General features: G+C 47.0%; 4 protein-coding genes across 4 annotated transcripts; all 4 read left to right on the top strand.

The window, feature by feature from the left end:
- The first annotated feature begins 10,676 nt into the window (after positions 1-10,676).
- Positions 10,677-11,633, top strand: LOC146341490 (olfactory receptor 5BS1-like). Its single transcript, XM_084807489.1, has one exon. The coding sequence runs from the start codon at positions 10,677-10,679 to the stop codon at positions 11,631-11,633; it is 957 nt and encodes a 318-aa protein (XP_084663615.1).
- An 11,815-nt stretch (positions 11,634-23,448) lies between these two features.
- LOC146341489 (olfactory receptor 5BS1-like) lies at positions 23,449-24,387 on the top strand. The gene has a single exon (XM_084807488.1). It carries the CDS (start codon positions 23,449-23,451, stop codon positions 24,385-24,387), a length of 939 nt encoding a protein of 312 aa, XP_084663614.1.
- Positions 24,388-34,896: 10,509 nt separating this feature from the next.
- Positions 34,897-35,820, top strand: LOC146341488 (olfactory receptor 5A2-like). Its single transcript, XM_084808357.1, has one exon. The coding sequence runs from the start codon at positions 34,897-34,899 to the stop codon at positions 35,818-35,820; it is 924 nt and encodes a 307-aa protein (XP_084664483.1).
- A 16,569-nt stretch (positions 35,821-52,389) lies between these two features.
- LOC146341487 (olfactory receptor 5V1-like) lies at positions 52,390-53,322 on the top strand. Its single transcript, XM_084808356.1, has one exon. The coding sequence runs from the start codon at positions 52,390-52,392 to the stop codon at positions 53,320-53,322; it is 933 nt and encodes a 310-aa protein (XP_084664482.1).
- Positions 53,323-63,880: the final 10,558 nt, after the last annotated feature.

The following is a 63,880-nucleotide window of genomic DNA, read 5'->3' as shown; positions in this document are numbered from 1 at the left end:
ATCGTCACGTAGCCTATCACGGGTGTGTGTTGTTGTCTTTTTACATTTACTTTGTAGTGGTGGCGGTGGCAGCCGGTCGGAAGACCGGCTGTCGCCCCCGCCCCCACGGAAATGCTGCCAAAACACCGCCGGGACCTGCCGCCGAGAGGGACATTCGAAGGAGGTGAGTCCCATCCTGGGGGTGGAGGTGGGGGGTGGAGAATTTCACCGCCAATTTTGGGGGGCCGAATGCGTTGGCATTCGGCCTCCCCAAGATTCGTGGAGAAATTCTCCGTCATCCCTAGTTTAAGGCTGGAGCCCCTGCTGGGCATGCAGAAGGTCCCAGGTCCAGTCCCTGGCATTTCCAGGTAGGGCTAGAAAACCCCTATCTGAACCCCTGCAGAGCCATAGGGGGAGCCACAGATTCTCCACCCCTGCCCTCTAAGCTAATAATGTTAATGGCTAGACACACGGTGTCTTAAATGTGAACACATAGAGACATACAGAGAGAGAATCTATGTTTCTGAGCTCACCTCTCTAGCTGCTGCCAGACACTGAGGGTGCCCCCCCCTGTCTAGCGGTAGCGGCGGTGCTGCCGCCTGTTGCCCAGGTTGCCCAGTGACTAGCCCACTGGAACCTCCTGCTATGTGCTCTGACCCCTGCGGCATTTACTTCTAGGGGTGGTGGTTGGTGTGTTGGACTGGGTCCAGGCATCTGGACCCTTGCTTCTTCTTGCCAATGTCGTGTCAAGCTTCTTTCTATATCAGCTTGTCTCTGGGTTCGGGGCACCCAGACACCATTGAGGCCTCCATCTCGCCTTTGCAGGTTCACCATGGCAGCACTCCACCACTGCAGGCAATCCACCTTCCTGTGGCATCTCCGTCAGCAGTGATCCAAGCAACATCCTCCTTGGGGTTTCGCCCAGGCGACACACCACAGCTGGAGGCGGTCCGCCCTCATGGGGCATCTCCATCAGGAGCACTGCAAGTGGCATCCCCTCCCTTGCTCCCAGGGACCTGGACACAGCTGCCCTGGATATGGGTGAGATGACTGAACCTCACCCCAGTTGTCCAGACTAGGGATGGACGAAAGTCCCTTACCTGTTCTCGAAGCTTGCTTCGCGGTGGGGGGGAGGCACTTCGGTTTTCTCCCCCCGAAGTTCAGGTGAGAGGGGGGAGGCGCCCCGCCTTGCCCGGCTGAAATTCAGGCCGGGGGGGAGGTGTTCCATCCCTCGCCAGCGAAATTCAGGCCGGGTAGAAGCGCCCCGTCTACCCAGCTGCAAAAAAAAAAGTAAAACAAAAAATGCCCCCGTGATAGGCTACGTAACAATTGACGTAGCCTATCACGGCTAGATTTCCAAAGTCAGCCGTGATAGGCTACGTAAATCGTCATGTAGCCTATCATGGGTGACTTTGAAAAAAAAAAGCTCGTACACAAATGGCAGTCCACATAGGGTGCCGCCATTTGCGTTCCTTATTTGGTCCCTGTAGTCTACGTAAAGATTTACGTAGACGACAGGGACCAAATAAGGAACGTAAATGGCGGTGCCCTATGGGGGCCACCATTTGCATACGTGCTTTTTTTTTTTTTCCAAAGTCACCTGTGATAGGCTACGTGACAATTAACGTAGCCTATCATGGCTGGCTTTGGAGATCTAGCCGTGATAGGCTACGTAAATCGTTACGTAGCCTATCACAGGGGCATTTTTTTTTTTACTTTCCTTGTAATGGCGGTGGCGGCAGCTTGTCGAAAGACTGGCTGCCGCCCCCGCCCCCGGCGAAGACCCGCCAAACCGCCGCCGGGACCCGCCGCCGGGAGGGTCATTCGTCAAAGGTAAATCACATCCCCGGGGGGGGCGGGGGGTCAGAGAATTTCACCGCCAATTTTGGGGGGCCGAATGCAGTTTCGGGGAGAAATTCTCCCCCATCCCTAGTCCAGACGGGTGACCTCCAGGGCCGTGGGGTTGTCTCCTTAGCTTTCCTCCCTCGGGCGGCTGTCCCTCCCAATGTCATCTCCCTATATGACGCCCGGGCCGCTTGCAGCTCTGTCAGTCACACCCCAGTAACCCCAGCCGCTTAACACAGCATCTTACAGGGTTTTGCTGGATTAATTTAGGATCCCTTGCCTGCCCCCGCCCGCTCGGGCATCCACATAAGGGGCACATCGGATCCCTACGCTAATCTGGCAAGTTGTATTGTCACCAGGGCTACTCCTTCTCGTAATGTCTTTCACCTGAGGAGGTGTTTGAATGGCTTGTTGAGGCCTCTCGCAGGAGGGCCACCATTGCCCTGCTCTGCATAAGGATCTGTTGGACCAGGACCTTTCGCTCCAAGTGTTGACTCCTTCCCGGTCGGGATTGGCAACAGATCTGGCAGTGGCCACACTTACCAGGTGGTCTCCCGCACTGGCCCTCGGCCTATGGCGGGTCCGCTGCTTCAGCACTGCTATCTGTGCAGGGAATAAAGCCCCAAGGTCACATACTCCCAGGACACGTGCAGTTTCCATCATGAGTGCTCCCTTGTAGCAGTCAGCACTCATGCACCTCTTATCCAAGGCCCAGGGATGGTAGGGTCCCCCTCGGAAAAGCTGAGGCAGTAGGAAGCTCTGGATGGCCCATGTCTAGTTAGGTTGGCGCCGATACTCTGGCTTTAAGACACTACCCCAAATGGAGGAACGCGTCTTAACTTGGAGCATGGTTTATGCTAGGTTCTGCCCCCCCTTTTTTCTCTAGGTCAACATAGGCCATCCTTACCTTGTAAGCAACATTTCTCCTCACCTGGACTTGACAGGTTCAGGAGAGGTTAACAAGGCAGTACTGGCAGAAGGGTTTTTAGCCCCCCCTTTTTTTCACACCCTGTTAGCTACTCTAGGGATCTCCTTTCTTGAAATGGTGCCCAGAAAATCCTCTAGGGAGTTTATCCTGATTCGTAACCTCTCTTCCCTGAGGGCCAGTCAATTAATCACGAGATCCCTGATCATCTCTGCTCAGTGCGACACACCTCTTCGATGAGGCAGCTGATAAGGCAGCGGCCACGGGTCCCTGATGGGCATGTGCTACATGGAGTCCAAAGATGGTGGTCAATGTTCTGACCTAACGCAAGTATTGCTCCCCTTTCCTGCTACTTCGGTGCCCCTTAGCTCACAAAGGCTGAGGGCCTGTCTCCCACAGCAACATTAGGTGAAACCAATCCAATACCCTTAGGTGTTATTCTCGCCTCCCTCAGGACAACTTTTAGGTACTTTAGGCACAGCTCCAAGCAGTTATACATCAGGCATGGCTTCAACTTAGTAGGGCTTTAATGGCACCTCCTTCCGGAAGTGTGAGCATCTCCTCAAAGCCGGACTGCGGACTCACATGGTTCCACCACTACCCCAAGGGGTTTCAGTTTCTTAGGGCAGGTCCGATTGTGCTGTGGGTAGTGGCCTGTAGAGTGGAGGCTGCTGCCCCCACCAAGCACATTGTGGGATAACCTTATAGCCAAGTCAGTACTCCCCCCTTCGGTATGACAACATGACCACGTTATTCATTCTCCATCCTCCTGAAATTGGAGGGTCATGTCATGTGTCAGTGTGTTCGCACTCCAGAGTCAGTGTTACAAAATCTGGTTCTGGGTCCACCGTGTACCGGGTTAGGCAAACCCAACTGTTGATGCCTTGTCATGAAATTAGGTCAACACCTTCCAGGCCTTAGCCTCGTGGGTGCTCCATTCCCAGATCCCATCCTTGCATTACTATGGGAGACCGGGATACTGAAGCCAGGCATGCCAGCCTGCATTCCATGGCTCTCCGTACAGGAACTGCCTGCGACAGAGCAGGTGGGGTGTGCTGCGCATTAGGCAAAGCCTCAGCGATAGGATTCATGGCCCTTATCTACAGATCATTGGCCACAACTTCACGCCTCCTTAAGGAACAACAGACTATCTGGGACCATAAGTCGCAAGCTGGCCATTTAGCCTTCCAGCCCACACAGGTGGGTTTCACTGACTCCATGTCAGATTTTAGGGTTCGGCATGCAAGATAGTGTTGGGCACAGATGTTACCTGCATTAATAATTTAACCACCCTCTCTCTCCGGATACCCCTTTCGGGGTCCGGGGGTAATGGCCCTCCATTTGAGCTTTCCAATAAGATGTTTCCCTGTTCCACGTAGCAGCCTTAACGGAATGCAGGATTGGTCTGGGCTCACAAGGCCGACTTGTCCCGGAGGGCCTTGATTTGCTTCAAGGTACAGGTCTGGCCCAATGTAACCCATTTACATCTTTGGTGATCAAACTGATCAGTATGGCAAGGGCACGGCAGTGGCCCATGGCCAAACACAAGTCAATGGGTTATGCCCCGTCGGCACCTTATGGGTTTTATGGAATGCTGCGGGTCTGAGGAGGGGCCTTTGTTTTATCACTTCAACGGCTTACTGTTGACATAAAGGCAATTCGGGCAGACTCTACATTAGCTCTACCCCGCTAGGCCTAGGTAATTTACAGTCAGAACCCACTGTTGTTAAATTTAAGCAGTCTCCATGGTAGCCGCTGGAGGTTTCTCTCAGGCATGTTATGGCATTTAAAAATGGGGCTTCACAGCGTTCCGGCCTGCGTTCACGAGTTGTCCACTTCTTCCTGACACAATTTTCGCTTTGCCTGCCCTAATGTGCTTCTTCCTTAGACCAGCAGACTCGCCGTACGCCGGAATGGGTGCTCTTACATGGGCACGTTATGATATATGGAGCTGCATGAAGGGCTTGTATGTCATCTTCAGACTTCAGTTTCTGTCACCCTGTCACATTAAGATCCAGTGGCTTCATAGACGTGGCATACGGTGGGAGTCCCCTCCTCACTCTGTTCCACCAAAGTCTGTCAATCTTCCTCCTCAGGTCCAGGTGCTGCACATTGAGAGGAATGACTTCGGCTGTAAGCCAGGCGAGGACCTGATCGAACAGGCCTTGGTTGAGATGCAGGTGGTCCAGCATAACTGGCTGGAAGTAGCCTATTGCAGCCCTCAATGCTCCCATGGATCAATGGGAAGAAATGGAATGATGTTGCCAGTGGCAGGGCACATCTGAAAGTGCACAGAGAAATGGCTTATGGCCTATGCGAATGAGGTGATGGATGCACCACCCACCAGGGAATTCTGTGGACATGGAGGGAGCGTTACAGGTAGGGCAGTGTCCGCCTGTCTCAGTTAGTGAATAACATATGTCTGTCTGATCTGCAAAGGGGCCTGCGGGAAGTTCTTCTGCACAGGTGGGGGGAGTTTCACAAGCTCTAGGCTTGTGACTCCTGTGGTGGCTAGGATGGGCAAAAACAGGAAATTAGGGATGGTGTGCATGCAGAGGCACCTTATGGTGACAGGAGATGCATGAGGCCCCCCAAACAAGTTGTGTGGCTCAGCGGGGGGATAAGGGTTGCCTGGGAGACCAACCCTACTCACTCATCCAGGTGTTGTGCGGCACCAGGTTGGGGGTGACACCGGAAGGTCTACCTCCCCCAGAAGGGGCAGTCCGGAGGGATGGCGAGATCACCGCCACCCCTCAGGCTGGGTATGTTTTCGCCCAAGAAGTGCCAGCTAGCCGCTGACACAGTTAGATGCCCGTCCTAGTTACCCCTTTGCAGCTATTTCAATAAATGTGGCCCAATTTTCAACCCAAGCTTGTTGTCTATGTCTTCTTTAACCCATCTCCGCTCGCAAATGCCCTCACCCCGGCACCAGCTTGTCTGGCTGAAAGGGGGGGCATTGTGGGTGGGTGGGGTGACAAGACATAGGGGCCTCTGATTGGTGCACCCCAGTGGCACCACCATCCAAGGAGGGGCAGGCTGAGTTGCCTTAAACTCAGCCCCCTTCCCAATCTCAGCTCTCTGGCTCAACGCAGCTCCCTCCCACCCTCCCCTAAGCAGTGTGGGTTTATTACCAGTTGCCCTTTGGGAACCATGTAGGATTTTTTTTGTCTCACAGTTCGATTGGCGTATTACTGTGCATCTTTTTTGCCTATGTCACACTGTTTTGCGGGTCGAGTGTGTCCTGTAAGGGAATATGGTCTTTATCATCGGTCACATTCCAGTTGGCAGCTAGGACGGGCAAAAACAGGAAAGTAGGGATGGTGTGCATGCAGAGGCACCTTATGGTGACAGGTGACACCTGAGGCCCCCCAAATGGGTTGTGCGGCTCGGCAGGGGGATACGGGTTGCCTGGGAGACCAACCCTACTCACTCACCCAGGTGTTGTGCGGCACCGGGTCGGGGGTGACACCGGAAGGTCTACCTCCCCCAGAAGGGGCAGTCCGGAGGGATGGCGAGATCACCGCCACCCCTCAGGCTGGGTATGTTTTCGCCCAAGAAGTGCCAGCTAGCCGCTGACACAGTTAGATGGCTGTCCTAGTTACCCCTTTTTGCAGCTATTTCAATAAATGTGGCCCAATTTTCAACCCAAGCTTGTTGTCTGCATCTTCTTTAACCCATCTCCGCTCGCAATTGTAATATCCAGTTTCAATGGGAAAAAGGATAAGAATAGTGTGCTATTAAGGGTGCAATCCTATACACGTTTAGACTGAAAAAAGTCCTACATTACCATTATTGCTGAGAATGCTGGGAGTTGTCAGACTTTTCCTGTCTGAACATGATAGGCTTGTGCCACAAGGCATGTTCCCATGCATTGAAATGGCACTAGTGCACAATAATAAGCAAAAGAGGATGTGGTAGAAGAAATCTGAAGATCCTACCCTTGCAAACACTATTTCTCTACTTTTGCAGATGTGACCTGAACATGACATATCACTTTTGTCTATCTCTGGAATATCCGTGGAAATGACCCGGCAAGTTTTGCACATCTTTCATTGCTGGATGTCCATCACAAAACTTATGACCTCTCCTTTTGTCAGTGCTACCATGCAAATATATTATCCTACAGAGAAATAGAGCACCAAAGTGCTTTCCACGTGCATGGTACCCATGACACCATCCAACCTTAGGCTAGATTGGAAGCAGATGACTCTCGATTCAGTATTTAACTTTACATATTCTGTCCCAAAGGAAGCAATTAGTGATGTCAGGTAAAATCCCAGAATATGAATCCATGTAAAAGTGACTCAATGTGCTTTTTGGAGCCAATGGAAAAAAATAACGTTATAAAACCCCAAGTAGCCAAGTTACATTGTTACCTGATTATGGTGCCGGTTGTTTTCTCTGAACAGCTAGAAGATGAGAGATTTCAAATAGAGGGTAGTGAGTGAGAGAGAGGGTGGTTGAGAAATATTTTGAGCAATGATTCCTTATTGTACCTCGTTCTTCTGAGAAGAATTTCTGGTATGTTTTCTGAGTCACGCAAGAGTTTCCAAGCAGTTACTGTGTGCAAGCAACCCCTAGAAAACATTCAGCTTTTTGATGGGAAAGATATTGTTCAATTAAGCCCATTTTAGAGGATCAGGATGCACAATATTTAGTCAGTGTTTTTTAATTGGATTAATTAGAAGAGACCTAGTTAGAGCAGTTGTGAAACAGCGATTTGATCTGTAGTTTGAATTGTGATCTCTCCTTAAACCAGATGGATACACAATAACTAGTCAGTCTGGAGAATATGATACGATAAATAATATTTAGGGTGTATCCATGCAGAATTGCAATATCAGGTTTCAATGGGAAAGAGTATAAGAGTTATGTGCTATTAAGGGTGGAATCCTATGCACATTTAGACTGAAACAATTTCTACATTGCCCAACATTGCTGAGAATGCTGGGAGTTGTTGGACGTTTTTTCTGTCTAAACATGATAGGCTTGTGCCCCAAGCATGTTTCCATGCATTGAAATGGCACTAGTGTGCAATAATAAGGAAAAAGAGCATGTGGCAGGAGAAATCTGACAATCCCATCCTTGCAAATACTATTTGTTTATTTTTGCAGATGTGACCTGAATGTGTGATATCCCTTTTGTCTATCTGTGGAATATCTTTGGGGATGAAGGGGCAAGTTTTGCAAATGTCTCATTGCTGGTTGTGAATCACAAATCTTGTGACCTCTCCTTTTGTAAGCTGCTACCATGCAAAGAAGTTATCCTAGAGAAAAATGAAGCACCAAAGAGCTTTCCTTTTGCATGGTACCATCTGACACCATCCGATCTTAGGCTGGATTGGAAGCAAATGACTCTGTCCATATAGGAAGGGTAGAAAATGATGCAACCATGGAAGTTCTGACCCTAAATTTAAATTGCATTTCTTTTCCTTAGTTGCAACTGACTTGAGATGGTGAAATTTGGGAAATGATGATGTAGTGTGAACTCTTTGCCTGAGGTTAGGATCATCTTCTACCTAAAGCAGCTTAGACAAAATCGATGACTTTCTGCACTTCCCTTCTGCCCAAGAGGAGGATACCAGAATTGCACACAGACACAGTACCCTGATGCTGTCATCAAGATGGCTGTTTTCCTGAGTTTTATTAATGTGTACACATGAGCATCTGTAATATAAAGATGGGAAGATAGGATGGAATTGGAAGCTGAGGCAAATGTAAAATGCACAGCACTCTATATAAAATTCATGTATTGGAGAAATAAAGAAAAAAAAGATAGAGCAATGCATTAGTTAACTGAAAGAAGATCAAGTTATGCCACAGTGTGGACTGTGGGTGGCATTGGAGGGCAAGAACAACACCAACACAGCGTATGGATTGAAACTGGTCATAACTTTATTTCCCACAGTTTATACAAAGTTTTGTTTGGAATAGGGCAAGGACCCAACTGTTCTAACAACCTGTTGTCAGACAAATTACCCCTCCTGCATGCTGAGGTGGGAGTGGGTGATATTTAGGCATGAAAGGCAGGTTCGGGTTGGGCTGTTCCTCCATGAAGCAGGGTGAGGCCGTGGCGCGGTAGGAGCAGCAAATTGTGCCACCCCTGCCCCCACTGGGTGTTCTGGAGAGCCCTGGCAGCCGCTTCCCCTCCCCAGCTATTATATTCACTAAAGCAAGAGAGTGGCCAGCGGGGCTCTCTCGAGGAGCTGCCCAAACTGTTTCCATCATTGTGCGCCCCCCTTCTCGTAGGTATGGCACCTTGTCTTCTCTCCAGAGAGCATTGTGGCTGGAAGAAGTGGCTGAGAGTTTCTCCTCTGTCCACCTCTTCAGAAAGCCGAGGTGCAAAAGTACAGAGAAGGAGGCACGTGGGAAGGGATGGAGAGGGCACAGTGTATTGGTGTTGTTGTGGCGCTGGCAATGCAGTGGTGTGTATTCTCTCTCACCTCAGGTGGTGAGAAAGCTTGAAGTGGGCTGTGCTCAGGCAAACTATGGAAGAGACTGAAACCATGGTGATCCCTGCCAACCTTGGCTGATCCAGGCTTGCCAGCCCCTAAGCTAGTGAAGTCCCATGATCCCTTAAAGGTGTGCCCCATTGGCAAGCAGAGAGCCAACCCCCTCTTACTTCTGTTAAGAATCTTTCCCAGTGCCTCCAATGCTAGATAGGACCATTGTGATGAATGTAGAGAACATTAAAACAGTAATGAAAACATGGCAGTGGAAAGGCAAAAGCCCCACTTCACAAGACCAATCGCATCTGTGAGGAAAATTCCATCCCAGCCCTCACCTCTGTCATTCAACATGAGTCTATAGTAGGGGTGGACGAAAGTCACTTACCTGTCGTCGAAGCTTGTTCACGGTGGGGGGGAGGCGCTTCGCTGCTCCCCCCGCGAAGTTCAGGCCGGGGGGGGAGGCTTCCCGCCTCACCCGGCCGAAATTCAGGCCGGGGAGGAGGCTTCCCGCCTCGCCCGGCCGCGAACTCCAAAGTTAAAAAAAAAACAAAACGCCCCCATGATAGGCTACGTGATGATTAACGTAGCCTATCACGGCTAGATCTGCAAAGTCAGCCGTGATAGGCTATGTTAATCGTCACGTAGCCTATCACGGGTGACTTAAAAAAAAAAAAAGCGCGTACGCTAATGGCGGCCCCCATAGGGAGCCGCCATTCCCGTTCCTTATTTGGTCACCGTAGTCTACGTAAAGATTTACGTAGACTACAGTGACCAAATAAGGAACACGAATGGCGGCTCCCTATGGGGGCTGCCATTACCCATACACGCTTTTTTTTTTTTTTTTTAAGTCACCCGTGATAGGCTACGTGTCGATTTACGTAGCCTATCATGGCTGACTTTGCAAATCTAGCCGTGATAGGCTACGTTAATCGTCACGTAGCCTATCATGGGGGCGTTTTTTTTTTTTTTTCTTTTATTGGAATGGCGGCAGCGGCAGCCGGTCGAAAGACCAGCTGCCGCTCCCGCCCCGCACGAACACCCACCGAACCGCCGGCCGGACCCGCCGCCGGGAGGGACATTTGCCAAAGGTAAGTCCCGTCCCGGGGGGGGTGCGGGGGGCGGGGTGTGTGGAGAATTTCTCCCCGAAACTTGTTTGGGGGGCCGAACACGTTGGTGCTCGGCCCCCCGAAGTTTCGGGGAGAAATTCTCCGCCATCCCTAGTCTATAGCAAGGTAACTAGTAAGCTCTGTAAACCCCCAATCCTGGGCCAGAATCCATTGAATTTAGATTTTGTAAGTATCCTTATCTTTTTATTTATTGGCTGCCTCAGGTGTGGGTGAAGAAATAATAACATTGAGAAAAAAGGGGAAATAGGGGAAAGTAGGATTTGTACCATGATGGTTCAACATTCAGTCTACTTCACTTACCAGAAATATTTATTTCTCTCTCTTTTTCCACCCAGTTCAAACTTTGATGGAAATGGAAAACCAGACCACCACTGTAACCCATTTTGTCTTCTTAGGATTGTCATACAACCCACCAGTCAAATGTTTCCTCTTCTTGACGTTCTTCCTCATATATGTAGTAACACTAATGGGAAATATTACAATTATGATGGTAATAAGGGGGGACAGTAACCTCAACAGCCCAATGTACTTCTTCCTGAGACATCTGTCTTTTATAGATATCTGTGTTTCTTCTGTCACAGTGCCTAAGCTGCTAGTCAGCATTTATGCGAGCCAGGCAATTTCATACAATAGCTGCATGACACAGATGTTTTTTATCTTTCTGACCGCATCCACAGAAGCTTTCATTCTGGCAGCAATGGCATATGACCGGTATGCTGCCATCTGTAAGCCTCTACAGTATGTACAAATCATGAACAGAGCATTTTGTCAGTGGTTGGTGGGTGGTGCATGGGCAATCAGTTTCTTTCAGGCTATGGTAAATACATTGCCTGTATTGAAACTTGTGTTCTGTGGTCCAAACATTATCAAGCATTTCAGCTGTGAACTTCCATCTTTACTTGTGTTATCCTGCACAGAAACTTTCCTGAATACCATTGTGTTCTGCATTACAGCTGGCATACTCATGCTTTTTTCATTCTTTGTTATTCTAATGTCCTATATAAATATTGTCTCTTCGATCCTGAAGATCCATTCAGTAGAAGCTAAAAGGAAAACCTTCTCCAGTTGCCGTTCCCACCTCATTGTTGTAATTCTACTCTATAGCACTGGGGGTCTTAGGTATATGAAGCCCAACTCAGCCTCCTCAGTAATTATGGATCAATATTTTCCCATTCAATATGGCATTTCTACTCCCATGTTGAACCCCATTATCTACAGCCTAAAAAACAGGGAAGTGAAAGAAGCCATCAAGAAACTAATCAAGAAACTAATCAAGAAAGGCACTGATTTGTTTTGTTTTGTAAAATAGTTAAAAGTTAGCAAACCAGCCAAAATATCGCCATTGAGCTGACAAATAGCCTGAGGCTGCTGCACAAGCTCTGACCCCTCCTGGGTAGATAAATCCTGACCATGGTTATCCATCCTATGGTAACCTCTGGATAAGAATACCAAAATACATTGTTCATAGAGAAGCCCCAATGAAGTGTGGATAATAGGCTTCCAACTCTGAAACCTTGTTGGGAAACTATCATGCATGTGCTTAAAGAACTCCACAGTGTACCAGTCCATTTCCCAGCCAAGTTCAAAGTGCTGGTGCTTCCCTTTAATGATCTATACAATTTAGCAGCAGATTATCTCATGGAATGTCTGCTCCCACATCTATCTGCCCTGGCACATCTCTGGATGACCTGGTACATAAAGATGAGGCAACTGGCAACTGGAAAGGGCCCTTTGTGATGGCCATTTCTGGAATTCTCTCTCCAGGAAGACTCATTTGATACATCCTTTCACTGCCAGATGAAGACCCATTTTCTCAGGCATCTAAATATATGATGAGACTATAATATCTGATCATTTGTATTGCTCCTATTTTAGCCTGTTCTTCTATTATTTATTGATACCTCTGATTTTGTTGGGGTTATCATGAAGTGAACTGGACTGGTATGCTCCATTATTAAATGAATAAGCAAAATTCCATCTCAATGAATTCAAAATTTTGTGACTTGTGTACAGGTATACCCAAATGCATTGGTAGTTCTGGTCTTTTTGTTGCGGTTGTGCATGTGAACAGAAGATCCAAACCATGAGCATGGATGTGAACAGAATGTGTAAACCATGAGATAAAGCCAGAAAAGGTATTGAGGTGTGTGGACCAAAGATGTTGTTGGGAAAATCAGGTCCAGATTCACATGGTGGGAAAATGTTTTCAGTACAAAGTACCCAAGAAGACCAGAGCCACATGCAATATTTCTCTTCCAGGTTAAGGGGCCCTTTTGTTGTTCTACAGCAAAGGTGAAGTCAAACATTCAGGACTAAGATGCATTGGCAAAGGAGTTAATATTTTCCTTGTGCTATGGTTCCCTTGACAATTGTTCCCCAAATTACTTTGCTGGACTCCATGGATCTACAGTGCATCACAGAAGTATTAAAACATTTGCTTAAGGGCGAGTCATTTATGGGCCATCTCCATTGGAGGTACTCCTGCCAAAGTCATCTGAAATGGAACACCATTGATGTAGGACTTGTGAAATTTTGGGGTAGCTAATACTGATAAGAAATGTATATTTCTAGAAGTGATATTTAAATCCAATATGACTTTTGTTGTTTAGTCATTAAGTCATGTCCAACTCTTTGTGACCCCTTGGACCATAGCATGCCAGGCCTTCCTGTCCTCGGCTCTCTCCCGGCTCTATTCATTGCATTGGTGATGCTATCTAGCCATCTCTAGTGAGGTTCGCCTGGCGCCTACATTGTATTCCTTTCGGCGCCAGGTGAAGACTTTTTTATTTTCCCAGGCATTTTAGCATTTTAGCTTTCTAAATTTTTATCTTTGCTGTTTTAAATCTGTATTTTAAACTCTTGCACTGCTGCTAGGTTTTATTGTGGTTGTATTGTTATATTGTGGTTTTAATGTTCTATATATTTTAAATTGTTTTATTGTCTGTTGTTTGGTTTTAATTTTTGTGAACTGCCCAGAGAGCTTCGGCTATTGGGCAGTATAGAAACGAAATAAATAAATAAATAAATAAATAAATCTCATCCCCTTCTCCTTTTGCCTTCAATCTTTCCCAGCATCAGGGTCTTTTCCAGGGAGTTTTCTCTTCGCATTAGGTGGACAAAATATTTGAGCTTCAGCTTCAGTATGTGTCCTTCCAATGAGCAGTCAGGGTTGATTTCCTTTAGGATTGGATAAGATAAATGTTATAGTTAGTCTTGGTCCATACAAAATTAATTTTGTCACTGAAACTGATTTTTAACATTAATGGGGACTCAAATATTGAGTAGTAAAATGACCATTCATGACAGCCATTTTGGATTCCAACCTGTCACCATAACTGTGCCTCTGAATGCTCATCATCCTTATTCTCATCCCCATTGCCCATCCTAGCAGCCACAGGGAGTGACAAGCCTAGTGCTTACTCAAACTCCCCCCACTTCCACTGAATTACTTTCTGCAGGCCCCTTTGCAGAACCAACAAAAATATATTGTTGCCTAGATCAGACAGGTACACCCCATTCTGCCTATAAAGCTCCCCCCACATCCATATAATCTGCAGATGAGAAATGATCCCATCTCCATACCTGCCAATCCCCAAAGCTATTTCCCTATTATCTTTCTGATGGGCCCTTTCCATTGCACACTGGTTCCAAACATTCCTCCAGAAAATTCTAGGAAACAAATATGACCAAACAATAGTTATCCCCGGCCAACAGCACCTGATAACCTGAAAATCTGCCAATGCTTGCAAAATGAGGCCCTTGCCTTTCAAACAACCCAGGTCATTCCCCCCAAGATGCAGCACCAAAACCTGCAGGGGACATGCACCAAACCTTGATGGAATAGCGTGAGCAGGAGGCGCTCCCACCGCATGCTGCATCTGCCAAGCCACTGAACACGGGCACGCCAGGACAGTCTGACCTGGGGTCCGCAGCCTGGCCTGGAAGCCTTCGACCAGCCCTGAACACCATGCTGTGTCCACATATGAGCACACACATGGGTTTGCGTCCATTCCATCGATCTAAGGAAATAAAGAAAACAGTAAGAAGAGGAAGAAAATGGCTAGCCATCATTATCAAGGTAAAGTCCTCACATACTCCCTAAGGACCTTGGAATGCCATCTGCCCGCTGCCTTCACTTGGTCAGATGAAAAACCCAATGAGGCAGCTGTGAAAGCGGCCTCAATTTGGAAGGTGTCCAAAAGTGAAATTTATCTAGACCAAGGGTGCCTGAAGCCAACATAGTAACAGTCCAAAACTGATATTTCATTAGAGGAGAACCATCAGAATGGCAAAACAGCAGACCTTCGTGGAGCCTCTTAGGTCCAGAAAAACAGCTAATGTCCTGACGGGTAGGGATGTACGAAAGGCACTTAACTTTCACGGATTATGTTGATGGTGAAGGGGGAGGTGCTCCGTCCCTCCCCCCCCCCCCAGAATCCTGGCTGGCCGGCTGTGCTCCGTAGGGATTCTGCGGAGCCGTCGGCTGGCTCCGCCAGCAGCCAGACATCCAGCCGCTGGCTAGCAGGGATGCAAATGATGGTGGCCTTAGCCGCCGCCGTTTGCATCCCTGCAGTCAGCCGTGATAGGCTACATATAAATGTTTACGTAGCCTATCATGGCTGACTTAAAAAAAACAACAACAACGCGTGTATGCAAATGGCTACGCTATTTGCGTTCCCCTTATTTCCGCTGTCTTAGTCTACGTAAATGTTTACGTAGACTAAGACATGCCAAAATAAGGAACACAAATGGTGGCGGCCGTGGCCACCGCCATTTGCATACAGGCGTTGTTGTTGTTGTTGTTTTAAGTCAACCGTGATAGGCTACGTAAACATTTACGTAGCCTATCACGTTTTTTTAAAAAAAAACCTAGCTGTGATAGGCTATGTAAATGTTTACGTAGCCTATCACATCTTTTTTTAAAAAAAACTGGGAATGGCGGCAGCCGGTCGGAAGACCAGCCGCCACAGCTGCCACCACCGAACCACTGCCGGAGCCGCCGCCAGAGCCACCACCACCAGGAAGATCCGCCCCAGGTAAGTCTCGTCCCGGGGGGGCGGGGGGGCAGACTGTTCCACCACTGATTTCGGGGGGCTGAATGCGCTGGCATTCGGCCTCCCTGAGATCCGTGGCGGAATTCTCTGACATCCCTACTGATGGGGCATAATTCCTCCATCTGTGCTGGAAGTAGGGACACCATGGCACCCCTACCTGTTTGATCAGTCTTGGACCTCCAGAGCAAAATCCTGACAACATCCGGATGGACCTGTATGTCTGAATATCACAGAGGTCTTTCAGAGACATCACCTTCAGATGCCATAAGCAGTTCACAAATCCTGAGGGTCCCCCTGAATTTAGACCAAAATGCTAGTGCTGCCAGCTTACCGCTGATAGTCTTTGCCGAAAGCCCCCTATTCCTGTAATACACACAAAACTGTAAAAGATGATCCACAGGGATGGGCCATGATTGCTGCAACTGCCGATTGCACTGGAGAGCATGAAACTCCCTACCTGCCTTGTCATAAGCAGCTCTGGTGCTGGGAGCTATGGAATTCATCAAGGCAAGCTCCTCCTCAGTTAGGGATGCTAGAGAAATCCGCCACAGATTCAAATGAGGCTGGATCCTTTGGAATCCAGCCTCAGGAATCTGCAACAGATTGGCCCCACTTCTCCTGAAGGATTCCACGCTGGATGGCATGGCTGCTTGTTGCACCCTTTGCCTCCATGCTGATTGCCTTTTTTTTTTTTTTAATGGTGATTGGCAGGATGTCCCCATAGGCAAGATTCATGGCTCTATTTTGCATATAAGTCTATGGGCTTATCCTGCTGATCACCATTAAAAAACAAAAAAGACCTTCGGCACAGAGGCAAAGGTCTCTGGTTGATTCAGTAAGCAGCCCTCGGCTCTGTGGAGTCCTCGCTGAGCGGAACCACTCCACAAGGATTCTGGGGGGGAGGAACGGCCATCTAGAGGCAGCCATCCATGGAAACCACCCCCATGGCCCCATCGGTCACCAGTCCAGGGGAAGGTGTTTGCAGAAGCAGACTGGGACAGTCGGAGCTGGGTCCCCCAAGGATGCAATAGATGACACTGCCCCCGATGCCGGTGCCTGTGTGGCAGCAGCCAGTGGTCCTTCCTCTGCCGGGGGAGCTGGACTGGGATTCTGTGCAGCAACAGAGCTGGGAGACCCCTCAATGGCATCCAAACGCGCAGCAAGGGAAAGCACCAATGTGTGCTGGGTCTGCCACCTAGTCTGTTTAGGCTGAGAGCCTGCAGACATACTTGGTCCAGGTATTGGTGGAGGTGTGATCCCTTGTCTTTCTCTGCTGCTTCCACATGTGCAAGAATCAGTGCCAAGTCAGGTTCCTCCTCTCTCTCTGAGGAAGAGTGGAGCTGGCCGGCAAGGATTCTGGGGGACACCATTTGCATCCGCAGACCAGCAGCGGATGGCAGTCGACGGACCCAGACCGGCCAGCACCAGGTAGGATCCGGCTGGCGCAGACTTCGCGGGATGGCGGAGGTGAGTGTTTTGTTCCGCCACGGACTCCAGGGGGCCAGATTCTAAGAATTCAGCCTCATTGGAGTCTGTGGCAGAATTCTCCTCCATCCCTACTCATGTATAGGAAAAGTTGAATGTATTGTTTTCTTTGGTGTTTTTGTTGCTGTTGTTTTGAAAAATCTACAACGTAACAGCTATTAAGAGAACTGCTTATCACAGTCTAATTCTGGTTTCTATTTCCAAGCTCTTTTAATTGACAGTCCTACATATTCTCTGTTATCTTATGATGGATGACCACAGTTTTTCTTTTCCCTCACTACACAATATAATCTGGATGGCACTGAAACATGGATGTGAACAGAAGGTACAAACCGTGCGATCAAACAAGAAAAGGCATTGAAGTGGGTGGAGGGAAGAAATTGCTTGGAGAATCAGGGCCAGATTCACATGGTGGCAAAACTGAACATTTTCACTCTCTACAAAGTATCCAAGAAGGCCAGAAGCCACTAAAGAGATTTCTCTTCCAAGTTAAGAGGCCCAATGATGGTGCCTTTCTACAACAAAGCTGAAGGCAATGCATTCAGGACTATGTTGCATGATGAAGGGTCTAACTTTCCCCTTGTGCTATGAGTCCCTTGAAAATTGCTCCCCAACACCACACAAGATAGAATTGGTATCCAATAGCAGCTTTTCTTTTGGGGGGAATCCCCCTTTTAGGAAGGGGTTCATGAAACCATTGTATGGAAGATAGAGTTAACCCTTGTCCCCCATGTGCTGTGATGCTGGGCCTGATCCCCATCCTACCCGTTTGGTTGCCACATTTAAAGCATTGTCTGCTGTGGATCTAAGTCAAAATCCTATTCCCTGTATGGGGAAAAGGATATTAGTGTTTTATGCTAGGCCCAATCTACATGGAAACAGAATGAGAAGCACTTTCTGGTTTTATCCAGATTTTCAAGAAGTCACTTTGGTATATCGGTGACACACAATACAAGAAAAGTGGAGTATACACTACCTAAAAACCCGCTTTTACAGACCAAACTGCACTTGAGACTGCCTTACTTTGAGGTTGGGTGGGCAGAGTCCCATCAGTGGAACTGAACATCATCCACTGAGTAGATGCTGCTTAGCAAATGGGAGAGGCTTGTTCCCCGCCCTGGTTCATGCTGCCCTGCTCAGGGAAGTTCAATGGAAGAGATGAATTATGTCCCTGTAGTTTACCCCACATGTCTCCCTTCACATCCATTTGTCTTCAGAAGTGCATTCTGTTTCTAGAATGGTTACATTGATAGGAAGCTGTGCACTGCATGGTGCAAACAGAGGAGAAGGGCCCTATATCAAAAGCACACCACTGCAAAATCGCGAGAGAGTGAAATGGCACTACTGGGAAATAGTGCTACTGCAAAGTAACACACAGTAAAAATAAACAGCTGAGGAGGAAAGTAGAAATAAAGAGAGGAGAAGGAAAGGAGAGTGCCAGTGCTGAAAGAGTGAAACAGCACCATAGTGAAATAGTGCTACTGTGATACAGTGCAAAGTGGAAATAAAGAGAGGAGAAGGAAAGGAGAGCGTCAGTGCTGAAAAAGTGAAACAGCGCCATAGTGAAATAGTGCTACTGTAATACAGTGCAAAGTGGAAATAAAGAGAGGAGAAGGAAAGGAGAGTGCCAGTGCTGAAGTGAAACAGTACTATAGTAAAAAAAAAGTGCTACTGTAAATTAATGTTAAGTGGTGAGGAAAGAACCCTCTGTGTCCAAAAATCACACTACTGCCAATGCAGAAAAAAGGGAATGGGGTGGGTGGAAGGACGGCCTCACCTCTTGACCTGGTCACAGTCAGGTCACAGACAAACCCCTAGGCATGCCCAGCATGCAGGATTTAATTTGGGGGAATGGGGCACATTGCAGCAGAACCCCGTGGGAGCCTCATTTAAGGAAAAAAACTCGGTAAAATGGGTTTCTGAAAATGGGCTGTATTCAGGGAAAGCTGTGGGGTTGGTGCAGAGCAGAGCGGTGACAACGTCATGTGTCATGAATGACCCTAATGTGCTTTCGCTCTGCACTAAATCAACCATGTAGATTGGGCCCTAGATGAATCTATGATGCCTTAATCTTATGCTGACCCATATTTCAATCTATGTTATACATATTTTCCTTTTGGAAAAAAAGCAACTCACAAACTTCATTGCTGTACTTACAAATTGATCCCCAATAGGATTTTAGATTGTCAGGAGAACTGTTATGGAATTAATTTCAGAATGGCATCATCCATTTTCTCCCCGCCCCCTTCAGCCTCCACTATATTGCAACATACATAGACACACACACACACACACACACACACACACACACGATTCTACTAGGGTAAATCACTGATACTCTTTCAATCTTACTTAGGCAGATTAAAGGTGGATGCACCCATGGATCTAATCTTAAGAAAGCAGCAATCTATTTTGGGCTTTTCAGGTGGCTTCAATAGTAAAGGTATATATTTCTTTCTATACCATGAAGGTAAAAAATCTAGCCTGTTGAGTGACAAGTATGAAAGCACAGCTGATGACCGAAAGTTCACATTCAAAGGGGAAAAATTGAAGTTTTAATTTTTGCTGTTACAGAGGGGCAGAGTTCTGCTCCCACCAGCATCAGAACTGGACCAGCATCTAGCAGGGCAGAAGGTTTCATGCCGTGGGACAGTCTCTGTTGCTTGGTAGGGTGTTCTAGATTTAAAATGCAAATAAAGGGAGACCTCTGGGGTATGCAGGGGATGGTGATCTTACTTCACCCATTCCTGCCCTGCGGGCCTATTGGGCATACAAGATGGGAGGTAGAGCCCTGATTCACATCCCGTAAGCTACCTGATCCCTCCTCCAAGGATTAGAGACCTCCAGATGGAAATGTGAGATCTAGCAGACCAGGGGCTGCTCCGCATTCTTTGCCCAAAGCCCTCCAATCTAGGGAGAGGAAGATAATAAAACAACCCCACCCTTGGGGAAACACAATCTTCAGATGCAAGGAGAATCTGATCCAGTGAGAAGAATATTTTAATTACCTTCAAGTATGGTATGAAGGAGAGCCCTCCAACCCAGCTAGGGGATAGAATAAATATACACTCCTTGCTAGCTTAGACACTTCATTCAACAGGGAGGCCATGGGATGCTCTGCATCGGATGCCCAGAGTCCTCTGATTCAACAATGGAAAGGTAATAAAATGCCACTCTTTTGACTGCATCCTTCAGATACAGGAGAATACACTAGACAGCTCCCACTCCCCTCACTGACTGGAGGGCTTCCTACCCTGCTACAGCAAGGTACATTTAATGAAAGCTCCTGAATGGAGGGAAGGGAGAGTTACAGTTGTGGGTGGGGGTTATATAACACAGCCAAGAAGCAGTACTAGAGACCACTTGCACCTGGACTGTTTGGTCCACAGAGGGGATCTGAGAGACAAGACTTTGTGCCTTGAATAGTGGATTGATTTATAATAATGGTAGTACCAGCAGAAAAATGCAAACTAACATACCAAATCATTTCAGAGAAATCCTACTCTGGTACTAATCTCATATACATAAAAAGTATACAGATACTACTTTTGCATATGCTTTTATGGACAAATGTTCTAATAATCTGATATCATTTTTGATGGGGCAGAAATAATCATGGAAAGAACAAGGGAAGATTGATAGACCCCAAATTTAAATGTGAACAATGGGTCTTTTTTAGTATTGCCAGTGCAGGTTTCTACCAAGAAAGGTTGGTGCCTTAGAGAAAAATGAAACATGGAAGTTTTACCTCTTTGCTTGGTATTCCTATCCATTTTTACACTGTACTGGCAATACATCATTCTGTAGAAATAGGTAGGATAAAAATGATGCTACCATTAAAAGTTCAGTTTCCCATTTCTTTTTCTTAACTGCTATAGCTGTAAGATGGCAGAAGCTGGGAAGTCTCTTCTGTTGCGGGTTGCTTTCCCTAAGGTAAGAAATCTTGAACGTGAACCTGAAGATAATAGTGTTCTTGTTTTATAAACAAATAAAAGAAAACAAACAAACCCCTGAAACTGAGGTTATCACAATTAGTATTCTTCTGCTTTTAGTTGCTTGGATCCTACAGTGTCTACCCTGAGAGGAATTTCCCTGTAATCATAATCTTTCATCTTGCTGCACCCCCTGGCTTCTTCCCACACCATTCTGGAGAGTCCCGTAAGCCTCAAGAACGGCTTTTCTCAGGATGCTTTGGGGCAGAAGGGGCAGCAAAGTCCCATTGCACAAGTGCAGTCCCAGTCTAGGGATGTACGAAAGTAAGGATGGCGGAGAATTTCTCCACGAATCTCCGGGAGGCCGAATGCCAACGCATTCAGCCCCCCGAAATTGGTGGTGAAATTCTCCGCCCCGCCCCCCCCAGGATGGGACTTACCTCCTTCAAATATCCCTCTCGGCAGCGGGTCCCGGCGGCATTTCGTTTCAGCGGGAGCAGGGATGGCGGCCGGTCTTCCGACCAGCTGCTGCCGCCGCCATTACAAAGTAAATTAAAAACACACACACACACGTGATAGGCTACGTAACGATTTACGTAGCCTATCACAGCTAGATTTCCAAAGTCAGCCGTGATAGGCATGTAAATCGTTACGTAGCCTATCACGGGTCACTTTGAAAAAAAAAAAGCGCGTACACAAATGGCGGCGCCCATTTATGCGCCCATGCCCATAAATCATTACGTAGCCTATCACGGCTGACTTTGGAAATTTAGCCGTGATAGGCTACGTAAATCGTTACGTAGCCTATCACATGTGTGTGTGTGTGTGTGTTTAATTTACTTTTTTATTTTGCTGCCGGGGAGACGGGGCGCTCCTCTCCGGCCTGAATTTCGGCGGCAAGGGATGGGGCGCCTCCCCCCGGCCGGAATTTTGGCTGGGTGGGGCAGGGCACCTCCCCCCTGGCCTGAACTTTGGGGGGAGAACTGAAGTGCCTCCCCCCCACCGCGAAGCAAGGTGGGAGACCAGGTAAGGGACTTCCGTCCATCCTTATATGAAAGTGACTTACCTTTAACAAAATTTGATTTGAGGTGGGGGGCCCCTCCGTCCCTCCCCCTGAAATTCTGGCCGGGGGGGAGGAGCTCCATCCCTCCCCCCCGAATCCTGGCCAGCCGGGTGCACAAATGGCGGCGGCCATAGCCGCCGCCATTTGCATCCCTGCAGTCAGCCGTGATAGGCCACGTAAATGTTTATGTAGCCTATCATGGCTGATTTAAAAGAAAAAAAACACGCATATGCAAATGGCGGCGCCCATGGGTGCCGCCATTTGCGTTCCGTATTTTGACACGTCTTAGTCTACGTAAACATTTATATAGTCTACATTTACGTAAACATTTATATAAAAAAAGGTAAAGGTGTCCCCAACCAGTCGTGTCGGACTCTAGGGTGCGGTGCTCATCCCCGTTTCTAAGCCGAAGAGCCAGCGCTGTCCAAAGACGCTTCCATGGTCATGTGGCCGGCATGACTCAACACTGAGGTGCACGGAACGCTGTTACCTTTCCCGCCGAGGCAGCACCTATTTATCTACTTGCAATTTCTTGCTTTTGAACTGCTAAGTTGGCAGGAGCTGGGACTGAAGACGGGAGCTCACTCCGTAACGCAGCACTCGGGTCTCGAACTGCTGACCTGCCGACCTTCCAGTCTGCAGTTCAGCGTCTTAACCACTAAGCCTACGTAAACATTTTAGTCTACATAAACATTTATATAGGGATGGCACAGGCACCTGATTCAGTACGGGAATTCAGCAAGCCTGCTCCTGCCCGCACCCCTGAGACCTGCGCACCAAGCCCCTGCCCCTGCTCGCCCCCTGCCTGTGCTTGGCAAATGACCTGCACTCACCCCAGCAGCCTTGTCGAGCTTCGCCATCTCCATTTTCTGAGAAGTAAAATGGTGATTGCAAAAGTGCATAAATTTGCGCACACGCAAACATACTCATTTTGTGAATGCACATATTCACGTATGCAAAAATGCACATTTTGTGAATGTGCATATCTGTGTATGTGCGGAAATCTGTATTTTATGAAAAATACACATTTTCGTATATGCACTAATGTGTGCCTTCACAAAAATGTGCATTTCACACATGAGAATATATGCATTCACAAAATGCACGTTTTCCCGCATACAAAAACATGCAGATATTTGAGATGGACTTTTTTTTTTTTAGACATGGAGACCGCAGAGCTCGATAAAGCCACTGGGGTAAGTGTGGGCTGCTTGCCGAGAATGGGAGGGGCTCGAGCACAGTCCAGGGACCGCTGAGCGGGGGCAGTGGCTGGGCAGAAGTCCAGAGAACCCAACAGGGGTGAGTTCACACATCCCTACTTTCAGTAGAAATTGAAGACATTCTTTTATTTCGATGCATTTTTCAGGTTTAACAACATCTCATTTTATTGCTTTCATTTCGAAGTGCATCATGTTTCACCCTTGCTTCTGTCAGGTCCTTGTGTCTTGTTTTCAAATGTTTGTTATATTATTCTGATCTTTCTGACTGCTGTGACAAATTATTTGTTACTTGAACTGGTACTTTTATTAATGACAATAAAAAAACAAATGTTTGTTTGTTTTGCAGTTTACACTTTTGCTGAAAAAGGAAATGGAAAATCTGACCACAGAGGATTATTTTGTCTTCGTGGGATTGTCCTATGACCCACCAGTCCAAATTTTCCTCTTTTTAGTATTTTTGATTGTATATGCAATAACTCTGGTGGGAAATGTGGTGATTATGGTGGTAATAAGGAGCAACACTCACCTGCAAAGCCCCATGTACTTTTTACTGAGTCACCTGTCTTTTCTCGATATCTGCCTTTCTTCAGTCATAGTGCCCAAGCTCCTAGTGAATGTCTATGCAAGCCAGACAATTTCATACAACAGCTGCATCGCCCAGATGTTTTTCATCTTTCTGACAACTTGCACTGAAATTTTCATTCTTGCCGCAATGGCTTATGACCGATACGCAGCCATATGCAAGCCCCTGCATTATGTACAAATCATGAACAAAACATTCTGTAGATGGCTGGTGGGAGGTGCATGGGCAATAGGTTTCTTCTATGCCATGGCAAATACACTACCAGTGTTGAAGCTGGTGTTCTGTGGTCCAAATATCATCAGGCATTTCAGCTGTGAATTCACATCTCTCCTTGCCTTATCCTGTACAGAAACTTTCCTGAATCACATTACATTCTTCATCACTGCTAGCACACTAGCAATCTCTACATTATTTATTATTCTGGTGTCCTATATCCACATTGTCGCTACCGTCCTGAGGATTCATTCACTAGAAGCTAAAAGAAAAACCTTCTCCACTTGCAGTTGCCATCTCATTGTTGTGATTTTGTACTACAGCACTGGCTGCTTTCGGTATATGAGACCCAACACAGCCTCTTCAATGGTTGTGGATGACCTCTTTTCTATCCAATATAGCATTTCCACCCCTATGTTGAACCCTGTTATCTACAGCCTGAAGACCAGAGAAGTGAAGGAAGCCCTGAAGAAACTAATGGGGTATAAAAAATTGCTTGATCCTGTGATGTAACCATGATAAACTTTAAAGCGAATCAGTCAATGCATTGGCATTGGACTGGCATTAGAATTCATCCATCTGTCTGAATTAAAAAACTTGTTGGTGACTAACTTGAATTTATTGTCCAGTTGTTATTGCTTATGGGAAATCTTCACTTATTTGATAGGTATTAAGGGGACTATGTACCTCTCTCTGATCCTTATTGCTGTCCGTATGCCCTTTTCTTGCCCTGTATGTGCTTCTTTGCTTTACACTTTATGGTTGTGCCCTTTAGTTTTCCTCTTCACACATCATAATGTGAATGACATTGGAGAAATAGATGGAAAGAGAAGGTGAGTATTATAGGAAAATGAGGAGGAAAGGCATTAAAATTGTTTTGGGAAGAATTTGTTTGGGAAATTAGGACTGGCTTCAGAGGCTAGGAATTATTATTTTCTAGGGACCCAAAGACTGCCACCATCATTGCCTTACACAGCACATGCAAGAAGGCTAAAAAGGGTGAAATTGCTATTTATGTCAGTATTGGTGGCCTGAAACAATCAACTTCAGAACCTCCGGCACTCAATTCCCCCACCCCCTACCCTTTAAAGAGAATCCCTTTGCCCTCCTGCTCAGGATCAGTTAACATCTGCACTCTGAATTCTTCTGTTCCTAACTTCTCTCTCCTGCCTCTCCAAATTCAGTCCTTTCCACCTGTGCCACTCATCATACCCCATGTCACTGCAGGTTTGCCCCATTTCAATTAAATCTTGTGGGTGTCCATCCACTTCCCTAGCACCATCCCATCTCCTTCTCTGGAATAAAGCCTGTACCCTCCTCACTTCCTATTTACTCCTATGCTATTGCATCTTGCATGGCTTCTGCCCTTCCATCATCCTGCCATCTCCAACTTGGATTACTCTGGATATTCTGGACTTCAACTGCCATCATCCCTGACTAGGGATGGGTGAATGAGCAATGTTTGAGATTGCTAGGATTCTCCAAACATTGTCCCACTGCTAATCTTTGCCTGATTCCTGTTCACGATAGCTGCTTGCTCTGTATGAATGGGAAACTTGTGCAAATCGAGCAGTGACTGAATAGTACATTTGAACAAAGCTCCCCAAATGTGTGCAAATTTCTTCCATAGACTAAAGCAGGTCTTTGGAAATTCACACAAATGATGAAATTTGCCCAAATCCAACTGGGAATTGAGAAAAAGATGAGCATGAGTACACGTTCAACAATTTGGAAACATTTTCAGTGGGCACATGCTCACAAATTCTCATTTATCCCTGTCCCTGATCACTGGCCATACTGGCTGGGGCTTGCAGTCCAAAACATCTGGAGAGACCTAGTTTGGAGAAAGCCACTCTATAGTTTCAAACAGATTGCTGCCAGGCCTGTTCAAGTACTCATTGTGCATTAAACCTATCAGAATATTGCTCAAGTCTACATTCCCCTTTCCTTTTGTAACTGTGGTAGAGTGCATGAAATCAGAGTGCAGTGAATGAAGAGTTGCAGGAGGAGTATCAGTCTCCCAGAAGCAGTTTGGGAAGAAGAACTCTGGTTGTTGTTAGATGTATGTTGCAAAATGGCTGACTGTAGTTTAAGGTCCAGCCTCAATTGTGTTTATAGGAGAGATGGAGGAGAATTCCGCCATCGATTTCAGTGAGGCCGGATGCACTGGCATTCGGCCCCCCGAAACCCGTGGCGGAACGGCCTCCCAAGCCTGCCCCCCTGCAGAATCCCCCCTGGGACGAAGCTGGGTTGGATATTCCGGCGGCGGTGGTGGCGGCGGTGGCTCCAGCGGCAGCTCCGGCGGCGGCTCCAACGGTGGCTCCGGCAGCGACAGCTGCCCACTTGGCCGGCTGCTGCAGACTTAAATGTAGGCCGCCGTAGCAGCCGCCATTTGCATCTGGCCAGGCTGCCGTGATAGGCTACATAAGTATTTATATAGCCTATCGCAGCAAAGGCAGCCACACAAATGGCGGCCACCACGCCATTTGCGTAGCTGCCTTTGCCGTGATAGGCTACATAAGTACTCATGTAGCCGATCATGGCAACAACAGACAAAAAAAAACAGCGTACGCAAATGGCGGCAGCTACGGCAGCCACCATTTGCGTTCCCTTTTTTCGCTGTTTTAGCCTACATATATATTTACGTAGGCTAAAACGGTGGGGAAAAAAAGGAATGCAAATAGTGCCCACTACGTTATTTGCGTTCCCCTTTTTTTTGCCGTAATAGCTTACATAAATATTTACGTAGGCTAAAACAGAGAAAAAAAGGGAACGCAAATGGCGGCCACCGTAGCCGCCACCATTTGCATATGCGGGGGGGGGGTTCTGGAAGCCTGCCCAGCGGCCGGATATCCGGCTACGGGCGGCCCTGGCCGGCGACTCTGCAGAATCTCCGTGGAGTGGAGCCGGCCGAATCAGGATCACCGCGAATCACCCCATCGAAAAGGTAAGTGACTTTCGTACATCCCTAGTTTATAGTCAAAACAAGCAGCTGGTTCCCTGTGAACACAGTTCACAGAGAAATAGCAAAACTAACATAAGTTTTAACTTAACTGATTTTATAGAAATGTTCGAAGTGTTACATCCTTTATCCTTACAACACTTCCTTAAATACAATGTGCTTCGTGTAAACTGTATTTTGACTGAGTTGCTGTTAACTGTAGCTATCTCTTAATCCCTTCATGATTTCTTTACAGGCCAAAAATTACTGGCATATCATTGTACTATGGCCTGCCCCTGTGTTTATAAGGTGTATAGAGACTTTGTTTGTGTTTGTATTTCATTTTGCTCCAATTTTAGGGATGTCAGAGAATTCCACCATGGATCTCAGTGAGGCCGAATGCCAGTGCATTCAGGCCCCCAATATCCATGGCGGAATGGCCTGCCACCCCCCCGCCCTCCGTGCATCCCCCCTGGGACGAGACTTACCTGGGGCGGATGTTCCGGACGGCGGTGGCTCCAGCGGCAGCTTCGGCGGTGGCAGCGGTGGCGGCTGGTCTTAGGGATGGAGGAGAATTTCTCCACGAATCTCGGGGAGGCCGAATGCCAACGCATTCGGCCCCCCGAAATTGGCGGTGAAATTCTCCGCCCCCCACCCCTCCCGGGATGGGACGTACCTCCCTCGAATGTCCCTCTCTGCGGCGGGTCCCGGCGGTGGTTCGGTGGCGGTTCGGCGGGGGCGGGGGCCGGTCTTACGACCGGCTGCCGCTGCCGCCATTACAAAGTGAATTTAAAAAGAAACACAAAACACCCGTGATAGGCTACGTAACGATTTACGTAGCCTTTCACGGCTAGATTTCCAAAGTCAGCCGTGATAGGTTACTTAAATCGTTGCGTAGCCTATCACGGGTGACTTTGGGGGGGGGAAAGCGTGTATGCAAATTTGCGCCCGGGTAGTCTACGTAAAGATTTACGTAGACTACGGCGAAAATAAGGGCAACACAAATAGTGTTGCCCTTATTTTTGCCGTAGTCTACGTAAATCTTTACGTAGACTACCCGGGCCCAAATAAGGAACACAAATGGCGGCGCACATGGGCGCCGCCATTTGCGTACGCGCTTTTTTTTTTCAAAGACACCTGTGATAGGCTACGTAATGATTTACGTAGCCTATCACGGCTGACTTTGGAAATCTAGCCATGATAGGCTACGTAAATCGTTAAGTAGCCTATCATGGGTGTGTGTGTGTGTGTGTGTGTGTGTGTTTTAATTCACTTTTTTATTTCGCTGCCGGGGAGACGGGCGCTTCTCCCTGGCCTGAACTTCGGGGGGAGAACAGAAGCACCTCCCCCCCACTGCGAAGCAAGCTGCAGGACCAGGTAAGTGACTTTCGTACATCCCTAGCTGGTCTTCCGAACGGCTGCCTCTGCTGCCATTTGCAGTCTGTTCCCCCCCCCCATTCGTGATAGGCTACGTAAAGACTTACATAGCCTATCACGTCTGGGTTTAAAAAAAAAAAATGCATATACAGGTTAAAACCACCAGTAGGGTTGTCAGAGCATTCTTCCATGGACTCCAATCAGGCTGGATTCTAGAGAACCCTGGAGTCCGTGGTGGAATGGACTATCCCCCCGCCACCAAACAGAATCCCCCCGGGACAGACCCTACCTGTTTGTCAGCAGGTCCGGTCTGTCCAGCTGCCCTCTGCTGTCTGCCACTGCTTCTCTTCGCACCTGCCTTTTGTCGTGATAGGCTACGTAAAGATTTTACGTAGCCTATCATGGTAAAAGGCAGGGGATGCAAATGGTGTCTGCTACGCTGGACGCCATTTGTATCAGAAGACGAGCCATGGCCAGAAGTCAGGCCGCGGCCAGCCCCAGCCAACAGCTGCATGGACTCGCCATGGAGGGGAGCTGGCCGGGGAAGATTCGGGGGGGACGGACGGATTGTCTCCCCCCTGCCGTGGACACCCCCACCCGGAAGAAGGTAAGGGATACGTACATCCCTAAAAACCAGCTCTTTGAATTGTGTCTGGAAACAAAACAGGAGCCAGGGAACATGATATTATTGTCACAATATGATGATGATGATAATGATGAATGAATGTTTTAATGCTAAATTTCAACAGAATAAAGCAAAACAAAACCATAAAAGAGAAGAAAAAAAATAAAAAGGTTGACATGATTGAATGTATCCATTTCAATTAATACAGGTGAAATGTATATGTGTGTGTGCGTGTGTGTGTGTGTGTGTATACGTGTGTGTGTGTGCACGCGCACGCGCGCGCACACACTTTTAACAGCACAGCTACTGTTGAGGGCGGAAGCTGAAACGTTTCGCTTAAATATATTTTTTGAATACTCTGTTGCTAGCCTTTCTATCTTTCTTATATATTTTACCTTAAGACTGACTGCATCCATTACCGATCCAGAGCCTCCTTGTTGCTTTGCCGTTGTGCCGCTTTACACCAGCTTCTACACACACATGCACGCGCACACACACACACACACATGTAAAGTGGTGTAGTGGGGGTGGGTCACGCCGGGGTGTTACTCTGCCCTTTCTTTGAAAACGGCCCCCAGTGGGGTCGCAGTCTGCTAGGGAAGGAGGAGGGAACAGAGGGAGTGTGGGCGGCTGCCTCTTGGCTGCTGGCCATACAAAGGGAGAGAGCGAGGGAGAGAGGGAGCCTGAGGGAGCTCTGCAGCCTCCTCTCACCCCCCTTCTCTGCCCCAGCTCTTGGCTTCTCCCCCCATCTCAGGTCTGTGCCTGCATGCCCGGTGCTGCCCTCGTCTCCTGCAATACCAGACACCTGTTCAGGGCTGCTGCTGCTGCTGGCCATGTCAGCAGCGGGGGGGCAGGGGGCGTTGCCACTATTATTTACTTATGGGGCAGGGCAGGTGGCTGGTTTGTGCCAGTTGTTAGGATTTATCACACAATCCTATGCATATTTACTCAGAAGTCAGTCCCACTATGTCCAAGTGCCCATTGGGCTTTCTCCCAGGTAAGTGTGTGTAGGACTGCAACCTTAGCTGCCTTCCCAAGTTCTCTGTAAATGTAATTTGAAATAAACACCCATTGGATTGCGCTGTTGATTCTTGTACATTAATTTCTGCAGTAAGCAGAATTGCCAAACGCAACCTGCTCTGTCAGCTACACTTTTTGGTACAGGCCTGGCATGTATCTGGGCAAACAAACCCTGGTGGAGGGAAGGGAAAGGGGAAAAAAAATCAGTTGGGGGGAGAGGAGAAAGAAGGTAGGGGTGTGTGTGTGTGTGTGTGTGTTTCAATTCAGCTGGGTGTGTGGATGTTTCTGTTGTGGGATGGGAGAGATATAATTAGTGAGCTTAGGAAAGGCAAATGGGTAATGCTGGGGGGCTACAGGGGTGTGCAAGGGGGGTGTTTAAATGAGAAGGGATCTGTCCATGAGGGCAGAGTTGAGAGGTTGAAGCTTCCATAGAGTATCATATTTTAAAAACCTAAAATGTTTGTGTTTGAGTGAGTGAGTGAGTGAAAAAGATTAATACCCCTGCATTTTTTTCTCAGACCTCCAGTTGAAATACGCCTGCCTTACTCTCAGTTGCAGTGGTTTTGGATCCCAGTTGAAGGCTGTATATCTTACAAGGTTGTACAATCTTAGAAGGGGCATGTGGCTGTGAGGGGGCATGGCTGTGACTGTCACAAAGGGACCCTGCTCTTCTGAATTTGCCACTACACTACTGCACATATACAAACATATACATACACCTATCTAAAAATTAAAAGAGATCATACATAAATTTCAACAAAGGCAGACAAAATATCCATGTATGTATCTATTTGCAAGTGGTGCCTCTATAACAGCCATTCAAATGTTGAAAACATTATTAAGTCCTCCTTCCATCGCATTATAGGAAGTAAGGATTTATTCCTCCGATGTTGTAATATCAGTCTTTCAGCTCTCAAAAGTGCGTGGAGAATCCATTTATGCTGACCATGTACTAACTTTGAGGAAGCAAGTAGATATTTTAAAAGAACATGTCCATCAGTAAATATTAAAAAGTGTTCCAATACACAATGTATCTATATAATAACCTCCTCCCCCAAAGAGGCAACTATTGGTCACTGCCAAAACATATGATTAAGAGAAAACATTCGTGGGATTACACCAACAATTAGCTGACTTCTTAGACAAACCCTCATGGAAGAGACATTGTGGGATCCAGTAGACATGGAACATGTGTTTTTGCTGGATAAAATGTAACCTGAGATCCATGGACTCTTCTGATACTGACACTAAAGCAGCAATCCATCGATTAGGCAAAATGGGACAATCCAGTTCCCTATTCCATTCCTGCTTAAGACCCTGGGTATCATATTTATTTACCAACAAGTATTTGTCAACATGGACTGTGGCTTGATATAGCTGATCATCCTCAATAGGTGTTTCCAATAGTAAAGGAGACTCTGAAGCTGTAAAAGCATCAGGGCCAAACCTAGATTCTAACAAATGTTGCAGTTACAAGTATTGCCATTGAGCCACAGCAGGCAAATCGTATTTGGAAATAGGATTATAATGCCCAGTTCCAATCAGTACTCTTGCTGCCATATTTAGAAACAGCTGAAGCTTCCAGAGAACCCTCACGGCTGTCCCACGTACAGTAATTCTAATCCCTTTGGGTTCCCCCACCTGAACACCCCAGTTACAGCCAAGGCACCCTGTGACTCTTGATTAAAGATTCCTGACCTGTGGTGCTCATAACTGTGCACGTTATTAGGCACATGTTTAAGACAAACACGTGTACACGTGTACACAAAGAACAATACAATTGCACCAAGATGGCTCTTTGCATGTTTTATTGGTACTCCTATGATGAGAGAAGGAATGCTGCAGCAAAATGCATGGTGTACTGTACAAAATGTAGAGATTACCCCCCCACCCCACGTAAACAGAACAATGAAGAATTGGAAATACATTGGTTCCACATCAGAAACAAGACCAGGTAATTCAGAACTTCAAAATCCAGGAAGACATTCCAATGGAAATAATTTCAGGAGCATCCCTAGGCTCCAGGCCTCTTCTGACTATGTGATTCAATTTTCCCCCATGAGGAGCAATTAATGATTTCAGGCAAGCTCTCAAATATTTCTGCAAATTGGCCTGATATTTTCCTAAGCACCTATAGATCAGAACCACAATGATTGAACCTTTGGAAATTCCTATATATGTATTATCTCGTATCCACCTATGAGACTTTGTTCTTGTTGGGATCTGTGATATGTTGTCCTCTCTTCATAGGAAAAGTCAGTAATGTGGACGTGTATGAAAATACAAGGCCAAGGAAAGAAAGAACAAGGTATACACCTCTCTCTTTCTCTGGCCGTGTTGAAAGATCTGAATTCTAAAAGAGAAAGACAATACTGCATTTCAAATTTTATGGTGTCAGGAAACACTTTGAGTTTCAGTTGCTGATTACACTGGCTGTCAAAAGCATAGGTAAATATGCCTTTTAAAAATACTTTAGCATAAATTTAATTTGTACGATATTTCAAAAACATGACAGAATAAAAAAAAAACAAATATTAAACAATAGTGTTTGTGTAATTGTAAAAGATATGAAATGCATCACTTGTGTTTGCTTAGAGATCATATCTTTTACAATTACACCAAACCAATAAACCTCACATCCTGACTTTGATGTAGCGGTATTATCATCTGGGGAATATGGGTGGGAGGGTGCTGTTGCACTCCTGTCCTGCTTGTGGGTTTCCCATGAGCAGCTGGTTGGCCACTGTGTGAACAGAATGCTGGACTAGATGGACCCTTGGTCTGATCCAGCATTGCTCTTATGTCCTTCAGTTCTGATGTAAGTACATTGCTTCAGAAGTTGCTATGATAACACCGTTTGTGGACTGAGAACAACATTCTAACATGTTCTTAAAAGGAAAGATGTGGATAGTTGCAATCTAATTATGATGACAATTAATCTTTGAACTACTATTGTTAGTATGATGCATTTTAGAGGAAAATGAACAATGGCCTGGAAGGACATTGATTCCAAATGTTTGTATTCTAGTCACATCCATACGATATGTGTGTGTACCATGTGTGTGGGTGTGGGTGTGGGTGTGGGTGTGTAAATATAGTTACAAAGTGGTAGAAAAGTACGCGCTGTACGTATGTCAAAATGTTTTAAGCAGCAAGTAGCGGGGAGAGGATGAGCTCAGTGGTGGAGCACCAGCTTGGCATACAGGAGGTCCCAGGTTCAATCTCTGGCATCTCCTGGTAAGGCAGAGAAACCTCCTGCCAGAAACACCGGAGAGCTGCTGCCAGTCAGTGTCAACAATCCTGGGCTGGATGGACAACGGTCTGACTCAGTATAAGACAGCTTCCTATGTATATCTAAGGAGGAAATCATAATACAGAAACTCAAGTGCTGAGCACAATTGAAGGGGGGGCATGGGTGTGTGTGAAAGGGGGATGGTTTTTGCTCCCAAAGAGGACACTCCAAATGAAATTCCGCAATTCCACTGTAGATGAGATTTTGTGTCCATTTGCATTCCCAGTTCTCATTAATTCTTCCCACTCTACATTTTTTTTTAAACCAGGCATGGCCTTCCCATCGCATATCAAGTTTTGGTAAGAGGCCAATGAAACCCACAGGGGGCTTGACTGGTCTCTTTCTTGGTCCCAGGTAAGAGAGGGACCTCCTAATAAATGTTGATAGTCTTACAACAGTTATTTGTTTGTTTACACAGGAGTTGGCAACCTTTTTGGGCCCACCACAATTTGGGCCCATTCGGCATTTGAGAAACTGTCCTGGGCACCGGCCACCACCACCACAAAATGGGTGTGCTGCAGATGAAAGCATTGGCTGATCACCACCTGCCGTTAGGGATGTACAGATTTTGTTTACTCCATCCCATCGGATGGATTCATCTTGCATATTTCTTTTCTCCCTTAGCTCAGCATACAATCAATGAGCAGAGTGCACAGAAAAGAGAGTGCTAAACAGCAGAGGCTGAAGAGAGATCAGAGATGTATAAAATGGCATGCATGTGTGAGTGTTTACTGGTATATATATTAGCATGTTTTCCCGTACCTTTCATATTTCTCTATGACAAAATCTGTGTGCAATCCTGGAAAGTAAAAAAGTGGTCTGCAAGTCAGCAGAATCCATGTGACTCGGAAGGTGTCAGTCTGCTGCGGAACATGTGGGTCAGATTCATAGAAATCCAAAGTCATTGGAATCCATTTCTTGGACATCCTTGCCTGCCATCTTCATTTCCTAAGAATGCCTCTGAGCCCACATGTGGCCCAGAGGCATTAATGGGAATAGAAGATTGGAGCACCTAGAAGGCTTCAGTTCGCTTTGAAGCAATCCCACCTTCCAGTAAGAAATTTTGTCTTAAAAAAAGAAACAAAAGACAGGAGGGTTTCCCAGAAACCCTGGGAAACCTAGGTACCTTATTGGCATCTCAGTACCTATCCCTGCTCTAACATTTCGATTGGGTGATCACATTCAAGCATACCCCCTAAGCCAGATTCATCAGACTTGTGTCTTTCCTCCTCATATTTTAATACATGCTATTTGATGAGGTTACTTAGTAATGCTGCCTCCTGTTAGAAAGGCAATCAGCAGAGGGGGGGGGAGGCAAAACAGAATGAGCACTTACCAGTCCCACATGTACACAGGCTATCTTATAATAAAAAGGAGAAGACACCTGAAGAAAATAAAAACAGTTTTACTCACAAATATTCTTGCATATACAATGCAGGTACAGCGTGGAATTTCAAAAGAGTTTGTTCAGTCCATTTTTGTTGTTCTATTAAACAGGCAGAAGAGACAGTGCATGTGCTCCCAGCAATGATGGAAGTCAGAGAGGGTGGGGAAGGAAGGGGAGGAGCAAAAGGAAGAAATCACAGGAAACCACACTGCAGGCTATAGAGATCCTAAGGCTAGTTGTGGTCCACATTCCCATGAACTAACTAACTGCAACACTTCCCCCCTTCCAGTAACTTGCAGATAAGGTTGCAATATTCCCAACACTATTTTCTTTTCTTTTTTCACTTCCATAGACGTTGTGCATTATCAGAATAACCAGCAATGGGAAACCAAACTGCTGAATGCTACGTTTCTCTCCTCGGCCTCTCCAACAATCCACAGCTCCAGATTTTCTTCTTTTTGTCTTTCTTCTTGATTTATCTCCTAACCCTGGTGGGAAACGTCATGATCATGGTGGCAGTAAAAACCAGTCCTCATCTTCAGAGTCCCATGTACTTCTTCTTGAGTCACCTCTCTTTCCTTGACATGTGTTATTCTTCCACCACCATCCCAAAGATGTTGGAGACCATCATTGCAGAGCAGAAGAACATCTCCATCAGCGGGTGCTTCACTCAGGCATTCTTTCTCCTGCTTTTGGCTACTACTGAGGTTTTTATCCTTTCAGCAATGGCTTATGACAGATACTCTGCTATATGTAAACCACTGCACTATGTGGAAATAATGAGTATAGCGTTGTGCCAGAAGCTAGTGGCCAGCGCATGGGTTATTGGTTTCTTTTATGCACTTGCAAACACATTGCCACTGTTGAAGTTACAGTTCTGTGGGCCAAACATCATAAGACATTTTAGCTGTGAGCTTCCTTCTATCCTAGATCTTTCCTGCAATGAAACATTCATGAACAAAATGTTGTTCCTCATTTCTGGAAGTGCTGTTGGTCTTGTTTCCCTGTTTCTCACTATGCTGTCTTACATTCGCATCATCTCAACCATTCTGAAGATAAATTCCACCAAAGGGAGACATAAAGCTTTCTCTACCTGCAGCTCTCATCTCTCTGTAGTAATACTCTTCTATGGAACAGGTTACTTCCGCTATCTGAGGCCAAGCTCAGCTTCATCACTACTTTTGGATGAAATATTTTCTATACAATACAGCATCCTTACACCCTTGCTAAATCCCATCATCTACAGCTTACAGAACAAGGAGGTGAAAACAGCATTTAGGAAGATACTGAGACTAAAATCTTGATATTTTGTTCCAATTCAAAAACAGAATGCAGCATAATGAGAAAAGAGCATCCCATCTGGTTGCATCATCATAATCTCATCCTTTCCTATTAGCCTATGTATGTTCTGGGTAAATTAGTGGAAAGCCTTATTAAACATAAAAGTAGTAAGCATGTAGAAGGACAAGTCTTGCTGAAAAAGAATCAACATGGTTTCCACAAACATATGCCCTGTCTCACTACCCTTGTAGGGTTCTTTGAGAGTGTCAGAAAACAGGTAAAGTGGTATTTAGAGGCACACTGCCTTGGAACATGAGAGTTGCTTTCATTTAGTAAATATAACTAATAGCTGTTGACAGCTCCTCTGTTAATTTGTCAGATCCTCTTTCAAAGCCATCTTACGGCCAAGCTACATTTTACATTACATACACAGTGTACAGCTGTGAGTATTTTTATTTCTGTAAATTTGTAATAGTAAGCACACACCCCTTTCCTCCATTCACACTACAGATCACAGTGAAGGGAGGCGTATACCTTCCCTCCTCAACTGTGATGCTGAAAAGGATTGTCCCTGTGCTGCAATTAGCCTTAGAATTTAGGATTTTACTCTTAATCTAGAGGTTATCACCACATCTTCTTATAGCAAATTCCACCAGTTAATTATCTATTGTGTGAAGAATGCAATGTAGCTGACAGAAGGCTACTGCTAGTAAAGAAAAATGCCATTGCGTGACCCTGAGTTCCAGTATTAATAATGCATGCAGGTTTAGTAGTGCATGTATGTTTGGCTGCTAACAATAGACTTCATAAACCTACATGCTATAATGTGTCAAAATTGTGCTCTCCAAAAGACAGATTTGTGACTTAGGTGTCAGTTGTTGTTGTTGTTGTTGTTGCTGCTGCTGTTTATGAAGTGATTTTTAATTGCTGTGGTATAATTACACTCTTGTTATTACACTGATATGGGCAATCTCCACAGCAACAATACATGAACTGGAAAATTAAGCTTAACTAAGGTTGAACCAGTGCCAGGCTAAGACATTTTGCTGCCAGAAGTGGAGCCCTAATGACCCCAACTCCCTTCAGCAATGGCCAACACTCTCAAATGGGGATGGGAGAATCAGTAAGATTCAATGTCATCATGGTTCTCTGAGTTCCACCTTGAAGCTCAGTCTTCCTTCTTCCTGAATATGAACTTTTGTAGGGGTGTATGACCCCCACCTACCAGTCTGCGCTGGGGTCCACTGGGGGGGAGGCAATCTGGTCCTCCCTCCCGGAATCCTCCCTGGCCAGCTCTGCTCCACAGCAAGTCTGCAAAGCCACCGGCCAGGGCCGGCCGCTGCCAGACTTAGGGCTGTGGCCATCTCTGGACGCAGATGGCATCTGGCCTAGCGGATACCATTTGCATCCCTTCCCCTTCCATGCTAGGCTACATAAAGCTAACGTAGCCTATCACAATAAGGGGAAGGGACACAAATGGCATAGAGCACGCCATTTGCGTCGCTTCCCCTTATCATGATAGGCTATGTAAAGCTTTACGTAGCCTATCACCGAAGATAACCAAAATTGATCTTCATCAATTTTAATGAACTAAATGAACTAAGATGAGTTGATGTTCCTCTTTCCTCTGATTATTGATATTTTGTCACATGAGCTTTTGGGAGAAATTAAATCCTAAAGCATATGAAATAATTGCAATTATGCTTTGAAATATCCTTTCAGTCGACTCAAACTGGAGTAACCATGGGTGCATCTTAGGTAAGTGCTAATACATTTCTGGGCTGATATAATCACTGATTGGAGAGAATCTTCCTCCATATCTAACCGGCGCAGTATGCCTGAGCAGGTCATTTTTTAAAAAACAAACAATTTTCTGCTTCTGACTAATATTTTTCTCCCTGAGTGTAATGTCTTGCACATTAAAGCAAGGATGGGAAACAACGATCTGGGACTGATATAAGTATGTACAATTCCCACCCCAACCCAATGACTTTTCCCTTCCCATTTTAAGGACCACTTGAAAATAGAAATATAAGGATATATTGTTGCTGTTCAGTCATTAAGTCATGTCCAACTCTTTGTCACCCCATGGACCATAGCAGGCCAGGCCTTCCTGTCCCCCACTCTCTCCTGGAGTGTGCTCAAGTTCATATTCATTGCATCGGTGATGCTATCTAGCCATCCCATCCTCTGCCGTCCCCTTCTCATTTTGCCTTCAATCTTTCCCAGCATCAGGGTCTTTTCCAGGGAGTTTTCTCTTCACATTAGGTGGCCAAAATATTTGAGCTTCAGCTTCAGTATCTGTCCTTCCAATGAGCAGTCAGGGTTGATTTCCTTTAGTATTGACTGATTTGACCTCCTTGAAGTCCAGGGGACTTGTAAGAGTCTTCTCCAGCACCACAATTCGAAAGCATCAATTCTTCGGCACTCAGCCTTCCTTATAGTCCAGCTCTCACAGCCATACGTTGCTACTGGGAAAACCATAGCTTTGATTATACGAATCTTTGTCAGCAAGGTGATGTCTCTGCTTCTGACTATGCTGTCTAGGTTGGCCATAGCTTTCCTCCCAAGGAGCAAGCGTCTTTTAATTTCATGGCTACAGTCACCATCTGCGGTGATCTTGGAGCCCCAAAAAATAAAATCTGTCACTGCTTCCATTTCTTCCCCTTCTATATGCCAGGAAGTGATGGGGCCAGATGCCATGATCTTAGCTTTTTTAATGTTGAGTTTCAAACCAGCTTTTGCACTCTCCTCTTTCACCCTCAACAAAAGGCTGTTTAGATCCTCTTTGCTTTCTGCCATTAGGGTGGTATCATCTGCATATCTGAGGTTGTTGATAATTCTCCCAGCAATCTTAATTCCGACCTCTGATTCATCCAACCTGGTGTTTCCCATGATGTACTCTGCATATAAGTTAAATAAGCAGGGCGACAATATACAGCCTTGTCGTACTCCTTTCCCAATTTTGAACCAATCGGTTGTTCCATGTCCGGTTCTTACTGTTGCTTCTTGACCCTCATACAGGTTTCTCAGGAGACAGGTACGGTGGTCTGGTACTCCCATCTCTTTCAGAATTTGCCACATTTTGCTGTGATCCACACAATCAAAGGCTTTAGCATAGTCAATGAAGCAGAAATAGACGTTTTTCTGGAATTCTCTTGCTTTCTCCATGATCAAGCGAACGTTGGCGATTTGATCTCTAGTTCCTCTGCCTCTTCGAAACCCAGCTTGTACTTCCAGTAGTTCTCGGTTCGCATACTGCTGAAGCCGAGCTTGTAGGATTTTGAGCATCACCTTGCTGGCATGTGAAATGTAGGGGTGCATGAAAGTCCCTTACCTGTCCTCAAAGCTTTTCGCGGTGGGGGGGAGGTGCTTTGCTGCTCCCCCCGCGAAGTTCAGGCCGGGGGGGGAGGCTTCCCGCCTCGCCCGGCCGAAATTCAGGCCGGGGAGGAGGTGCCTCGCCTCACCCGGTCACGAACTAAAAAGTTAAAAAAAAAAAGGCCCCGTGAAAGGCTACGTGACGATTAACGTAGCCTATCACGGCTAGATCTGCAAAGTCAGCCGTGATAGGCTACGTACATCGTCACGTAGCCTATCATGGGTGACTTTAAAAAAAAAAAAGCGTGTACGCAAATGGCGGCCCCCATAGGGAGCCGCCATTCGCGTTCCTTATTTGGTCGCTGTAGTCTACGTAAATCTTTACGTAGACTACGGCGAAAATAAGGGCAACGCAAATAGCGTTGCCCTTATTTTCGCCGTAGTCTACGTAAAGATTTACGTAGACTACAGCGACCAAATAAGGAATGGGAATGGCGGCTCCATATGGGGGCCGCCATTATCCATACGCGCTTTTTTTTTTTAAAGTCACCTGTGATAGGCTACGTGACGATGTACGTAGTCTGTCACGGCTGACTTTGCAAATCTAGCCGTGATAGGCTACGTTAATTGTCACATAGCCTATCACGGGGGCATTTTTTTTCTTTTATTGGAATGGCGGCAGTGGCAGCTACGCTATTTGCGTTCCCCTTATTTTCACCGTAGTCTACGTAGACTAGACGTGCCAAAATAAGGAAAGCAAATGGCGGTGCCCATGGGCGCCGCCATTTGCGTACACGCATTGTTTTTTTTTTTACTCAGCTGTGATAGGCTACGTAAACATTTATGTAGCCTATCCCGGCTGACTGCAGGGACACAAACGGCGCCGGCTACAGCCACCAACATTTGCAGAGTCGGCCGGCCAGGATTCGCAGCGGGAGGGATGGGGCATCTCCCTCTCACCTTGAATCACATTTCGTCAAAAGGTAAGTGACTTTCGTACATCCCTATCAGCTGTGTATTCTTTCCACCTCTTCTTAATCTCATCTGCTTCTGTTACTCCCTGCCTTCTTTGTCCTTTATCATGCCTGTCTTTGCACAAAATGTTCCCTTGAGATTAGGGATGGTGGAGAATTTCTCCATGAATCTCCAGGAGGCCGAATGCCAACGCATTCGGCCCCCCAAAATTGGTGGGGAAATTCTCTGACACCCTCCTCCCCCCCTGGGGTGGGACTTAGCTCTGTCGAATATCCCTCTCGGCAGCGGGTCCCGGCAGCGTTTTGGTGGCGTTTTGGCGGGGGTGGTGGCCAGTCTTCCGACCAGCTGCCGCCGCCACCATTTCCCTGTAAAGTAAAAAAAAAAAAAAAAGTAATAGGCTACGTAACAATTTACATAGCCTATGACGGCTAGATTTTCAAAATCAGCCATGATAGGCTACGTAAATCATTACGTAGCCTATCGCGGCTGACTTTGAAAAAAAAAAGCCCATACACTTGCGTTCCTTATTTGGGCATGGGTAGTCTATGTAAAGATTTACGTAGACTATGGCGAAAATAAGGGCAACTAATTTGTGTTGCCCTTATTTTCTCCGTAGTCTACGTAAATCTTTACATAGACTACCCGTGCCTATATAAGGAATGCAAGTGGCAGCGCCCATGTGCGCCGCCATTTGCATATGAGCTTTTTTTTTCTCCCCAAAGTCAGCCGTGATAGGCTATGTAAAGATTTACGTAGCCTATCATGGCTGACTTTGAAAATCTAGCCGTGATAGGCTACGTAAATCGTTACGTAGCTTATCACATTTCTTTTTTTTTTTCAATTTACTATTCTATTTTGTGGCTGGGGAGACGGGGTGCTCCCCCCGGCCTGAATTTTGGCGGCGAGGGATGGGGCGCCTCCTCCCTGGCCTGAATTTTGGCCGGGAGGGGTGGGGCGCCTCCCCCCCGCCAAGAATTTCGGGGGGAGAAACGGAGTGCCTCCCCCCCCACCGAAAACAGCTGCGGGACCAGGTAAGGGACTTTCATCCATCCTTACTTGAGATCTCCGATTTTCTTGAAGAGATCTCTAGTCTTTCCCATTCTATTGTTTTCCTCGATTTCTTTGCATTGTTCATTTAAGAAGGCCTTCTTGTCTCTCCTTGCTATTCTCTGGAAATCTGCATTCAGTTGGGTATATTTTCCCCTTTCTCCCTTGCTTTTTGCTTCCCTTCTTTCCTCAGCTACTTGTAAAGCCTCCTCAGACAGCCTCTTTGCTTTCTTGCATTTCTTTTTCTTTCGGATGGATTGAGTTGCTGCCTCCTGAACAATGTTACGGACCTCCGTTCATAGTTCCTCAGGCACTCTGTCTATCAGGTCCAATCCCTTAAGTCTATTGCTCACCTCCACTGTATATTAGGGATGGCAGAGAATTCTGCCACGGATCTCGGTGAGGCCGAATGCCAGTGCATTCGGCCCCCCGAACTCCGTGTTGGAACGGCCTGCCCCCCCTGCCCCCCCATGGATCCCCCACGGGACGAGACTTACCTGGGGCGGATCGTCCGGGTGGTGGCAGCTCTGGCGCCGGCAGCGGCGGCTGGTCTACCGACTGGCTGCTGCCACCGTCATTTGCAGTCTTGTATAAAAAAACCACAACATTGACGTGATAGACTACGTAAAGTTTTACGTAGCCTATCATGGCTGGGTTTAAAAAAACAAACAAACCTGCGTACGCAAATGGTGGCGGCTATGGCTGTCACCATTTGAGTTCCTTATTTTTTGCCATCTTAGTCTACCTAAATATTTATGTAGACTATGACAGCGAAAATAAAGTGGAATGCAAATAGTGTAGCGGGCGCCATTTGCGTCCCTTTTTGATTCACTGTTTTAGCCTACGTAAATCTTTATGTAGGCTAAAGCGGCAAATCAAAAGGGGATGCAAACAGCACTCGCTACGCTATTTGCATTCCCCTTTATTTTCGCCATCATACTCTACGTAAATATTTACGTAGACTAAGATGGCAAAAAATAAGGAATGCAAATGGCGGTGGCCGTAGCTGCTGCCATTTGCGTACACGGGTTGTTGTTGTTTTTTAAACCCACCCAGCCATGTTAGGCTACATAAAGATTTACGTAGCCTATCACATCTTTTTTTAAAAAAAAAAACCTACCCAGCCATGATAGGCTATGTAAATCTTTACGTAGCCTATCACACCTTTCTTTTCTTTTTTTTTTACCAAGAGTGGAAATGGCAGCGGCGGCAGCTGGTCGGAAGACCATCCGCCGCAGCCGCCGCTGCTGGAGCCGCCGCCGGAGCCGCTGCCTCCTGGAAGATCCACCCCAAGTAACTCTCGTCCCAGGGGCATCTGTGGGGGGGCGTGGGGGCAGGCCATTCCAACACAGATTTTGGGGGGCCAAATGCACTGGCATTCGGCCTCACCGAGATCCGTGGCGGAATTCTCTGCCATCCCTACCTAAATGTGAATTGAATTGGACCTTCACCTGAATTGAACCCATTAGAGATAATAAGGCATACCAATTTAAACTATAACAAACCGTGCCTGTGGCTCTGATTTTGGTGGGGTGATGAACCCATTTTGGGTTTCAGTCAGAAGCAGCCAGAACTCTAAGGGAGCTATGCAAGGTGCTGAACCCTGTCCCTAAAATAGGTTCAGAACCTTGGATAACTCCTTTAAAGTTATTGTTAGTTCTGACTGAAACCCGGAGTGGATGCACAGCCCCACCAAAATTGGAGCCATCAGCCTCCACTGAAACTAAGGTTGGTTTATTCAATATCTATCATTTTAATTAATAGTAAGCCTATGGTTTAGTGGGATCCTTTTGATCCCTCTTCTTGACCCTAAATCTCTTCATAAGGTATTGCTTTTATAATATTTTATGGTTTGTGGTGGCATGCTTCTTTTGTCACCTTCGCTGGAAGCTATCAAAGAAGTAATTGGGATGGTTGTGAAACATATTAATAATTAAAAAAGACATTGTGGTTTCTTTAAAACATTTTTATGCTGTTCTTCATTGAATAAGATCTCAGAGTGGTGTACAACATGTACAAATCAAAATACAATAAAACAGTAACCTGAGCATTATATCAAAAACAACAGTGTGGCACTATCTTCAGTCTGAAATTCCTGGGTAAATAGCAATATCTTAACCTGGCATCAAAAAGCTTGAAAAAATAGATGCAACAACAAGATGAGATGTCAAAAGCAAACTCTTATAATTCAGGAGAAACCATGGACATCATTGTGGGGAATGCTGATCAATGACAGCTAATCCTTCTGCTTCTGTTTGTATTTATCACTGCTGTTTAATTTGATTTACTCATTGCAATGTGTGAGTGTGTATTTTTTTAATCAAATTGTATAATTAATACACACACACACCTTTATTAGCCACCTTGTATACTCTACTGTGGAAAGGTGGGAAATAAATATTTAAAATAGAATTGCAAATGGAGGGGAGGTGTTTTGTTCTGTTTTTTGGCAAAACAAAACAAAAATGCTTCATTATTACACTTAGATGATTTTTTTTAAAAGAAAGAAAGATAAACTGATGTTGAGTGATCCTGAGCTGCACTCTGCCTTGAAGGAAAGCAATGCACCAAAATTTATGGAGGCTGCTTTGAGGGAGAGAGCTATGTGCTCCATATTCTGTTGGGTTGGGTGGTCAGAAGAAATGGATGTAAAGTTTGCAGACGTCAGAGGATTTCAAAGAAGGGATTTAAGAGAAAGAGGAGAAGGAAAGATGGGAGCCTGAGGAAAGAAACGATGTAAACTGTCATGACATAAGAACATCAGAAGAGCCATGCTGGATCAAACCACGGGTCCATCCATCTAGTCTAGCATTCTGTCCACACAGTGGCCAACCAGCTGTCAACTGGGAACCCACAAGCTGGACACAAGTGCAATAGCACTCCCTCACCCATGTTCCCCAGCAACTGATGTACACAGTGATACTGCCTCTGATACCTCTGACATATTTCTCTTCTTAATTATATTTGTTCTTAAGGATGGATGGACTCACCCACCCCCCGGGCTGAGCTGAGATGCTGCTACAGGCTGCCCCTGCTCCTGGCACCCCGTGAGCTTTGCCATGGCCTAACAAGCACCCAATGATGCCACGGGGCCACCTGCACTCCCTAGCGAGCTGCCATTGAGCACAACAATGGCGGCCCAGGTGCTTCCAGGTAGGTAATGTTGCATACCTGATGGCCGTAGAGGCCCCGTTTATACAAGATTACAGGTGTGAATGCGCCATTCATGCCTGCAATGTTGTGTAAATGGGCCCCTAGTGGCAGCCAAGTACACAACATTACCTACCCAGAAGTGCTAGCACCAGCATTTTTGTGCACAATGGAAGCTCGCAAGGGAGGATGGGCAGCTGCCAGGCACACGCCGAGCTGTGGAGTGCTCTCCAAGTGGGTCTGTGAGCGCCCCATGGTTTGGATAGTGAGGTTGGGGAGGGTGGGTGAGGGAGAGTCCATCAGACTCTACCCCCCGCCCCATAGACTTTCACCACATCCCTATTTTTTGATATACACCAGGTTCAACATTACAACATGTTGCACTTATTTTTATTTATCGAATGAATTTATATGCCATGCTTGAATAAGTATTTTCAGAGAAGGACCCAGACTAAGTTACTTGTACTGATTTCCCATTGAAAGCAATGGGACTTCAGTTAGTCCCAGCCACATTGATTTCAATGGAACCAAAGTGCAACTGGTACCTCATTAAGTTAGAAGACCGGGGAAATGAAATGGTCTTCTCCTGGTCCTTAAGAGACACTAGAAATTGGCCACCAATGTAATAAAAGCAAATTAGACAAATGCATGGAAGATAAACCTATCAATGCCTACCTGTCATTATGGCTATATACTACCTCTTGATCAGAGGGAGTGTGCCTCTGAATAACAACCATTTGGAAAGAGTGGCAGGAGAGGGCTACAGGAGTGGTCCCAAATATCAAAACAAACTTTAAATAAAATATGTGTGTAATTATTTCTGTCGAATAAATGCAAAAGGCTGCCATTCTCTACTCTTGCGACACAACTGGGAAATACCTAAATAATTACTGCCAATGCAGAAAGAAAGAGGTGTTGGAAATATTGGATTCCCACTGGAATACTGGACCTGCTATTACTGCAATGAAGATGATGGTGATAATGGCAATAGTAATATACATACCTGAACAGTCAGACAGTGTCATGTACATTTTTCTAGGGATGTATGAAAATCACTTACCTTTTCGAAGGGTGACATTCACGGTGGGGGGGAGGCGCTCTGCCCTTCCCCCAAAAATTCTCTCCGGCCGGCTCCACTCTGCGGAGATTCTGCAGAGCCGCTGGCTGGGGCCACCCACAGCTGGACATTTGCTTCCAGGGACACAAATGGTGGCTGCCGTAGCCGCTACCATTTGTGTCCCTGTATTTTGCTGTGATAGGCTACATAAATATTTACGTAGCCTATCACGGCAAAAAACAACAACAACAGCGGATACAAATGGTGGCAGCTACAGCGGCCACCATTTGCATTCCCGTTTTTCCACCGTAATAGCCTAAGTAAATATTTACGTAGGCTAAAACAGCAAAAAAGGGGAACGCAAATGGCTGCTGTAGCTGCTGCCATTTGCGTTCCCTTAGTTAAGCCACGATAGGCTACGTAAATATTTATGTAGCCTATCATGGATATATGGAGGAAGTGAATGGAGGCTGCAGATGTGGCCGCCATTCGCAAGTCAGCGTGGACGGCAGCAAGTAAGTGCTCCATTCCAGGCACATTTCATGGGGTGGGGGGTAGAGGGCTTTGTTCCACCATGGATTTCGGCCTCACCGAGAGCCATGGCGGAATTATCTGACATCCCTACTTTTTTCAGAATTCCTGAGGGGGAGGAGAGAGGGGGGAGGAGAAAGAAGAAGGAGGAGAAAAACTTGGATTTATTTATTTATTACATTTATTAATCACCCATCTGGCTGGTCACCCAGCCACTCTGGGCAATGTACAACAATAAAACAGTTTAAAACTATAAAATTCTACATTAAAAACATCATATTTCTAAAAATACCCTAACCCATTCCAAATGCCTGCCTGAACAACCATGTTTTTAATGCGTGGTGGAAGCTCATTAAAGAGAGGGCATGTTTGAGTCCCCTAGGGAGGGAGTTCCACAGAGTGGGGGCCACCACAGAGAAGGCCTTCTCCCTCGTCCTCCTCAGTCTAGCTATCCTGGCTGATGGGACAGAGAGAAGGCCATCCAAGGTTGATCTTGTTAAGCGGCCTGTCTGGTCTTGCTGGATGCACTCCTTAAGATAGGCTGGGCTGGAACCATATAGGGTTTTAAAGGTCAAATCCAACACCTTGAATTTGGCCCGGAAAACAACTGGTAACCAGTGCAACTCCTTCAGCACTGGAGTGATATATGATCTCACCAGTGGCTGCCTTTAATCAGGCGAGCTGCTGCATTCTGTACCAGCTGCAACTTCCAAACCGCCTTTAAGGGTAACCCGACATACAGCACATTGCAGTAGTCTAAATGAGAGGGGACCAGGGCATATACTACTGATGGGACCAGATGGTCGGGAAGGTAGGGGCACAGGGATAAATAATATTCCTCTTATTTGAGAGATAATCATGCACTGGGTTTGTGAGTTCTTCTGTGTACCTTACTTTTTAGGGGACTGAGGAGTGTGTGTGCATGTCCTGTATTTCATTGTATAATAATTTCCCTGGAAACCTATAGTCTGTAGACCATCCATGCCTGTAATCTGGGTAAATGGCCACTTTATGGCCACCACTTATGTAAAAAGTCTTTTACTTAAAGCAATGAGACACCACGTTTACACAAAGTGTTGGCTCACTGAGGAGTGACCCCCCACAGGCTTGATCAGTGAGCTGAAGAGGGCTGGGTAAGTGGTGAGGGTCTGATGTGTGGCATGCAGGGTGAGTGTGGTGTAGTTTGCCATTCCCTACTGAGGCCCTTCTCCAGTTGCCCAGCAAAATGAAGTGAGTGAGGTAACTGGAAGAGTTAGGGTAGGGATGTACGAAACCCCCTTTACCTGGCTCTGCCGGATTCCGCTGGGGGGGGAGGCGCTCCGTCCCTCTCCCCGGAATCCTCGTAGCCGCTGCCATTTGCATATGCGTTTTTATTTTTTTAAGCCAGACGTGATAGGCTATGTGAGTCTTTATATAACCTATCACGAATGGGGGGGGGGAATAACCAGACTGCAAATGGCAGCAGCAGCAGAGGCAGGCGTTCGGAAGACCAGCCGCCGCCTCCGCCGAAGCCTCCGCCGGAACTGCCGCTGTCTGGAACATCCGCCCCAGGTAAGTCTTGTCCTGGGGGGGATCCACGGGGGGCAGGGGGGTGGCAGGCCGTTCCGCCACGGAGTTTGGAGGGCTGAATGCACTGGCATTCGGCCTCACCGAGATTCGTGGCAGAATTCTCTGACATCCCTAAGAAAGGGCCTATTCTAGGGATGGACAAAAGTCACTTAACTGATCCCGAAGCTTGCTTCGTGGTGGGGGGTAGGCACCCCGTCCCTCACTGCCAATATTCTGGCTGGGGGAGAGGCGCCCCATCCCTCCTCGCCGAAATTCTGGCCGGGGGGGAGCGCCCCACCTCTCCGGCCGCGAAAATTCTCCTCCTGCTGGGACGCAAATTGCGGTGGCTGTAGCCGCCGCTGTTTGCGTCCCTGGCCTGCAGTCAGCCGTGATAGGCTACGTAAATCTTTATGTAGCCTATCACAGCTGACTTTGGGGAAAAAAAAAGCACGTATGCAAATCGCGGCACCCATGGGCGCTGCCATTTGTGTTCCTTATTTTGGCACAGGTAGTCTACATAAATATTTACGTAGGCTACGTCGAAAATAAGGGCAATGCTATTTGCATATGCAAAGCGCATTTGCATATGCGCTTTTTTTTTCTTTTTTCAATGTCAGACGTGATTGAAAATCTAGCCGTGATAGGCTACGTAAATCTTTACGTAGCCTATCACATTTGTTGTTGGGTTTTTTTTTAACTTGGAAATGGCAGCAGCGGCAGCCGGTCAGAAGACCGGCCGCTGCCGCCGAACCGCCGCCGGGAGCCACCGCCACCAGGGACATTCGCCGAAGATAAGTCCTATCCCGGGGGGAGGTGGGGGGGCAGACCGTTTCTCCACCAATTTCGGGGGGCCGAATGCGTTGGCATGCCTCCCGGAGATTCATGGAGAAATTCTCCAACATCCCTAGATTCAGTGATAGCGCTCCAGATGTGGAATACATTCCCTAGAAAGGCTCATCTGGCTTCTACATTACATTTTGTTTGGTGTCTGGTGAAGGCCTTTTGATTCCCCGAGTTATTGTAGGAATTTTATTTAGTGCTTTTAGGTTTTCCTGTTGCTGCTGCTGCTGCTCAGTTTACCTTGTTTGTGCCTGCATTGTTTTACTATTGTCAGGTCAGGTCAAACTTGTATTGCTTATGGCCAAAGGCCTTTGCAAAAATTAAAAACACACTTGACAAAATGTGATACAAGAAATCACATTTCCAAATACAATTACTAAACATTCTGCATCTATAAAGCACACTATACACACACACACACACACATACACACAGACACACACACAATTAATAACATTATTATGAAAGCAGAGCATTACCATAGGAGTTTAAAGTTTAATAAAGAAAACTTGGTAAAATTAAATCTGGATCCAACCCAATAATAGCAAAGCCTATATACAGGGTTCCCCAAAATGTGGTAGCATTTTAACTGCTTTCAGCTGAATGTGAGTAGAAACCCTTTGAAGACCTTCATTATCTCAACACAGGAAACTCTTTCAAGTAGGGGTGCACGAAAGCCACTTACCTGGTCTCGCAGCTTGCTTCGCGGTGGGGGGGAGGCGCTTCGCTGCTCCCCCCGAAGTTCAGGCTGGGAGGGGAGGCTTCCCGCCTCGCCCGGCCGAAATTCAGGCTGGGGGGCAGGCTTCCCGCCTCGCCCAGTCGAAATTCAGGCCGGGGGGCAGGCTTCCCGCCTCGCCCGGCTGAAATTCAGGCCGGGGAGGAGGCGCCTCGCCTAGCCCGGCCGCAAAATAAAAAGTTAAAAAAAAAATGCCTCCGTGATAGGCTATGTGACGATTAACGTAGCCTATCAAGGCTAGATCTGCAAAGTCAGCTGTGATAGCCTACGTTAATCGTCACGTAGCCTATCACGGGTGACTTGTTTGTTTGTTTTTTAAGTCAGATGTGATAGGCTACATAAACATTTAAGTAGCCTATCACGTCTTTTTTTTTTTTAAACTGGAAATGGCGGCGGTGGCAGCGGCCGGTCTTCTGACCAGCCTCCGCAGCCGCCGCGACCACACTGGCACCGGAACCACCGCCGCAGCCGCCACTGCCTGGAAGATCCGCCCCAGCTAAGTCTCGTCCCGGGGGGGCGGGGGAGCAGGCCGGTCCGCCACCGATTTCGGGGGGCTGAATTCACTGGCATTCGGCCTCCCCGAGATCCATGGCAGAATTCTCTGACATCCCTAGTCCTGGAAAGACCACTGCTCAAGACCTTGCAGAATTACAGCAAGAGATAATAGACAATGGGCTAAGCAGACTCAGTATAAAATAGGGCTGCACAGGGACCGCCTGATCCATCTTGGAAGCTGCTTTCCAGCTTGTGAGGTGGGTAGGGATGTACAAAAATTCTACATTTCATACGATGTACGAAAATTCTGCCATGAATCTTGGGGAGGCTGAATGCCAGCGCATTCGGCCCCCCGAAATCGGTGGCAGAATGGCCCTCCCCCCTCCCCCCGCTGGGACAAGACTTACCTTGGGCGGATCTTCCTGATGGCGGTGGCTCCGGCGGCGGCTCCGGCAGCAGTTCAGCGGTGGCGGCGGCTGCAGTGGCCGGTGTTCCGACCGGCTGCCGCCGCCGCCGCCACCATTTCCGGTTTAAAAGAACAAAAAAAAAAAACACAAAAGAACACAAAAAAAGTGATAGGCTACATAAAGATTTACGTAGCCTATCACGGCTAGGTTTTTTTAAAAAACCGTGATAGGCTACGTAAATGTTTATGTAGGCTATCACGGCTGACTTAAAAAAAAAATCACGGCCGCCGCCATTTGCATACACGCGTTTTTGTGTTTTTGTTTTTTAAGTCAGCTGTGATAGCCTACGTAAACATTTATGTAGCTTATCACAGCTGACTGCAGGGACGCAAATGGCGGCCGCTACGGCCGCCATCATTTGCGTCCCTGCTAGCCAGCGGCCGGATGTCTGGCTGCTGGCGGATCCGGCCGGCGGCTCAACAGAATCCCTGCAGAGCACAGCCGGCCAGCCAGGATTCTGTGGGGGGAGGAATGGAGCTCCTCCCCCCTGGCGAGGATTCCGGGGGGAGGGACGGAACGCCTCCCCCAAAACATAAACATAATCCGTGAAAGGTAAGTGCCTTTTGTACATCCCTAGAGGTGGGTAGGGATGTCAGAGAATTCCGCGATGGATCCCGGTGAGGCTAAATGCCAGTGCATTTGGCCCCCCGAAATCCCTCATGGAACGAAGTTCCTGCCTCCCAACCCATGGAATGTGCACGGGATGAAGTCCCCGCTACCCCCACCCACGAAAGGCGCTCGAAACGGAGCACTTACCTGCTTTGCGAATGGCGGCCGTCCTGTGGCCGCCATTCGTTTCCTCCTCTTCAAGCCATGATAGGCTACATAAATACTTAGGTAGCATATCACGGCTAATGCAGGGAAGCCATTTTCATCCCTGCAGAGGCCGTGATAGGCTACATAAGTATTTACCTAGCCCATCTCGGCAGGGGGGGGGGAACCAGCATACGCAAATGATGGCTGCTACCGCCATTTGCGTACGCTGTGTTTTTTTCCCCCTGCCATGATAGGCTACGTAAATATTTACATAGCCTATCACGGCTCAATACAGGGACACAAATGTCGGTGGCTATGACAGCCACCATTTGCGTCCCTGTAGGGCTGCCCAGTGACTGGATGTCTGGCTGCAGGTGGCTGGAGCTGGCCGACGGCTCCACGGCATGGCTGTGCAGCGGAGCCAGCCGGGCAGGATTCTGGGAGGAAGGACAGAGTGCCTCCCCCCCATCGAGGATTTAGGTGTCGGGGGGGGGGCTGCACCAGTGTCCAAAGCACCGAAGCACAACGAGCACTTTGGTGATCTCCCGACCCGCTCCAGGCTGCTTCGTGCCCCCTCCACTTCACCTCGGCAGGGGCACAAAGTGGCACAAAATGGTCTGCTTCGACTCTGGGTTCGGGCCTCAGGCCAAAGTGTTGCACAGCCATATTATAAAACATCCCCATATGCAGATGAACCTGTGATACCTTGATCTTAAACTGACTCATAAATATCTATAATGTGTACATTATTTGGGGGAGGATGAACTCACAGTAGGCTTTGATTACAAGTGGTTCCCCAAAGGAAATTAGATAGGGAGAAGGAATTTCATATTATTATTTGCAGAAGAAAAGATGACCTCACTCCCTTTTGATACTACCTTGTTCAAGAGAAGGCTCTCCAGTACTTAGTAGGGAGACCAAGCTATCTAGAAGAAGATGCAAGGCTTGTTTGTCTTAACATAATTACTTACAGTAATTTTGTGGTTAGGGGAAAATAATACTCAGTCTTACGAACAATATGTTTTATGAGTCAAGCTTTTCTTTTTACATTGTTATAGAATTAATTCCTCAAATTACTGGGAATTGGGAAATTGAAAGAGACTGCTAGTCTTTCGGTCAAACCTAAGTGGAGTTGCAGTAGTTGCATGTATGGATTAAATCTCAGGTAAGTAGCCATCTGTGTTTTGTGTCTTCAGTGGTTGGGTTGTCTATTTCACCCTGTCTTAAATTGGCAGTAACCACTCCAGGGCATCCTTTTAAGGGGACCAACTGTGCTGCTTCTGCTCATTATTGATAATCGGTATTTTCATCTTGAGTTCAGTGTCATGCACATAGAACCAAGAAGTCAGAGTACACAGGCGGGCCTCATGGAAGAAGTACTTTGCTAGTCTTACCAGAACTCCTTAAACTTCCCTCAGCACTTCTGAGATGATCTGCCCTTGCAGGAATCTCAAAATCCATCTTGCATTTTCCTTAAGGTGTGTAGCTCAGTTGTTAAATTTGGGGTTGGGTCCAACTGTGGCATTTTTTTTCTGCAGGTATTTTAAAATGTAAATTGATTTATACCGTTTATGCATGTTTTTTTAATTAAACGTTGCTCACATTTACTAAACATGAAACAAATTCTGTGTTTTCCATTTCTACAGATCTTTAGTTTATTGAGTAAAGTGAGATGGAAAATCAAACTGAATTAACAGAGTTTATACTCTTGGGTGTCTCCAGTGATCCACACCTGCAGGTTCTTCTCTTCTTGATCTTTCTAATGATTTTTTTAGTGACATTATTTGGAAATGGGGCAATCATGCTGGTGACCAGGACTGACTCTAGCCTTCAGACGCCCATGTTCTTCTTTCTCAATCATTTAGCCTTTGTAGATATATGCTATTCATCTGTCACTGTCCCCCAGTTATTGGGAAACCTCATAAAAAAGAAGAAAACTATTTCCTGGGAAGGATGCATTGTACAGATCTTCTTCTTTTTCCAGGTTGCTTGTGCTGAAGTATTCATTCTCTCAGCAATGGCTTATGACCGCTATGTTGCTATATGTGACCCACTGCATTATACCACAATCATGAAAAAAGAAACTTGCAGACAGCTGGTGGGTGCAGCCTGGGTAACTGGATTTTTGTATGCTATGGTGAACGCACTGCCTTTGTTAAATCTGCATTTTTGCAAGAACAATGCAATCAGCCACTATAGCTGTGATCTTCCTTCACTCTTGGTATTATCTTGTAGTCAGACCTTCACCAATGACATTGTTCTTCTTATCTCTGCATTCATATTGGGTTTAAGCTCATTCCTCTTCACCCTCATCTCTTATATTTGCATCATTTCCACCATCCTGAAGATTCATTCAACAGAAGGCAGACGTAAAGCATTCTCCACCTGCAGCTCCCACCTCATTGTGGTGGGCTTATTTTACATTGCAGCTTTTTTCCGGTATATGAAGCCAAGTTCCGAATCACTCATAGATCTGGACAAAGTGGTTTCTATCCAGTATAGCATCTTAACTCCCATGTTAAACCCTATCATATACAGCTTGAAAAACAAAGACATCAAAACTGCTCTGGCAAAAATGTTTGGAAAGCATGGTCTGGGTAAATAAGTAGACTCAGCTATTTGGTAAGTGTATACCATGACAGCTTACAATGCTGAGATATTTCTGTACTGATGTTCAATTAAAAATATGTATGGAAATGTGCATTTTATTATGTGTCTGAGTACATATTTTCTCTTATAATATCAATTTGTAAGCATATTTTAACACAAAGTATGCATTTCTAAATGTATCTTATCTCAAAATGCACATCTTTAAGCAAACATTGGATAACTCTATTCAGATATTTACCTTTGGGAAGTTTGGATCTTGGAGGAGAAAGCTATCAGTGTCTACTAGTCCTGTTGGCATATGCTACCTCTAGTATGCCCATGTACTACCCAACTATGTACACCAATTGCTGGAGAACTTGGGTGGGAGGGTGCTGTTCCACTCATGTACTGCTTGTGGGTTTCCCGTGGGCAGCTGCTTGACCACTGTGTGAACAGAATGGTGGATTAGATGGACCCTTGGTCCAACCCAGCATGGCTCTCCTTATGTTCTTAGGTTGTGAGTTCATATTAGAATTTGCAGACACTGAATTCCCTCAAGCACCCCTATTAGGAGTGCCCATATATTCTTGAGCCATGGAAGCTATGACAATACATAGATACATAGAAAGATGCTAGACAGGAGGCTTACAAGTGGCCAGTGATTTTTGATAAGTGACCTATAAAACAAATCCATGTTCCTCGTCACGTGAATGTTGTTTAGCTTGAAAAAAAAAAAAGGAGGGTAAGGGGAGACATGACAAAGGTGTACAAATTATGTACAAATTATGTGCATGGTGTGAAGAAATTTGCATCCCTTCCCCTTACCATGATAGGCTACGTAAAGCTTTACGTAGCCTATCACCGAAGGGGAAGGGACGCAAATAGCGTCCGCTAGGCCGGATGCCATTCATCTCCGAAGACTGGCCTTGCAGTCCGAGCCCTGTTCAGGGGGAGAGGGCGTTTCAGAGCCACCTGATCTAATGCCCCAGTGATTGCAGCATTCCAGCCACCCACCAGGGTCTCAACTGAGTGGCCATTGGCGTGCCCCAGAGAATCCCCAAGCGCATTCAGGAATCCATCTGGATCCATAAGACGCCTGGGGCGGACCATTTTAATGGGTCCTCCACCCCTGCGGAGAGGTTGTGGAACTGAGAAGTCTAACGTCACCAGGTAGTGATCTGACCGTGACAAGGGGGTGGTGGATATACCCCCGACTTCCAGATCACTCCCCGCTTCTCTAGGGATGGACGAAAGTCCCTTACCTGTTCTCGAAACTTGCTTTGCGGTGGGGGGGAGGCGCTTCGCTTCTCCCCCCAAAGTTCAGGAGAGGGGGGGAAGCGCCCCGCCTTGCCCGGCCGAAATTCAGGCTGGGGGGGAGGTGCCCCATCCCTCGCTGGCGAAAGTCAGGCCGGGTAGAAGCGCCCCGTCTACCTGGCCACAAAAAAAAAAGTAAAAACACACACACACACACACACACACCCGTGATAGGCTACGTAATGATTTACGTAGCCTATCACAGCTAGATTTCCAAAGTCAGCCATGATAGGCTATGTAAATCATCACGTAGCCTATCATGGGTGACTCTGGGGAAAAAAAAGCACGTACGCAAATGGCGGCGGCCCATGGGCGCCGCCATTTGCATTCCTTATTTGGGCCCGGGTAGTCTACGTAAAGATTTACGTAGACTACGGTGAAAATAAGGGCAACACTATAGATGTGCCAAAATAAGGAACACAAATGGCGGTGCCCATGGGCTGCCGCCATTTGCATACACACTTTTTTTTTTCCCAAAGTCACCCGTGATAGGGTATGTGACGATTTACGTAGCCTATCATGGCTGACTTTGGAAATCTAGCCGTGATAGGCTATGTAATCGTTACGTAGCGTATCATGGGTGTGTGTGTGTGTGTGTGTGTGTTTACTTTACTTTTTTTTTTTTTGCAATGGCGGCGGCGGCAGCCAGTCAGGAGACCGGGCGCTGCCCCCGCCCCCGCCGAAACGCCACCGAACCGCTGCCGGGACCCGCCACTGGGAGGGACATTCGCAGGAGGAAAGACCCATCCCGGGGGGGACGGAGGGACGGTGGAGAATTTCCCCACCAACTTTGGGGGGCCGAATGCGTTGGCATTCGGTCTCCCGAAGATTCAGGGAGAAATTCTCCGCCATCCCTACACTTCTCCAGAAACAAACACAAGGTCTAGTGCATGACCGGCTACATGCACCAGCTACCATGGTTCAATCCGCAGTTACGAGCTCTGAAACAGGAGGTGAGACAGCTAGAGCGCCGGTGGCGGAAGTCTCACTCCAAAGACGATCAGACACAGGCTAGAGCTGTATCTTCAGCCTATCACGTGGGGGTGAAGGCAGCAAAAAACGAATATTATGCTGCCTCTATCGCATCTGCAGAGTGCTGTCCCAGGAGGCTGTTCCAAGTGCTTCGCAGCCTGGTTGGTCCTGTGGCTCCGGAACCACTGGAGCATTCTAAGGCCTCCTGTGAGGCCTTGGCAAGGCACTTTGCAGATAAAATTGATCAGATTAGGAGTGTTACTCCAGCTCCGCACGCTGTGGATATAGTTAGTGAGCAAGAGGCGGCCTGTGGCAAACCAGTTTTGTGGGATTGGTTCCAGCTTCTTCCTCCTGATGAAGTGGACAAGGTGCTTTCATCTGTAAGACTGACCACCTGCTTACTTGATCCTTGCCCATCTTGGCTCATTATGGGCTGCAGAGAGAGACTGGGTGAGGGAATCAGGGTGGTGGTGAACGCCTCCCTTGAGGAGGGAGTGATGCCATCAGCTCTCAAGGAGGCAGTGATAAGACCGCTCTTAAAGAAGCCCTCCTTGGATCCCCAAGTTCTGAACAACTTTCACCCAGTCTCAAATCTGCCATTTTGGGGCAAGGTGATTGAGCGGGTGGTGGCAATGCAGTTGAAGGCACACTTGGAAGAAACTGATTATCTAGACCCATTTCAGTCGGGCTTCAGGTTTGGGCATGGGACAGAAACGGCCTTGGTCACCATGGTGGATGATATGAGGAGAGCTCTGGATAGGGGTGAATGCTCCTTCCTTGTTCTCCTCGACCTCTCAGCGGCTTTTGATACAGTTCACCACGGATCCTCCTGGACCGCCTGGAGGGGTTGGGCATTGGAGACACCATATTACGGAGGTTCTGGTCCTTCCTTTCCGGCAGGTACCAGAGGGTAGCACTGGGAGAGGAGGTTTTGGACCCATGGCCACTCATTTGTGGGGTGCCACAGGGTTCCATCCTCTCCCCGATGCTATTTAATATCTATGTGAAGCTGCTGGGGGCTATCATCAGGAGGTTTGGGGTGCAGTGTCATCAATATGTGGATGACACACAGCTCTACCTCTCATTCAAATCTTCACCAAGGTTGGCCATAGAATCCCTGTGCAAATGTCTGGAGACGGTGAGTGGCTGGATGGGGAGGAATAAGCTGAAGCTGAACCCTGACAAGACCGAGGTACTTTTGGTGGGAGACAAGAGGAGGCTGGGGGATGTTGACCTGGTGTTGAATGGGGTATGGCTACCCTTGAAAGACCAGGTCCGCAGCCTGGGGGTCATTTTGGACTCCCAGCTGTCCATGGAGGCTTAGGTGTCAGCTGTGAGCTGGACAGCGCTGTATCAACTCCATCTGATATGGTGGCTGTGCCCCTTCCTTCCCAACCATCTGCTCCCATCGGTAGTACATGCCCTGGTCTCCTCTCGTTTAGACTACTGTAATGTGCTCTACGTGGGGTTACCCTTGAAGACAGTTCGGAAGCTGAAGCTGGTACAAAACGCGGCGGCTTATAGAATCATAGAATCATAGAATAGTAGGGTTGGAAGGGGCCTACAAGGCCATTGAGTCCAATCCCCTGCTCAATGCAGGAATCCAAGTCAGAGCATCCCTGACAAATGGCTGTCCAGCCTCGTCTTGAAGGCCTCCAGTGTGGGAGAGCCCACCATCTCCCCAGGTAATTGGTTCCATTGTCGTATTGCTCTGACACTCAGGAAGTTTTTCCTGAAGTTCAGCCGGAATCTGGCTTCCTGTAACTTGAGCCCATTATTCCGTGTCCTGCACTCTGGGATGATCAAGAAGAGATCCTGGCCTTCTTCTCTGTGACAACCTTTCAAATATTTGAAGAGTGCTATCATATCTCCCCTCAGTCTTCTCTTCTCAAGGCTAAACATGCCCAGTTCTTTCAGTCTCTCTTCATAGGGCTTTGTTTCCAGTCCCCTGATCATCTTTGTTGCCCTCCTCTGAACCCTCTCCAGTTTGTCTGCATCCTTCTTAAAGTGTGGTGCCCAGAACTGGACACAGTACTCCAGATGAGGCCTAACCAGTGCTGAGTAGAGGGGAACTAGTACTTCCTGGGATTTGGAAGCTATGCTTCTATTAATGCAGCCCAAAAGAGCATTGGCCTTTTTTGCAGCCACATCGCATTGTTGGCTCATATTCAGCTTGTGATCGACAACAATTCCAAGATCCTTCTCGCTTGTAGTGTGGTTGAGCCACGTATCCCCCATCTTGTAACTGTGCATTTGGTTTCTTTTTCCTAGGTGCAGAACTTGGCATTTATCCCTATTAAATGTCATTCTGTTGTTTTCTGCCCAGCGCTCCAGTCTATCCAGATCACTTTGAATTTTGTTTCTGTCTTCCAAAGTATTAGCTATCCCACCCAATTTTGTGTCATCTGCAAATTTGATCAGCATTCCCTGCACCTCCTCCTCCAAGTCATTAATAAAAATGTTGAAGAGCACTGGGCCCAGGACTGAGCCCTGCGGTACCCTACTCGTTACCTCTCCCCAGCTTGAGAAGGTCCCATTGATAAGCACTCTTTGAGTCCGATTCTGTAGCCAACTGTGGATCCATCGGATTGTTGTTTCATCTAGCCCACTTTGAGCTAGTTTGCTCATCAGGATATCATGGGGCACTTTGTTGAAAGCTTTGCTGAAGTCGAGGTATATGATGTCTACAGCATTCCCACGGTCTACAAGGGAGGTTACTTGATCAAAAAATGAGATCAGATTTGTCTGGCAGGACTTGTTTTTGACAAATCCATGTTGGCTTCGAGTAATCACGGCATTGTTGTCAAGGTGCTTCCAGATGGATTGCTTTATGATCTGCTCCAGAATTTTCCCAGGGATTGATGTCAGACTGACTGGTCTGTAGTTCCCAGGTTCCTCCTTTTTACCCTTTTTGAAGATAGGGACAACGTTAGCCCTCCTCCAGTCATCTGGCACTTCCCCCGTCCTCCATGATTTCTCAAAGAGAATAGACAGCGGTTCTGAGAGTTCTTCTGCCAGTTCCTTTATTACTCTAGGAGGCAGTTCATCTGGCCCTGGAGATTTGAACTCATTCAAAGTAATTAGGTGTTCCTTGACCATATGCCTATCAATCTCAAGCTGCAATCCTGCCCCTTCAGCCTGTACTTTGCCTTTGCCAGGGGGATCATAGACCCTCTTTTGGGAGAAGACTGAGCCTGATTAAAGGCAGCCGCCGGAGAGATCACATCACTCCAGTGCTAAAGGAGTTGCACTGGTTACCAGCTGTTTTCCAGGCCAAATTCAAGGTGTTGGTTTTGACCTTTAAAACCCTATATGGTTCCAGCCCAGCCTATCTTAGGAGCACCTCCAGCAACACCAGACAGGCCGCTTAACAAGATCAGCCTTGGATGGCCTTCTCTCTGTCCCATCAGCTGGCACTGCTAGATTGGTGGGGATGAGGGAGAGGGCCTTTTCTGTGGTGGCCCCCACTCCATGAAAGTCCCTCCCTAGGGAGCTCTGCCATGCCCCCTCTTTAATGACCTTCTGCCATGCATTAAAAACGTGGTTGTTCAGGCAGGCTTTTGGGGTGAGTTAGGGTTAGGGATGTCAGAGAATTCCACCATGGATCTCAGTGAGGCCGAATGTCAGTGCATTCAGCCCCCTGAAATTTGTGGCAGAACGGCCTGTCCCCCATGCCCCCATGGATCCCCCCCAGGATGAGACTTACCTGGGGTGGATGTTCCGGGCGGCGGCAGCTTCGGTAGTGGCTGCGGCGGCGGCAGCAGCGGCTGGTCTTCCGACCGACTGCCACCGCTGCCATTGGCAGTCTGGAGGTTGTTTGTTTGTTTGTTTAACAGAGACGTGATAGGCTATGTAAAGATTTATGTAGCCTATCATGTCTGGGTTAGAAAAAAACAATGCATATGCAAATGGTGGCGCCTACGGCTGCCACCATTTGCATTCCCTATTTTTGTCCGTCTTAGTCTACGTAAATATTTACATAGACTATTACGGCAAAAATAAAGGGGAACGCAAATAGTGTAGCGGGTGCTATTTGCGTCCCTTTTTGATTCACCGTTTTAGCCTACGTAAATATTTACATAGGCTAAAACGGCGAATCAAAAAGGGACACAAATAGCACCCGCTACGCTATTTGCATTCCCCTTTATTTTCGCCGTAATAATCTATGTAAATATTTACATAGATTAAGACGGCCAAAAAGAAGAAATGCAAATGGTGGCAACCGTAGCCACCGCCATTTGCATACATGGGTTTTTTGTTTCGTTTTTTACCCAGAGCCCTCCGTGGCTGGAAATCCAGCTGTGAACAGCTCTAGCCTGGACCTGGCTGGCTGTTCCACGGAGCTGCTGTGGAGCACAGCCGGCCATGGAGAATTCCGGGGGGGAGGAACGGATTGCCTCCCTCCCGTCGAGGATTCCAGGGGGAGGGACGGAACGCCTCCCCCCCATGAACATAATCCGCGGAAAGCTAAGTGACTTTCATACCTCCCTAGTAGGGGTATTTTAGAAAATGTTTTTATTGTAGAATTTTATTGTTTTAAACTGTTTTATTATATTCTGTACATCACCCAGAGTGGCTGGGTGACCAGCCAGATGGGCGATTAAGAAATTTAATAATAATAATAATAATAATAATAATAAGCAAGCTTCATGACTCTATTTGCATATTAGTCTATGGACACATCCTCCCGATCACCATTTTTATTTTTATTTTAAGACATGGCAATCAGCAGGGACAGGGAGGAGGCGAACGGCTCTGGTTGGAAGAAGCAGCCAAGTGCCATTCCGCCTCCAGTCCTCCTGGAGTGGAGGTAAGTGGTCCTGATCCACTGCAGATTCCTGAGGCTGGTTTCCAAAGAATCCAGCCTCATTTGAATCTGCAGCGGATTTCTCTGACATCCCGAGAAAATAACAGAATGAAACTTAATAGTGATAAATGCCAAGTTCTGCACATAGGAAAAAGAAACAAAATGCATAGTTACAAGATGGGGGATACTTGGCTCAACAATACTACAAGCGAGAAGGATCTCGGAATTGTTGTCGATCACAAGCTGAATATGAGCCAACAATGTGATGTGGCTGCAAAAAAGGCCAATGCTCTTTTGGGCTGCATTAATAGAAGCATAGCTTCCAAATCCTGGGAAGTACTAGTTCCCCTCTACTCAGCACTGGTTAGGCCTCATCTGGAGTACTGTGTCCAGTTCTGGGCACCACATTTTAAGAAGGATGCAGACAAACTGGAGAGGATGCAGAGGAAGGCAATGAAGATGATCAGGGGACTGGAAACAAAGCCCTATGAGGAAACATTGAAAGAACTAGGCATGTTTAGCCTTGAGAAGAGAAGACTTAGGGGAGATATGATAGTGCTCTTCAAGGTAGTCACAGAAAGGAAGGCCAGGATCACTTCTTGATCATGCCAGCGTGCAGGTCACAGAATAATGGGCTCAAGTTCCAGGAAGCCAGATTCCAGTTGAACATCAGGAAAAACTTCCTAACTGTTAGAGCAATACAACAATGGAATCAGTTACCTAGGGAAGTAGTGGGCTCTCCCACACTGGAGGCACTCAAGATGAAACTGTACAGCTATCTGTCAGGAATGCTTTGACTTGGATTCCTTAGGGTTTCACGAAAGTTCTGCCACTGATCTCGGGAAGGCCGAATGCCAGCGCATTCGGCCCCCCAAAACTGGTGGCGGAATGCCCCCCCACCCCCCGGACAAGACTTACCTTGGGCGGATCTTCCTGGCGGCGGCAGCTCCGGCGGCGGCTCTGGCAGTAGTTCGGCAGCGGCTGGTCTTCCGACTGGATGCTGCCGCCGCCATTTCTAGTTTAAAAACAAAAACAAAACAAAAAAATGTGATAGGCTACGTAAAGATTTAAGTAGCCTATCACGGCTAGGTTTTTTTAAAAAAACCCATGATAGGCTACGTAAATGTTTACGTAGCCTATCACGGCTGACTTTAAAAACAACAACACCAACAACAATGCGTGTATGCAAATGGCGGCGGCCATGGCCGCCGCCATTTGCATTCCTTATTTTGGCACGTCTTAGTCTACGTAAACATTTACATAGACAAAGACAGCAAAAATAAGGAGAACGCAAATAGCATAGAGGCCAAGCTATTTGCGTTCCCCTTATTTTTGCCGTCTTAGACTACATAAATGTTTACATAGACTAAGACGGCGAAAATAAGGGGAAAGCAAATAGAGTAGACGCTACGCTATTTGCGTTCCCCTTATTTTCGCCGTCTTAGTCTACATAAATATTTACGTAGACTAAGACGGAGAAAATAAGGGGAATGCAAATAGCGTAGACGCTACGCTATTTGCGTTCCCCTTATTTTCGCCATCTTAGTCTACGTAAAAGTTTACGTAGACTAAGACGTGCCAAAATAAGGAACACAAATGGTGGCAGCCATGGCTGCCGCCATTTGCATACGCACTTTTTTTTTTTTTTTTAAAGACAGCCGTGATAGGCTACGTAAACATTTATGTAGCCTATCATGGCTGACTGCAGGGACGCAAATGGCGGCGGCTCCGCAGAATTGCTGCGGAGCACAGCCGGCCAGCCAGGATTCTGGGGGGGGAGGAACGGAGCACCTCCCCCCCTTCCAGGATTCCGGGGGAAGGGACGGAACGCCTCCCCCCCCCACCATCAGCATAATCCGCGAAAGGTAACTGATTTTCATACAACCCTAGGATTCCTGCACTGAACAGGAGGTTGGACTAGATCTCCTTATAGGCCTCTTCCAACACTAAAATTCTATGACTCCATGACTCTATGAAACCATGGAGAGAAGATCTGGATTGCCGTCTTAGAGCTTGGTGAAGGGTTTTACACACACACACACAGGGACACACACACCTGTAACCCCTGTCTGAGGGCTTTTCTACATGAAACATTTATTGTGCACTCATCATTCCCTACTCACAGTTGCTCACGGGTTCTCTAGACAATGTCGTGACCCTCCAGTTTCACCTCTTCATCTAACCAGCACTGTTAGCAAGTTTTTTAGAGCAGGGAAAATGTGGCATTAAATTTTGAAAGTAAAAGAAAGCATGATTTCCTCTTGTGTATTTGCACTATTCCACTAGACCACATGGCCATCTAGAGGTTATTCAGTGGAAATGAAAGATTCCTCATGTCATGCTCCAGTCTGAATGCTGTGACAAAACTGAAAGTTGATTAGGGATGTACAAAAGGGACTTACCTTGTCCCGCAGCTTTTTTGGCAGTGGGGAGGAGCCGCTTCGCTTCTCCCCCCCGAAGTTCATGCAAGCGGGGGGTGTCTTCCCGCCTCGCCCGGCTGAAATTCAGGCCGGGGGGGAGGCTTCCCACCTCGCCCCTGGCCGAAATTCAGGCTGGGGAGAAGCGCCCCGTCTCCCCGGCCGCGAACTTCAAAAGAAAAGTTAAAAAAAAAAAAGCCCCGTGATAGGCTACGTAACGATTTACGTAGCCTATCACGGCTAGATCTGCAAAGTCAGCCGTGATCGGCTATGTTAATCGTCACGTAGCCTATCATGGGTGACTTAAAAAAAAAAAAGAAAGCACGTACACAAATGGCGGCCCCCATAGGGAGCCGCCATTCGCGTTCCTTATTTGGTCGCTGTAGTCTACGTAAAGATTTACATAGACTACGGAGAAAATAAGGGCAACGCAAATAGCCCTTAAAAACGGCATTAGCCGTACGCGCTTTTTTTTTTAAAGTGACCCGTAATAGGCTACGTGACGATTTACGTACCCTATCACGGCTGACTTTGCAAATCTAGCCGTGATAGGCTACGTTAATCGTCACGTAGCCTATCACGGGGGCATTTTTTTTTTTTTACTTTTCTTGGAATGGCAGCGGCGGCAGCTGGTCGAAAGACTGGCTGCCGCCCCTGCCCCTGTTGAAGCCCTGCCGAACCGCCGCTGGGACCCGCCGCCGGGAGCGACATTCGGGAAAGGTAAGTCCCATCCCGGGGGGGGGGGCGGGGGGGTGGAGAATTTCTCCCCGAAACTACTTTGGGGGGCCGAATATGTTGGCACTCGGCCCCCCGAAGTTTCGGTGAGAAATTCTCTGACACCCCTAAAGTTGATGCAGTGGAGTTAGAGCCTCAACTAGTAAAGCTGAGACTGTTATTAGCCTAGCCAAAGGAACAATACTTCCCCATACTTGCTGCACCTACCATCAGTCAGGAGAATGAGCTTAAGCCTGAAAATCTGAGCATGCCGGTGAGAATCAAATTAATCCCTACCTCAGACCAGTGTTCAAGTAAGGACCCCCACACTGAGCGGCAGCCTGGATTTG

The sequence above is a fragment of the Heloderma suspectum genome, chromosome 6 (assembly GCF_057233095.1).
Source record: "Heloderma suspectum isolate Gila_16-S chromosome 6, 16-S_ref, whole genome shotgun sequence".
Lineage (NCBI taxonomy): Eukaryota > Metazoa > Chordata > Lepidosauria > Squamata > Helodermatidae > Heloderma > Heloderma suspectum.
Note: the sequence above shows the minus strand (reverse complement) of the source record. Positions and strands in the feature narration are given on the sequence as shown.

Coding starts and splice junctions, on each gene's coding strand:
- LOC146341490 (XM_084807489.1), top strand. CDS start 10,677: ATGGAAAACCAGACCACCACTGTAACCCATTTTGTCTTCTTAGGATTG.
- LOC146341489 (XM_084807488.1), top strand. CDS start 23,449: ATGGAAAATCTGACCACAGAGGATTATTTTGTCTTCGTGGGATTGTCC.
- LOC146341488 (XM_084808357.1), top strand. CDS start 34,897: ATGGGAAACCAAACTGCTGAATGCTACGTTTCTCTCCTCGGCCTCTCC.
- LOC146341487 (XM_084808356.1), top strand. CDS start 52,390: ATGGAAAATCAAACTGAATTAACAGAGTTTATACTCTTGGGTGTCTCC.